The 72089-nt window shown below is 37.7% G+C and overlaps 2 protein-coding genes and 1 long non-coding RNA gene across 3 annotated transcripts; 1 reads left to right on the top strand and 2 right to left on the bottom strand.

Moving 5' to 3' along the window:
- Positions 1–15130: 15130 nt before the first annotated feature.
- RAB7B (RAB7B, member RAS oncogene family) lies at positions 15131–45822 on the bottom strand. The gene is made up of 6 exons (XM_051998513.1): positions 45382–45822; positions 27487–27555; positions 25095–25221; positions 23898–24113; positions 18383–18508; positions 15131–16077 (listed from the first exon to the last, which is right to left on the bottom strand). The coding sequence occupies exons 2-6, from the start codon at positions 27537–27539 to the stop codon at positions 15997–15999; spliced, it is 603 nt and encodes a 200-aa protein (XP_051854473.1). The 5' UTR covers positions 27540–27555; positions 45382–45822; the 3' UTR covers positions 15131–15996.
- Positions 45145–49817, top strand: LOC127562639 (uncharacterized). The gene is made up of 4 exons (XR_007953739.1): positions 45145–45268; positions 46792–47754; positions 48242–48314; positions 48422–49817. It is a non-coding gene; the product is annotated as an uncharacterized LOC127562639 (long non-coding RNA).
- A 5858-nt stretch (positions 49818–55675) lies between these two features.
- Positions 55676–69027, bottom strand: CTSE (cathepsin E). The gene is made up of 9 exons (XM_051998512.1): positions 68910–69027; positions 66854–67010; positions 65719–65836; positions 62961–63079; positions 62288–62487; positions 58171–58293; positions 56734–56875; positions 56512–56610; positions 55676–56071 (listed from the first exon to the last, which is right to left on the bottom strand). Exons 1-9 carry the CDS (start codon positions 68972–68974, stop codon positions 55907–55909), a joined length of 1188 nt encoding a protein of 395 aa, XP_051854472.1. The 5' UTR covers positions 68975–69027; the 3' UTR covers positions 55676–55906.
- Between the last annotated feature and the right edge of the window lie 3062 nt (positions 69028–72089).

Below are 72089 nucleotides of genomic sequence, written 5' to 3'. Positions count from 1 at the left end.
CTGTTAGAATCCTAGTGATAACTCACTGGAATTGGTAGAAACAATGCTTGAGTTTACACCTTTGAGAATTCATACATTGGCTCACACATTGGAGTTCACAAGTAAGGGAGATACACAAAACTTTGTAACTTTGTGAATTCACACCTCCCATAATCCCACTCTCAGAGGAGGAGTCAACCTTTGGGTTCACACCTTTAAGAGATCACATATAAGAAGCTTTTAAAGCTTCAATCAGTCAGTCAGTTAGTTCGGAAGATTGCCAGGAGTCGGAATTGAGCTAAAGGCTGAAGCTGGCAGACAAGCTGCAAGAGTTCTTGGAACCAAGGAAGAAGATAGGCCTCTAAGAAAACCAACTGGTTTGACAAAAATTGCTGGGAAAATTGGAAATCAGTATGGCAGAAACTAGGCATTGACCCACACTTAACACCGTACACCAAGATAAGGTCAAAATGGGTTCATGACATAGGCACAAAGAATGAGATTATAAATAAATTGGAAGAGCATAGGATAGTTTACCTCTCAGACCTGTGGAAGAGGGAGGAATTTATGACCAAAGAAGAACTAGAGATCACTATTGACCACAAAATAGAAAATTTTGACTATATCAAATTGAAAAGTTTTTGTACAAACAAAACAAATGCAGACAAGATTAGAAGGAAACAATAAACTGGGAAAACATTTTTACAATCAAAGGTTCTGATAAAGGCTTCATTTCCAAAATATATAGAGAATTGACTCTAATTTATAAGAAATCAAACCATTGTCCAATTGATAAATGGTCAAAGGATATGAACAGACAATTCTCAGACGAAGAAATTGAAACTATTTATAGACATATGAAAATATGCTCCAAATCATTATTAATCAGAGAAATGCAAATTAAGACAACTCTGAGATACCACTACACACCTGTCAGATTGGCTAGAGTGACAGGGAAAGATAATGGGGAATGTTGGAGGGGATGTGGGAAAACAGGGACACTGATACATTGTTGGTGGAATTGTGAACACATCCAGCCATTCTGGAGAGCAATTTGGAACTATGCTCAAAAAGTTATCAAACTGTGCCTACCCCTTGATCCAGCAGTGTTTCTATTGGGCTTATACCCCAAAGAGATACTAAAGAAAGGAAAGGGACCTGTATGTGCCAAAATGTTTGTGGCAGCCCTGTTTGTAGTGGCTAGAAGCTGGAAAATGAAAGGATGTCCATCAAATGGAGAATGGCTGGGTAAATTGTGGTATATGAATGTTATGGAATATTATTGTTCTGTAAGGAATGACCAGCAGGATGAATACAGAGAGGACTGGCGAGACTTACATGAACTGATGCTAAGTGAAATGAGCGGAACCGGGAGATCATTATATACCTCAACAATGATACTGTTTGAGGATGTATTCTGATGGAAGTGGATCTCTTTGATAAAGAGAGCTAATTCAGTTTCAATTGATCAAAGATGGGCAGATGCAGCTACACCCAAAGAAAGAACACTGGGAGATGAATATAAACTGCTTGCATTCTTGTTTTTTTTTCCCGGATTATTTATACCTTCTGAATTCAATTCTCCCTGTGCAACAAGAGAACTGTTCGGTTCTGCACACATATATTGTATCCAGGATATACTGTAACCTATTCAACATGTAAAGGATTGCTTGCCATATGGGGAAGGGGGTGGAGGGAGGGAGGGGAAAAATTGGAACAGAAGTGAATGCAAGGGATAATGTTGTAAAAAATTAGCCTGGCATGAGTTCCATCAATAAAAAGTTATTTAAAAAAAAAAAAAAAGAAAACCAAGTGGGTTATTTTGGAAGAGACAATAAAAGACTGTACTTTAATCCCTGGCTGCTTTTGAGGTGATTATTACGTTGAAACAAAACTAAGGCTGCCTCCAGAAAACCCCCCTCCCCCCAAGAAACCTGCTCACAGAGAACAATCATATTTTAGAAAAAGAAGAGAACACCACACATTTCTAAAGTTATTATTTCCTGGATTAGGTAGCCTTATAGTTACAATTACATCAGAGCCTGGGTTATGAACATGCAGGTCACTAATTTCCATGAAACTACAAGTCAGTCTAATAGCTCCAACTCCAAATATGTAAAATCAATATAAACAAAGAAAGACTCCCTTCTAAGGAGCAGGATAAAGACTGGGGAGGAAGTAGTCCAGATTAGTATAACACTAGAGATCATTGAGAAAGGTGGGGACAATAGTGACCATGGAGAAAATCATATAACAGAATTAAGCATTTTCCAGCCTGTTTTGTAGGAATACATTGTAGTTGGACTAGGTCAGGAGACCAATTGGAGATGTCTAGAACTCTAGGAATTAAGATACTTTAGTAAACTAAAATCTGCAGCTTTAAACTCAATATTTAGAACTGAAAAGGATGCTAGAGATTATCTGTTCTAATTCTCATATTCTCTGAATGGAAACTGAGGCCCTGGAGAAATGAATAGCACAGAGATGTCTGGAGGGGTTTTCTTAAAAACTTATCTGTGGATATGAAGTAGTAGAGATGGTTGTAAGCCTAGATACCTGCATAGATAGATTATATTTGCATATAGAGCTTGAGCCTTATCTTTTTAGGAAATTTCAACTTGCATAAATATGATGCATTGAAGATCACCTATCTTAGGTTTTCCTTTGTTTTGTTTCTCCTGGTCCTCCATGATCAGGAACCCAGGTCCTGCTTTTGTATGGAGTGCAAAGTGACTTTTCTTTGGGGGGGGAGTGTCCATTCTGACAGCTCCATAACATATTGTGTATAGTAGGAAAAATTCATGAAGGGTTGAGTGAATAAATAATCACTCAGAGGAGATTACCAGGAGCCCTAACTCCTTCTGGTAGAATGGAAAGTACACTAGACCAGAGGACGTGGGCAAATATCTCCTCTGATGTTTCTTTCTTGGTAGAAATCTTTTAATTTTTCTAGATTTCAGTTTTCTCATCCATATAATTGTAACATAATGATGGTAATAATAATTAATAATAATAACAACAATGAATACTGAGGCAACAGGTGACACAGAGTAGAATGCTGGGCTTAAAATTGGACACACCTGAGTTCAAATCTGGCCACAAATATGTATTTATTAGCTGAGTGACCCTGGGCATATCATGTAAACTCTGTTTGCCTCAGTTTCCTCAGTTGTAAAATGGGGATAATAATAGCACCTACTTCTTACAGATGTGAGAATCAAATGACAGAATAATTGTAAAGTGCACAAGGCCTGGCATATATAAAGTACTATAAATGTGAACTAGGTAGGTTAATTAATTTTAATTTCATTACATTTAATTAATTATTAACAAATATCATTTATTATTAATAAATTGTTAGATATAATTATTTTAATTTTGTTTAATACATAATTTAATTAATTTAAAATTTAATTTAATTTCAACCTGAATTCACTGCAGAATTAAATGGCAAACCAATCCAGTATGTTAGGGACAGAAAGATGGCTCAGTGGCTAGAGCCCCGAGGCCTGGAGGCAGAAAGACCTAAATTTAAATCTGGCCTCAAAAACTAACTCAATTGTGATTGGGTAAATCACTTAATCCCTTTTACCTTAATCCACTGGAGAAGCAAATGGCAAATCACTCCAGTTTTTTTCTCCTCTATGGTATTTCCTTCTATGGGAAGATCTATTTGACTTTAGACTGAGAGAAGAGCCCTCTTTGTGGATAACTTTGATTTATGGACTGAATAAAAGTAAAATAAAGCTTGAAAAAGAAGAGATTAGAATCACATAGAAAAGAAAGAGAAAATCCAGATGTGACTGAGCTTGGTTGGTCTTTTTCTGCTGGGACTCTGTTTTTTTTCATAGGAGGAGACTGAGTGAAGAGAGTGAAGAAAGTGGGGAGTTAAAGAAGGGTTAGTGAACCCCATTGTATCACGGTGATCTTTCCAGGGATTTTCATTTTGACATCACACAAATTATATACTAATAAGATACTTTGTAATTCCTCTTTGGTAATATGTTGTAGCTATTCATACCTGCTATACATTTTTTTTCTAATCTTCTGGTCATTCTCAGCTTCAGTTCTTCAAAAACTGTAATATTCCACAGCTTCCAGCCAGCCATCTCTAAATTAAGGGAAGCCTCAGAGGGAAGATGCTAAGAATAAAGCGGATGGAAAAATGGTTTCACACAGAAGGTGGAATTTTAGCTGAGATGTGAAGGAAGCCAGAGGCAGAGATGAGGAGGAAGAGCAGGCCAGAAGTGGGGGAATAAGCCAGTGAAAATACCTGGATTTGGGGAATGGAATGTCTTATTTGAGAAACAGCAAAAATGCTAGTGTCACTGGACTACAGAATACATAAGGGAAGGAAAGTCCAAGAAGTCTGGAAAGCTAGGAAGGAGTCAAGTTATAAAGGATTTTAAGGTTAAACGGAGGGTTTATATATTTAATCCTGGAGGTAGTAGAAAGCCATAAGAGTTTATTGAATAAGGAGATGACAGGGTCAGATATATACTTTAGGAAGATCAGTTTGATAGCTGACGGGGGCTGAACTGGAGTTGTTTTTTGTCCTTCATTTTGAAGAGGACCAATGACATTACATGGTGATGTTTTGACTCATGTGTTAATTGGATTTCAGTAAGGCAATTGCACAAAATCATCAGTCCCACTCTGTTTTAGAGTCATAGAATCTCAGGAATAATACGAAAATTGAGATGAGAAGGGATGGCCCAGGATGCAGTGGGAAACTTTGACTTCTTTGATATCTGAGCAAGCTCTAAGTTCTCCACAGCACCTGCATCAGCAGCCTTTGTGACTGTTAGAGTAGAGAGAGACTTGAAGCAAGGAGACCAACGGGCAAGCTATTAAGAGCTTGGATTTGTGGAATCTCAGGTATACTATGTGACTTCTTGTAGTGTCAGTTTCCTCATCCATAGAATTGGATGCAATGACTTTTAAGGTCCCTTTCTTAGTATTCCTTTGAAGTGTCTATGGTTCCTAAGAGCTCCAGAAGCACTTTTTATGGCTTTGCAGGAACATTTTCTACTCACAAATGATCAAGTTTAGGAATTATTTTTTCCATTTCATAAAAGAGAGACTGAGATTCAGGAAATCTAAGTCATCTGGCCAAGATCATACAATCTATCTGAGAGAAATGGATCTGAGGGATCTGGGAGACCTGGCATAGATCATAGAAAAGGGCTCCATGCCAGCAGCTTTGTTTTATGGGCTAGGAAAGGTTGAGTAAAAAGGAGATTGTAAATATTTCCATCAACTAGACCCCTGCTTGAAACATTTTTCTTTCTTATCTCCATTTCCCCTACCTTCTACAAGAAACCTTTCCCAATTTCTTTTCATTCTAGTTCCCTCCCTCTGTAATCACTTCTAGTTTATTTAATCTATAGCTCATTTGTACAGAATTGTTTGCTTCTTGTTTCCCCCATTAGATTGTGAGTTCTTTGAGGGCAGAGAGTATTCTTTATCTTTCTTTATATCCCCAATACTTACCATGATGTCTGGAACATAGTAGGTGCTTTATAAATGTTTATGAACTAACTGACTGACTGCCAGTCCAGCACTGTGTCCTTGATTCAATTCCCCAGTCTTATGGGGAAGAATATGAAGCTACAGAAATTCCCCCAACTGCAGATGCTGCCCCTACTCCCACATATACATTTAGACCTTGGTTCCACCAACTTCAGAAATCCAAACAATATGAAGCATGAGTAAGTTAGTTACTCATGGGAACTATTGGAAAAGAACAGGTGCATGTGTGGAAATCCATTCTGTTACCTCTAGACAGGTTCAGGAATTGTATATAAGATAAGAGATAAGGATTAGACGTGTGATTTTGTTGATACAAGGAAATCTGTGAAGAGGAAATTCCGTTTGCTAATACTGGTTGGCATCCTCTCTGCAACTGAATGTTGCTTTACCTTAAAACACTGAGAAGGTAAAATGATCTTTCCAGAATCGTACAGATAATATAGATTTGAATTTAGGTTTTCTTGGTTCTGAGGCTAGCTCTCTATCTACTATATCAGAGTAATAATAATAAATAATAATAATCGACATTTATATATTGCTTCAAAGTGCTTTATAAAGATCTCATTTGATTTTCACAACCACAGAAGATAGATGTTATCACTATTACTATTTTACAAGTGAGAAAACTGAGGCAAACAGAGTTAAGGGATTTACCTAGTGTCATATAGTTAGTAAGTTGTGAGGTAAGATTTTAACTTAGGTCTTTCTGCCTCAATCTATGCTCTCCACTGCCCTGCTTGGCTGACTCATGTTTCTACATTTCACAGAATATTTAAGGTTCAAGGAGAGCCCCTGAAAAAAATTCAAGTTGAAGTTAGAGTGATTGAGTCTAAATCGTAGTGATTGCTGTAGTGTGTGAGTGTGTGTGTATGTGTGTGTGTGTGTTTTGACAACAATAAGCATTGTAACATGGAAGAAATAATAATAGATTTAGATTAAGAAATTCTGTCTCTTCCAATAGTAACAATAACAATAATATTTAATATTTGTATAGCACTTCCCCCATGCCAGGGACTGTATTAAGTGCTTTACAATTGTTATCTCACTAGATCCTCACAATAACTCCTGGAGGTAAATGCTATTTTTAATCCCCATTTTATGGCTGACATTGGTCCTCGATTTTTGAAAGATACCAATGATAGATGAAGACACTGAGGCAAACAGAGAAGTGACTTGCCCAGCTTCACACAGCTAGTAAGTATCTAAGGCCAAATTTGAACTTGGGATTTCTTGTTTCCATATCCAGTGCTCTATCTACTGTACTGTATCCAGCTGTCTCTTTCATAATGTTGATCCTGGGAAGAATTATTCAACAAAACATATAGGAAAAAAAAGAAAGAAGAAATTCAGAATACAAACAAGTAAGGTAATTGTGTTAACACTTAGTCACCTACCTGCTTAGTAGGTATTTTGCCTCTCAGAGCTTGTTTCCCCATGTGATACTTTTTCAATCAATCATTGAACAAGTATTTATCAATATCTGCTATGTGCTCAGCACTATGATGGACCCAGGGAATTAAAATGACAAAAAATTAAACTCTTTTTGATAAACTTCTCTTCCCATGTTATCCAAAAATGGATAGTTATTTACTGAATGCCTACTGGAATTGAGAGTATAGAAGAAGAAATGGCACACAATTGGTCAAGGTCTCTTCGCTCAGAAGACTGAGTTCAAAATACAATCGTCTATAGTTTGGTGTGATAGAACAATCTTACAGATTATTACAGTTAGAAAGGACCCATAAAGGTCAACTAACACTAACCATTTCCTTTTCCATATCAGGAACTGAAGAGCAGGTAAATGAGATTATTTGTCAAAGGAGAAAGCCTGAACCAGAGTCCTAATGCAACCCCTTCACCAGGCAGGGGGGACCATGCTGGGCTAGATTGGCCAACTCTGAACAATTCCAATTCAGAAGAATTGGCATAGGGGGAGTGGTGTTGTGTTACTTTGATTTCATTTAAAGTGATACTCTTTCCATTGCTGAAGGGGAAGATATTGGGGGTGGGTGGGTGAGGAGAGAACAAAGAGAAGGAAGGCTGAGATAAATGGGAGCAAATCTCTGCCATCCTTTTCATGCACCTATTGAAAAGACTTCCAAAAACCAAAATTCATGAAATTTCCTTTATAAATCACAGAAAGAAAAACTAGAAGGGACCTCAGTGATCATCTCTTCCAGTAGTGATAATCTCACCGAATGGGGGGTCACTAAGCCATATGAGGATCTCTGCAGGCACGTATGGATTTACAAAACCAAGTATTAGCAGAACCTATATTCGAGTGTATTTTTTATATATTTTGTTAAACATTTCTCAATTACACTTTAACCTAGTTAGGGCTGCTGTCAGGAGTGTTGTACAGGTCAATACCTTTAACCCTTTCTATGCCTAGAAGGATTTGTTTGGGACCATCTGGGCAGCAAAGCGGAAGAACCTAAACATAAAAGGTTGAAACCTCAGTTTTCTGACTCTGGGTCCAGCATGCTTTCCTTTATACTCCATATTCTCTTTTATAAGGTTCTATAATAATCTTCATGTCCCTGAATTCAACGCAAGCTAGAGGGGAAGCATTAGCAGCTGGAGGCATCAGGAAAAGTCATGTGTGAGAGGGGAGCTGAGCTGAGCTCTAAAGAAAACTAGGAATTTTGAAACGTGGAGGTGAAGAGGAAGTGTATTCCAGGCATTGCATGCAGCCAGGCTAAAACCACAGTGGTGGGAGGTGGAATGTTGTGCATGAGGAACAGCAAAGAAGCCAGTTTGGCTGAACTTTCCTGTGAATGAAGAGTATTAAGGTCTAATAAAGATATAAAATTGCTTTAAGACTGGGTCAGTAATGGCTTTAAATGCTAAACAGAGGAATTTATATGTGATATTAGGGAAACTGGGGAGGCACAGAACTTTAGTGAGGATGGAGGGAGGTTTTTCAATATTATTCTGTAAGGGATATGTGGAATAGAACCAGGGGTTTGCTGGTAAATGTTTAAAAGCAGCTCTCTGAAAAGGCTTGATCATTTTAAGTTTAATTTGCATTAGTAACACTTTCTCTGTCACTTTCTTAAGTCTTAAACAACAAAACAATAAACCAAGCTCCGATCTGTGGCATTTGTGGTATTTGTTTATGGTGTAAATGCTTCCACTGAAAATTTAACTGGTACCAGCACAGGCCTGATAGACTCTCTATAGCGTAATTACCACTGAGTCAGCCTTCCTGGGGAAAAACAAAAACAAAACAATTGTTTCTAGGAGCTGGGAAGATCTTAGATCATCTCTCAGAGTTGGTTCCTAGGAAGTTATATTTTTAAAGCCCTTAGCACAGTTCTTGGCACATATTAGGCACTTAAATGTTCATCTTCTTAGGGCACAATTTTGGGAGTTTCCTAAAATAGGACTACTCAGATCCAGGAGGCTTAATGTCAGCTGTATATGCCTGATTAAAGCAGAAAGACAATGAAGTCCATTTCTTAGCTTGTTTGTGTGTGTGTGTGTGTGTGTGTGTGTGTGTGTGTGTGTGTGTGTGTGTGTTTGCTCAGATTAACTTATGTGGGAGACCTAAAATATCTTAGAGATGAGGAAAACCACAATGTCTGAAATTCAGACACCCCTTTGTGAGTTTCTGGAAGGATGTTCCTAAAATGTTTTAAGGGAATGCAGATTGTCAATCAAACTGATTAAAGTGGTTTTTCTAACTCTAAGTCACTTAGTGGTTTGTGACAGAGATGTGAGTTCTGCCACAGGAGGAGAGTTCAAAGACAGTTTAAATGCCTGTAGGTTCTAATTAGTTATTGGCTGGCCTGTTTTTCCAAAAAAAAAAAAAAACTTAAAAAAAAATTACAAGATCACTATATCTTCTGGTATTGTCTTCCCAAAACTCTTACTGCACTTGCTCTCTGTTGAAAGATTGTTCCATACTGGGTGTCCTGCATGCCTTTGTTTCTATTCCTCTTTATCTTCTTGCTACTATCACCTACTATACCTCAGTGGTAGATCTAAGCTGAGGTGATCGCTCTTCTAAAGAGTAAGGGTGGATTCTGCTATCTCTCTTTTGATTCAAAGCTCAGAGCCTAAAAACATTATGTGAATGTAATGATCTCCTGAAAATCTAAGGACACAGAGGAAAAAGAACCATATCAATCCGAAACCAGAGCAAAAAGAAAAGCACATCCTGACTTTTCCTCCTCTTCACAATCACACCATCACTCCTGTTGGGGAAGGGGATCTATAAGTGGGGGGCCCCAGACCACAAATAAGATATATGTTCTTGTCCTCTCAGTATGATACATCTCCACATTTTGTTTTGTTTCAAGTCCAAATTCTTTAGCCCAGAATTTAAGACTCTTCCATCATTTCTTCTCTCTGCAATCCTGCCAATCTTTTCAAACTATTTTTTTTTTACATCTTAAAAAAGAGACTTCACTATAGTCATATGAGTTTATGCTGTTTCCCCTTAGCTCTATCACTGGATTCCTTTCATTGTTCATGGAAATAAATTGTTCACATATACTCTCTTCCCCATTCCTCCTTTTACACCTAAACTCAGATTTTTTTTCATCTTGGTAACTCCTCTAGTACCTAACACAATGTTCTCCACATAGGAGATGTTTAATAAATGTTGAATGATCCTTCCTATCTAGATTTAAAGCTCCTCAAGGGAAGCTATTATAAAATACTCAAAATAATAGCAATTCACATCTACCTGATACTTTACTATTTACAAAATACTTTTTTTTTTTTTTTTTTTACAACAGCCTTGCAATGTAGGTGATGCAATGACCTCGTCTCACAAGACAAGTGAGTTTTAGAGAGCTGGAGCTACTGGATTAAAGTCTCCTAGTTAGGAAATATCAGGTTTAATATTTGAATTCAGGTCTAACTCCCAAACCAATACCCATTGAATACATCAATATATAATCTGTCTATTCTAGATTGGATGTAGTAGGCACTAAATACAGGATGTCCCAAAAGTCTTAGGGAAGCTTTAAGCTTAAATCATTTAATGTTGGTTTCCTGAAGATATTGATTTTATAATCTGGGGGCTGTTTTAAGTCTGGCTTAAGAACCCTGAGGGGAAATATTAAGAAGGAAAGTATTATGATCACTCCATCCTCTTGAGGGATCACTAAGGAATAACCAAACTGAGCTCCAGAGGAAGAAGCCAGACCCTCTACCCTTGCTCCCTACAAAAGAAATAATCATTCTCTCTTCTCCCTTTGTAACCTCATATAGAAATATATAGTGCCATATCCTCATCGAATCTGGGACTCTTTCCAGCTCCAATGGGGCTCTGAGTGAACTCACACAATTTCTATATGAGAAAATATTCCTCTGGGGGTAAGAGGTGCCCAGTGAATGCAGTTCATTCCTAAATCCTGACAATTGGGTACATATCATGAAACAGATCCTCTGTATCTCTCCCCCCCCCCCCTCATCTTTTTGGAGTTCTATATTCTATTATTGAAGTGAAAGAGAAAACATTAATTGTATGAGACGATTTAAAATTTTATTTTGGATGGAAAGAGAAAGGGGAGAAGATTTAGTTCCTCATATGATTACATAGAATGTTTGAGTTACCAAATAACTTCCAGAAATCTGGGTGATTTCTGGACTGAAGTTATAAAACCACAGAATGTTTGAGATGAAAGGGACTTCAGAGCTCATAGAGTCCAACTTCTCCATTTTATAGATGGAGAAATTAAGGCATGAGGAACACTGCTGAGTTGGACTATATTTTAAAAACAATAAACTTTCATTTATGTAATTAAAAAAATACATTAAAATTATTTCTCTCATTGCTTTTTATCTTTGTTCCCATCCCAACTTTTTCTTCTCTAGTTTTTGAGACAGGATTGACATTGAAGGCACTTGATATCCACATACCAGAGTATTAGATCCTGAGAAACTGAAGGTTGTCTAGACCAAAATTCTGATTTGAGTAGGAGACAATGAATTGTTTGGATTGGTTGGGGCCTTGAAAGCTGATTTTGTCCCTTTCTCTTCAGCTTGAATCCCACTTCAAATCATTTTCATATAGATGAAAATCTGTCCTGAATTTAAGAACATTGGGGTGTCAAGGATGGGCACCACTATCGAGGCTGGTTGCTCTGATGAAACCATACTGACTGTGTGTGGTGGCAGGAATCAGGAAATGCTGAACTGGTACATTTCAGAGAAAGCAGTATTAGACTGGATCTGACCACAGGCTTCAAAGTCAACTTCATCATTTCTGATGTATAAAATGTGTGTGGGCACAGGAACAGTATGAGCCATAAATCTTCTCTCCCATTTCCTTATCCCAGCTTGACAGGAGACCCCTTTTCCCAACCAAACCCCAGCTAGTCTCCTTCTCAAATATGTTCCATTAATGCACACCAAAATATCCAATCTTACCAGGTCCTCCCCTCCTCTGCATCCAGCAGTACCTTCTCTGTACCATTAAGTGATGACTAATTGCCGTCTGTGTCACAAATTGCTTGTATACCAGCATCCTTCCTACTATTTGGCATCCCTATAGGTGCTTTTGGAAGAGATGCTCTAACAATCAGTTACTCCCTCATCAATGAGTTCCATAGGTAGTTGGTGGAGGATTCTCTCTGTACTATTCTTGGCAACATCTGGACGCCCAACCCAAACTTCTGATGCTGGGAAAACTGGAAGTAATGCTACTGACCTCTTGTGGCCAATTGTCCATATATTGTCTTCTTCCTATAAAGGCGTTTCAACCCCTCTCTAGACTTTGTCTCTTTTCTATCTGCCCGACTTGGCTCCCTGTGATATAGTATTGTGCTCTCCCCAAGTCATCTCCTAGAGGACTTTTAATATCATCCTTGAATTACAGCATCTATATGTCATTCTCCAAGATGAGGAAATTGAGGGGATTAGGACACCAAGTGGTTAATATGGGAAATGAATAAACCACATTAATTCTGTCTTATGATTCAATTCTAAAGCTGTCCCAATTCTCTTTCTATTCAATTACAGATCTTGTGTAATTTCTATCCTTTTGAGAAAACTTTATTCAAACTGTGGGACTTGGGAGAAAACTTACGGTATTGTCTGAACCTATTCCCGAATAGATGAGGAACTGAGCATCTTTACCTGCTGTTTAGAGTCCTTTAACCAAGGTTCTAGGTTATGCTCACTATAGACCTGGTCAGATTCAAAGATTGCTGTAAGGTGTTTTCTCATAGTTGTACAGTTCAAGCAACCCCTATGTTTTGTCTAAAAAATAGCCCCATTCTGATCAATCAGTTATTGTTTTCATGTTCTTTTGATTGTTTACAGACACTTTGGAAAATGAGATACCTCCTTATTTGATTTCAGGGGATTGCACCTATTTATTCCCCCTCTCCCAATGTCCTTAAACTTTCATTCAATTAGAACTCAGAGACATCACCTTGGCAACAAAGGTCCATATAAGTCAAAGTTATGGTTTTCCCAATAGCAATGTATGGGTGTGAGAGTTATAAGGACAGCTGAGAGTGAAGAACTGACGCTTTTGAACTTCAGTGCTGGAGAAGACTTTTGAGATCCCTTTGGACAGCATGCAGATCAAATCAGTCAGTAATTAAAGAAACTAATTCAAGCTATTCACTGAAATATACTGAATAGTACTGAATACTGAAGCTGAAACTTAACTACTGCAGCCACAGAATAAGAAGATGAGACTCATTGAAAAAACCCTGATATTGGGAAAGATTGAAGGCAAGAAGAAAAGGGATAACAGAGACAATGTCTTGGAAATAATGAACATGAACTTGGACAGACTTCAAGAGATAGTAGATAGAAGTATCTAGAGTGCTATGGTTCATAGTCATGAAGAAATAGATACAATTGAACAACTGAACAAAAAACTGAATTTTTTCCTTTTAATTAATCTTATTTAATTGTTTTTAATATATAAAAGTTTGTCTTCCCCTGTATCTGGGATCCAGGCTGAAGCCAAGGAGGTCTGGTTCTGCTTTGTTAGTCAATTGGCATGCATTACTTAATAAATCAATATACTCAGAAGAGCGAGCATTTGTTTTCCTCAGTTATTGTCTTTCACTTGCTGCAAAGAGATGAGCAGAAGGGGATAGTGAGTGATCCTTTCTACCCCCTTCCACTTTTAACCCTTCACTGATTGTGGCCCTCAGCCCTGGGCAGAAATTTAAGATTACAGATTGAAAGCTAAAAGAAACCTTGAAGGTCATCTAAACCAGCTTCTTACAGATGTGGAAAGTAAAGCCTAAATGGCTAAATAACTGCCCAAGGCCACATAGGTAAGTGGCAGAATGATTCTGAACTAGGTTCAAAATCCGGCATTCTTTCTGCATTCACTATTCTGGACCTGGGGAGAGGAACAGGAGACACATCTTGAACTGGCATAGAAAAACCAGGAGAAAACCATAGATCCCTGCTTCAAACCACCTTCTCCATAGGATACATAGCTATTTTTACCCCTTTGTTCTGCTCCTGGTGTGGTACCTTTAGAACCTTATCAAGGTGCTAAGTGAAATGAGCAGAACCAGGAGATCATTATATACCTCAACAATGATACTGTATGAGGATGTATTCTGATGGAAGTGGATTTCTTTGACAAAGAGACCTAACTCAGTTCTAACTGATAAATGATGGACAGAAGCAACTACACCCAAAGAAAGAACACTGAGAAATGAATGTTTATTCATTCATCTCACTTGCATTTTTGTTTTTCTTCCCGGGTTATTTATACCCTCTGAATCCAATTCTTCCTGTGCAACAAAAGAACTGTTCGGTTCTGCACACGTATATTGTATCCAGGATATACTGTAACCTATTCAACATGTAAAGGATTGCTTGCCATCTGGGGGAGGAGGGGAGGGAGGGAGGAGAAAAATCGAAACAGAAGTGAGTGCAAGGGATAATGTTGTAAAAAATTACCCTGGCATGGATTCTGTCAATATAGTTATTATTAAAAAAAAAAAAAGAACTTTATCAAGGCAGACAACAAATAATAATGCTCATTTGTAGGGAGTAGAGTTTTCAAAGTATGTTGTCTCGTTTGAACCTAACCATAACCTTTTGAAGACAAATAGAATCACTCTCATTATGTAGACAAGAAAAGTGAGGTTCGTAGTGGCTGGCTTGATAATTGACACAGCTGGGACTATAACTGGTGTTTCCCAATATTCTAGTCCATGGCTCTTTGGTGCTTTCCATAATAAGACTGTATTTCTCAGAAGGTAGTTGGCTCAATCCCAAAAGCTTTACTTGGCATTGAGGTGTGGCTTAGAAAAGACTAAGGGTGATGCAGTCTGTCTGTCCATCTCTGTTTCTCCCTTCCCTTCCTATTTACTCCCTCCCTCCCTCCCTCTTCCTCTCTCTCTGTCTATCCTGTCTCTCCCTCCTCCTTTCTCCCCTCCTCTCTCCCTCCCTGTCTCCCTCTCTGTCTCTTTCTCCTTCCTTCTCTCCCTTCCTCCTTCTCTTCTTTCCTCCCTCTTTTCTTGCCTCTCCATTTCTCTATCTCTCTGTCTGTCTGTCTCTATCCAACAAAGAAATGTCCATTGAATTGGGTTGTCTATATCCAGGGCCAGGTGACTTATGACATGGGGAATGGGAAGGCTAGGAGATAATTACAAAGTGTGTGTGTGTGTGTGTGTGTGTGTGTGTGTGTGTGTGTGTGTGTGTGTGTAAAAACATAGGATCATAGGTTTAGAGATGGAAAAGATTTTTAGAGGTCATTGAGTCCATCTCGCCCATTTTAAGGAAACCGAGGCTAGGAGAATGATTTGCCAGAGTCATGCAGGATTTAAACCCATATCTTCCTGATTCTATTTCCAATGTTCTAACCCCACTACTGCATACTACCACCAAGTTCTTAACAAAGATTTGACAAAAGGAAAGATCTGGGATGGAGAAAAGCACTAGACTGGAAATATTATAGACTTAGTTTCTAGTTTTAGCCATATGTGATCATAGGCAAGCACTTTCCTTCCTTTTCTCACTTTCCTTTTCTGTAAAATGGAGGATTTGAAACGGTGTGGAATACTGAAAAGTCAGAGGGCCTGGATTCAAATCCTGCCTTTGATGTTTACTACCTGTGTGATATTAGCTAAGTTACTTAACCACTTTAAATAAATCTTCAGTTTCCTCATTTTACAAATGAGGGGGCTTGATTATAAGGCTGCTGAATCCTGTTTGAGCTCTAGATCTGTAGCACTGAAGACTCCTTCCAGTTTGAAAGCTTCATGATTCCAGAAATCTTCCATCCCTCTGCTGTCTTCCAGGAGGAGGAAATGTTTATTATGGGTCCACTAGCATCCTCTGTTCTCTTGCTCTCAGCCAGTGGTAGTGCAACTGCTGTCCTTTTGGCTCATCGAAATTCTTTTGTCACCCAGGACTGCAGCTTGGGACAGAGGTCAGGGAGTATGGGGGCAAAGGAATTCCAGTCTTTTCCCCAGTCCCAGCCCGAACAATCAGTACCCCTCCTCCTGGGGTAGCCTCAGTCTTTTGAGAGGGGACGCTCCATCATTAGCAGCATTTTGTCTTTGGCTTGCCTGCTGGTGAAAGCTTGATAGAATCAGTCAAGTAGTTATCAAAAATTCCTTGATGCTGCAGGAGGAAAGGAGAAAACAGAAATCATATCCATAGAGGTATAGATCCTCTTATTTCTAATGTCCAAGAGAGGCTGGGATTTTTCCTCTCATTGTAATAATGAGAAACTGAGCCCCAGAGCAACTTGTCGTGGTTCTCTAAGAGGCTGAACTAGAAACTCGGCGTGCTTGAGTGGACTCAACTAATCTAGATTTACCATCCTAACTATGGTGATCTGGGAGATAGTATAAATGTAGGCAGAGTGGTGGGTCTTACATTTTTGTTAGACGCTACCAATTAAAGGAACAAAGAGCTCCAGTCTCCCTGGATTGGGGTGAGACAAAGAAAACTCTCATAATTCTATCTTTTCTTTTCCCCTTCCTTCAAATCCTCCCTATTTTCCAAATCTTCATTTCAGATAATCTGTAAATAAATGGATTTTTTCAGCAGGAACTAGATGTTAGATGAAATGTTCTCTTTTAAAGTAGTTTTAAAAAGTTTTTTGAATCTAATCATTATTAACACAAACATTTTAATATATGCAGCATCGCATCTGATCTACTGCCCCACCCAATATTCTCACCTGTACTTATAGTTCAGAAAACTATTGCATCCACTGATGCTTTTCTCATTACATATAAAAAAGAGCAGGTTCATTTAACTTGTTTGCCTCAGTTTCCTCATCTGTAAAATGAATTGATACTACATTGTAGAATTGTTGTAAGGATCAAATGAAATAATAATTATAAAGCATTTAGCACATGAATCATAGTAAGTATTATATAAACTTTAGTAATTGTTATTATTATTATTTGCTTAGCTCTAGCCACTATATCACTTAGCTACCTAGAGTTGTATGGTACAGCTCCTCATTTTGAGCAGAGAAAGGAGAGATAGCTAGTTTGTTAATGATTTGATTAGGGATATAGGTAAGACACTGGAAACTCACCAATAATTTTGGGACTTCCTAATAGGCTGGCAACAAGCTGGGGAGAGTAGTATAAACTTCAGCCAAAGTTTGGGTTTGAGAATTCCTAAAAAGTCACAGTGTAATCCCTCCACATAATTCATTCTTTCTTTCTTTCTTTCTTTCTTTCTTTCTTTCTTTCTTTCTTTCTTTCTTTCTTTCTTTCTCTCTCTTTTTTCTTTCTTTCTTTCTTTCTTTCTTTCTTTCTTTCTTTCTTTCTTTCTTTCTTTCTTTCTTTCTTTCTTTCTTTCTTTCTCTCTCTCTGTCTTTTTCTGTCTTTCTGTTTCTGTCTCTTTCTGTGTCTCTGTCTCTTTCTCTGTGTCTCTGTCTTTTTCTCTGTCTCTGTCTGTCTCTCTGTCTGTCTCTCTCTCTCTCTCCCCTTCTCTCGTTCCCTCCCCCTCTCTTCCTTCCCTTTTTTTTTTTTTGGGTGAAAAAATAGGCAGTATTGAATCTCTTCAAGATAACTTTAGAGAAAAATAAGTAGGGTATTGGGAATATCCAGGGCTTTCTTAGCATAGTACCTGGCATATATAGCTCTTAATAGATCCTCATTGATTAAGAACATTTTCATACGAGTAAGTTCCTAGGAATTGTTGTTCAGTAGTGACCTCATCTGGAATTTTCTTGACAAAGATATTGGAGTTGCTTGTCATTTTCTTCTCCAGCTCATTTTACAGATGAGGAAACTGAGGCAAATACAGTGAAGTGACTTGCCCAGCTAGTGAGTGCCTGAGATTGGTCTTGAATTCAGGAAGAGCATTCCTGATTTTAGGACCAGTCCTGCACCATATTACTGGCCTGGTGGGATTTTAGTTGGGACTTAGAGGAAGTCAGAAGAAATATGAGAAAGATGAATATTTCAAGTACGGGAGATAACCAGTGAAAATGATCAGAGCTTGGATATGGAATGGTTCTTCAGGTAACAATAAGGAAATCAGTGTCATTAGATACCAAAAGAAGAGGAGGGTTATAAATCACAAGGTATGAAGAATTTGCATTTATAAATATTGTCTCAAATCCTTGGGAAATCAGCATTAATTTTATGTTCATTTTATAGATGAAGAAATTGAGGCAGATGGAATTTTAAGTGACTTTCTCAGGATCACACAGTTAATGTATTGAGCCACATTAAACTGAGGTCTTCCTAACTCCAGGTCCAATGCTGTTCTCTCTACTGTACCACCTCAAGAAACTGAGACCCTGGAGACTGTTTTTGACCAAGCTGACCCAGGCAATAAGAAGTGTCTGAAAGGATATCTAAACTCAGTGCCCCTTCCATTGTTCCAGCCGACTTTCCCAAGAGACCCACAGGAAGCTGACCCATGTTGGGTCTGACCACCCCAGCCACTTACTTACCTGGGCCAGTGCTTGTCTGGCCAGCAGTTCAAATGCTTGCTCCACATTGACATCATTCTTAGCACTGACCTCTAAGTAGGGTATGTCCTTCTCTTTGCACCAGTCTAGGGCTTTTTCCTGGGACACCTGCATAATAGAAAAGGGATGGACACTGTTCTCCAAGATACTGAGGTTTCTCCTTGCACAGATTCTTCCTAGAGGTCCTATTCTCCTGAACAGTGATCCTCATAGCTCACATGTCTGTAGAACTTTGAGGCTTACCAAGAATTTAGCAAGAGTTTTCCTTACATCAGGAAATGTAGGAATTATTATCCTCATTTGATTGGAAAGGAAAGTGGGGCTTTGAAAGGTTAAATAAGTTTGCCCAAAAAACTATCAGAGTTGAGATTTAAACTGTTTATACCCAAACAAATTGAAAAGGGGTAGGATGAATCAATATAATAAAAAGACAATATTACTTGAAATATTTTATTCATTTGATGTCATAATACTCAATCTATCAAATGATTCCTTTATAAAACTAGAAAAAAATAACAACTTCATTTGGAGATAGAAAAAGACCAAGAATTTTAAGGAAAATGATGAAAAGAAAAGTGGGAATGAAGAGAGCCTTGCAGTACCAGATTTCAAAGGAGTACTTCTTAAAATTTGATTTTAATTTTATTTGCTATTACTTAAAAAAAAATAGATTAATTAGTAAGACAGGTTAAGTACACAACACACATAAATAAATGTTTGTGGTACCCTAGTATTCAATAAACAGAAAACCTCCAGATACTGTGATAAAATTATTAGATAAAAATTTCTGGGAAAGTTATATAACAGAAGAAATTACATTCAGACTAACACTTCACACTTTATACAAAAATACGTACAAATGGGTATGTGATATGAGTAAAGTTCATATCATAAACAAATTAGAGAAATAGAAAAAGTATCTAACATATCTATGGAAAGAAGAAAAATTCACGACCAAATAAGGGATAGAGAAAATCACAGAAGATGAAAAAAGATCATTTTAGTTACATAAAATTTAAAAGTTTTTGCATAAATGAAGCTACAGATTTAAGATTAAAAGAGAAACAATTAACTAGGAGGAAAATGTTATGACAAGTTTCTTTGATGAAGGTCTCATTTTCAGACATTTAAGGAATTGATTAAAATTTATAAGAATAATTTAAAAGATATTTATGATATATTGTAAAATATAAATTTATAAAAATAAGGGTATTTCCCTAATCCATATATGATCTAAGGGTATGAACAAATAGTTCTCAAGGGAAAAAAAATCCAGGTTCTCTATATAGCCATATGAAAAAACTGTTCCAAATCACTCTCTGAGAAATGCAAATTAAATCAGTTCTGAGGTTTCATCTTATCAGATTAGCAAAGATGGTGAAAAAGGAAAATGATAAATGGTAAAGGAGATGTGGGAAAAACACATATTATTGCACTATTGGTAGAGCTGTAAATGTAAACCATTCTGGAAAGCAGTTTGGAAGCATACACTAAACAGTGTGTGGCTAAATTTATACCCAAAAAAAGATGAAAGAAAAAGGAAATATTCTGTATGTACAAAAATATTGATAACAGCTCTTTTTAGTAATCCTGGTAACTAATAGGATGCCCATCAAATGAGCACTGACTGAATAAATTGCGGTATATGAATGTGATGGAATACTATTGCATTATAAGAAATGAATAAATAAATGAAAAAGGGACATGAAAAGACTTCTGTGAACTGATAAAGAGTAAAGCAATCACAACCAGAAGAACAATTAATAATATAATATCAAAATTATAAAAAGAAAATACCTTGAGGATTTTTATAAGCTGATGAACAATGAAATGAGCAGAACTGGGGCGAGGGGGGGGGAGGGATACAATAATACTGTTAAGACAAACAACTTTGAAAGTTATAAAATAATTTTGATCAATAAAAAAATCATCCTTGATTCACAAGATAATGAAATATGCTACCTACCCTCCTAATGGAGGGATAGAGGATTTAGGGTATGGGATGGGAAATACACACATACATACACATATCAAGGAGGAAACTTTTGCTTCACTATGTCAATTTGTTGCAAACAATTTTTTTTAACTTTTCTTTTTTTTTTTTTTTAATGGGGTTGGGAAGGGAGAAAAGGCAGATTTTCTGTTAATTAAAAAAACTTTAAAAACAGAGGTGGGAGATACTGAATGCTGAATGCATTTTCAGATGAGAGGTAGTTTTGCTTAGTTGTTTTTCTTTGTATAAGAGCTCTCATTTATTATGGAAGAGTGGGAGTGATTTGGAAGTGTTTGCAATGTAAAATCAAATAATTTTATTATTATTTACATCAATAAAACTTTTTAAAAAATTGAACAAAAACCTCCCAATTCCAAATCTTATGCTCTTTTCACTGACTTCAGCTTTTCTAACTTCACTGAAGTTAGAAAACTTAATTTCTAACTTCTTCTCTAGGAAGGTGAAGAGAGGTAAAGACCAGAATTGAATAATCTCTACAGAGCCTTGTGAATACAAGCTCCAGGAAGCCATGCTACTGGGCATCTAGTCATTGCTCCAACAACAGTTTTATCTTTTTTAAAATAATTTTTTAAAAAAATGGATTTTAATGGTATTTTTTGTTTTTACATCACCTAAGCTTCCTCCTGTTTCCATCTCCTCCCCCACACCCAGAGAGCCATCTCTCATGACAATAAAAAAAAATTTTTTTAAATAAAAAGAGGAGGAAAAAATTCAGCAAAATCAATCTACACAATATCTGCAGTGTTCTACAATCTTATATCCCCATGCCTGCAGAAGAATAGGAATGGACAAATTTTCTAGATTTTCTTTACAGCCAAGTTTGGTATCTTTAATTTTGCAACCTCATTTTTTGTTGTCTTTTGGTTGTAGTTCTTTTTATTTACACCATTGAATTCATTTTGTATATTGTGTTTTTGCCTGTTCAGATAAGTCTTTCCACGTTTCTCTATATTCATCATGTTTGTCATATCTTGCAACACAATAAATATTCTATTACATTCTCACCCCAGAATTTGTCCAGCCATTCTCCAATTAATGGGCCTCTATTTTGTTTCCAGTTCTTTCATGCCAAGCAAACTATCACTATTATATTGTATAATGAACTTTTCTGTTTATTAAAGACCTCCTTGGAATAGGAGTTTTGAATCTGCTACTTTGCAATTCTACTATAACCCAGCAGAAATTGAGTAAATTATGTGGGTTCCCAGAAGACACATATCTGACTGCCTTGGTGAAATTCTATCTTGATGGTGGGAGTGGTAGTAGGGATAGTGTGTGTGTGTGTGTGTGTGTGTGTGTGTGTGTGAGAGAGAGAGAGAGAGAGAGAGAGAGACAGAGAGACAGAGAGACAGAGAGAAAGACAGAGCAAGAGAGACAGAGACAGAGAGAGACAGAAAGAAAGAGAGACAGAGAGGGAGAAAGAGAGAGACAGAGAAAGAAAGAGAGACAGAGAGAGAGAGAGAAAGAAAGAGAGAGAGAGAGAGAGAGAGAGAGAGAGAAAGAGAAAGAAAAAGAGAGAGAGAGAGAGAGAAAGAGAGAGAGTGTGTGAGTTTTGGAGAATCTCTGTTCTTTTAAACCTCTCCCCTCACCTCACACTCCTTGGATGGATATATGTGTGTGTGAAAAGCTATTTTCCCATAGTAGAAATGATAAAAACTTGAGTGTCCTGTCAGTGAAAGGGATGAGGGAAGATATCTCTGGGATGGCAGAAAGAGATCTAGCTGTGGAATCAGGAGAACAATGGGAGTTAAATGTAGTTCTGGCGATTGCTGTGTGACCAAAGGCAAAGCCTGTGGCCTTTCTGAGCCTTAGCTCCATGGGGAAGAGGATATTTGCACTGGCCACCTCACGGGACTGTTATGGAGAAAGCTGTTTCTAAGCCTAAACACTGACAAAATCTGAGCTCTCCTTACTCCTGGCCAGAATCCCAACAACCCAACCCTCCCCACTTTGTCTGGAACTTCTGATCCCTTTCCTATGGAAAGAGGAAGTAGCTGGCACTTGAATAACCTAGAAAGTTGCTTGGCCTGTTGTGAGGCAGCCTTTCTGTCCCTTACAATGGCTCTCTCCTTCAGATTCGTGCTTGCTGAAAATAACCTGGAAGGGACCGAGCTGGGCTCTGGCCACATTTTTAGTTGTGCCCTGTGAAAATTGGGAGGACTGAGCTGCTTCCCCTCCATAATGATATTTGCTGCTTGATTTTCCACGGGTTTGTGGCAAATGGGTCAGTGATCAAAGGTGCCATTACAATTCCCTTTATTTCCTGATCCCAGGGCTCTGGAGGGACTGCAGGGTCCAAATCCCCTCCTCTTGGGTTCTCTGTCCTCCCTCACAATGTCTCCATTGTCCATCTGAGCCCAAGATGGACAACTTGCTGACACAAGCCCAGTGGGTGGGGACTGGTGGACAGATAGTCAGGTCTCTGCCCCATACTTTAAGACCCACAGGGAGCTGAAATATATAGCTTCCCCACTTTCTGGATTCCCTTCCTCCCCTACCCCTATTCCCACAAGAAGGGCTTATCTTCATTTCAATTTTCTCTCTGTCTCTGGTAACTTCCCTATCTCTTTCTATCTCTGCCTCTATCTGTCTCTATGTCTCTGGTCAATCTGTCTTTCTGTCTCTGTCTCTGTGTGTGTCTCTGTCTCTCTGTGTGTATCCTATCAACTTCTGTCTCTTCTCTCTTTGCCTCTGTCTTCTGTCAATCTCTGTCTGTCTGTCTGTCTCCCTGATTCCTATAAAGCTCGCTATTTTTATCTTTATCTTTCTTTGCTTCTTATTAACTTAGCTCTCTGTCTCTCCATTTCTGTCTCTCTCTTTCTGTCTCTGTCTAGGAGCAGGTAACTTCCTCTTGCACTGTGACTCAGGCAGCTCATTTTTCTCTCCTGGTACTTTTCCTGTCCCTATGGGTTGGGTCACCAGCTCTGGGGGTTTGGGTGGGGGTCATCCTCTACAGTTCCTTCTCGTGTGGATTGCTTGAACTACTCACTGTCCCTCTTACACATCCTGTGCTTTTCCACATTGGTACACCCTGTTTTCTATTGAGATACTGCCCATTCTTCAAACTCAATTTAAATATCACTTCCTACATGGAGACTTCCCTATTTCCAATTTGGTAATAACACTCTCTTCTCAGATCTCAAAAAACATTTTGCTTAATGCATTTATATATTCTTTTGTACCACAGCTTAATGTAATTCTATATTATTTTGTCCCCCAATTCAGCTGTAAGTTTCTTTAAAGTAGAGATTTTATCTTGCCTCAACAATGCATTTCTTCAGTGTTCAATAAAGTATCTGGGTTCAACAAATAAATTAAACTATTAAATTAACTGATCAAAGGTTTTTGCTCATTCTCTCATGATGGAGTAGGTTGGCTCCCCTAGGCCCTCACCCCAATACTTGGTAAAGTATATAAAGAAAAGGTTTGGGGTAGGAGGCACAGCATTTGCTCCTTTCCCACACCACCCAGCTTATCTCTTACCTCACGGTCATCCAGGTCGATCTTGTTCCCCAGTACCACCATGGGGAAAACCTGCTCCATAGGCACTACTTTCTGGAGAATGTCCCCCCTCCATATGTCCAGGGCATGAAAGGAGTCTCGGTTAGTGACATCAAAGGCCAGGATGCAGCCATCTGAGCCCTTGTAGAAAGTGGATATTATGGAACGGAACCGCTCCTGACCTCCTGTGTCCCATATCTGAAGGAGAAAGCCACAACTTGAAGAAAAAAAAAACTTCCCTTTTTCTCAATGGTCATGTCATTGTAGGACAGGATAGGTCTGTCTTTTGCCTCACTTTGTACCCTAGTGCTTAGCATTGTGCCTGGCACATAGTGGATGCTAAATAAATAAATATTGATTGATTGATTGACTAGTTGGTCAAAAGACCAACATTTTGAATTTTATAATATCTTTACTTTGTACATTTAACTTTTGAAAACACTTTCATATTAATTAGGTCATTTTCTATTCACAGAATGCTTATGAGATAGATAGGGCAGGGATTATAATCCCACTTGACAGATGAAGAAATTGAGATTCACTGAGGTCAAATAATCTGCCTAGCACTTGCAGTTAACTTCAAATTCCAGAGATGATCATATAGTATCTAGGAACAAGGGATCATGGGATGATAAATCTAGGGCTGCAAGGGACTTAGGGCAGCTAGGTGACCTGGAGTCATGAAGACTCTTCCTAAGTTCAAATTCAGCTTCAGACACTTCCTACTTGTGGGACACTGGGCAAGTGTTTTGCCTCAGTTTCTTTATCTGTAAAATGAGATTGAGAAGGAAATGGCAAATCACTCTAATATCTTTGCCAAAAAAAAAAAAAAACCCACAAACCCAAATGGGGCCATGGAGAATTTGAATAACAACAAAAAGGACCTCAGCAGGCAGCTAGTTCAACCCCTGTGTGAGGAACACAGCCTTGAGCTGTGTTTAAAGTTAGGTTCTGGGGATACAAAGATATAAACAAATAGTCTCTACCCTCAAGGACCACCAGAACTAATGGCAGAATTAATAATCAAGCCAGTCCTAGAACCCAAACTTATTGATTTGTAATCAATGCTTTTTCCCCTCTAGACCCATATATGATGACAGAGTTGGATCTGAGTTAGCCTGACAGACTGGGAAGATTTATATCTATCCAAACTCAGTGGGAAAGGGCAACTCTGCTCACCTGTAACTTTAAGGTTATATTGTCTACCATGATGACTTTGGAGAGGATGCTGGCCCCCAAGGTGGTCTGATAATCCTCGCAGAAAGTCTTATGGACATACTGATGCAGGAGGGAGGTCTTTCCCACTCTGTAGAGATATGTAAATATATATAAACACACACACACATACACACACACACCTCAAAATTTTTTTTAAGTTTTCAGTGTTCTATTTTATTCCATGGAGGCCAGTCCCCAGAGTTCTTGGTCCTGCACATCATCTGAGGGATGACTCATTATGACTTGGATATGTTCTTTCTCAGTATTGGAAATCTCTTGAGAACAGCTCCCAGAAGAGGCAGGGTCCAGTCAGGATGGTGGGTGGAGAAAAATTCTTCCAGGTATTTGGTAAGGAGAAATGTTTCAGATCCAGTTAAAAGTTTGGGTGTGTGGAAGAATGAGGGAGCTGCCTTAGCTTCATCACTCATTAAAGTACCATAATGTTATGCAAGTTACTTCAACTCTGAATTTTCTCATCTGTCAAGTGGGGATAATAATACCTGCCCCACATACTAAACAGTTAGTATAAGAATCAATTTAATAGATGTGGTCATAGGCCACAGGATTTAGGACTGGAAGGGATATAAGAAATCACCTAATTCAGACAAGGAAACTGACAGAGAGGGGGATAGCTGGCCCATCCAAGTTTGGGACTTGACAGATGAATTGGGATCTGAACTGAGGATTTTTGATTTCAAAAGCTCATGCTTTGAAAAAGTTAAAGTGATAGTATTATCAGAATCATCATTATTAACAATACCAATCATGATTATTATTTACAAAATTAACAGTAGTCAGTAACTGACTGGGATAGTGTCAAAGAGTGGGGTAGACTCAAAGAGAATGTGGGATAGTGAATATTATTTTGTACTTTCAGCTTGAAAGACCCGAGTTCAAATCTTGACTCTCACACTTATTAGATATGTGACCATTAGTAAATCATTTAGCCTCAGCCTACTCTCCTTGGGGATATCCATCTGTTTCCATAAAAAGGGCCAACACCCTAATTCAAACTCATCACTTGAACTGTTTGAATAGCCTCCTAATTGGTCTCCTTGGCTTTCATTTCATTCTTCTCTAGCTCAGCCTTCACTCAGTTGACAATTAATATTCCTAAGCACAGGTAAGATTGTGTCATTCCCCTCCTGAGAAAGCTCTGCTATTTCTTGCTACCGTTAGGGAAAAAAATTAAACATATCTGTATGATTTAAAAACCCCTTTGCGATAAATACTTATTGAATTTGACTCAAAGGGAAACTTTTCCCAAAGGTTTTAAAACTGAAATGGATTTCTTACTGATCTGTATGTTTCTCCTGGAAATAAACACCCTCTCTAGAAGAAAAAAAACCCCAAAACCTCTTTGCAATATGGCACCAGTCTACCTCAACAGGTTTGTAGCTAGGTGCTATCCATCACATATTCTATGTTCCAGATTAATTGACCTGCTTTCTTTTCCTTATATACATTTCATCACCATCTATTTGCTTTTGTCCAGGCTCTCCCTCATGCCCAGGAAACACTCTTTCTTCACCTCTGCCTCATAGAATCCACAGCTTCCTTCAAAGCTCAATTCAAGGAAATTTTTTCTAATCTTTGTAGTTGCAAGGGTCCTCTCCTGGAAATTACTTTGTATCTTGGTGTGCATTTTGACTTATTTGTCTACCCTTCCAGTAGACCATAAGCTCCTTGTGGTCAGCAATGATTTAATTTTGTCTTTATGTTGTCAGTGCTTTGCATATAGTAGGCATTTAATAAATGCTTATTTAATGAAGGAATGGAGTTTCCACACTGGAAGAAATGATCGATTATTGATATATAAATATAATAATATTGATAGACTAAGCTAAGTATTTAGGATTACGATATAAAAACAATAGGGTCTTTGTCCTTAAGATTATAATTTAGTGTGCCTGACTTGCTCACAAGTTATCAGTACTAATAACTTTATATTATCATAGCACTTTTAATGTTTTAGAAGCATTTCACATCTATTGTCAATATTTAAAACCTTCCTCTAAGGTAAGTGAGCCTTATGAAAAAAGATGAAAAAAAAGAAGACACAGAGCAGTTAAATAAGCAGTCACCTTGGAAGAACCAGGACTAGAGGCCAGGTCTCTTAACTCCTAGCCTTAACCCCTTGGATAAGACTGCTTTCTATTACACATATTAGCAGAATGGCCATGGGAAAGACATTTAGTTTGGTGAGACTCCCTCCCTAGTGGAACCCCCAAGCTCAGGAACTCCCAGAAGATAGAACCATGTAGAAGACATCTCATTATCCTTGGGACAAGGCTCCTAGTCAGATACAATTCCAATCATTCCGGGACTGTACTTAGGGCAGGCTTCCTCTTACCCGAGAGCTCCAATAATGATGAGCTTCAGGTCTATCTTCTTCCTTGCATCCATAGAAGAAGCAGGAAATCTGTGGGAAGAGAAAAATAAGCCACATCCTAATCCTAGTATCCACTGTAGTCATCCTTACCCAGATCCACTGCTTTCCAATTAGTGTTTTATCAATTTGAGGTAGACTGAACCAATCTGCTCTTGACCCAGAATCAAATTGATTCATTTTCCTTTCAAAGAAAAGAAAGCCCCTGACCCAAATGGGTCTCCAGAGTATTACTACCTCTTGGTCTTTTAGTCCAACAAACTCTGGGCTCAGTAAGGTGACTCTGTAGCATTCATGTAGGACCAAATGCTGAAAAAAGCCTAACAGCTGGGACTGGGGCAAACCACGAATGGGTTAAGGGTCTGAAACAAGATATCAATGATTGGAGATTTGGGATGGTGATGGTGGTGGTGTTTGTATGTTCAATGTGGAATACCTCCCCTTCCTTCTTTGCCTGCATTATTGCTGTTCTTTGCAAAATGTAAAGGTTATTTCAAGACTTATTATTTGTTTTCAACCCAAACCCACTCACATACCATCTCCCCAGGGCCCTCCCTTCTTTCATTCCCAGGCAACTCAATAGTATTTGAACTTAAGGGTTTCAATGATTTATAACTTTTCCCCATTGCTATTGCTCAAGGGTGGAACATGTAGCCAGAAGATCTAGAGACCTTTTAGCTAAAGGGCATTTTATCTTCGTGTGTGTGTGTGTGTGTGTGTGTGTGTGTGTGTGTGTGTGTGTATTATCAGCATGGAATAATGAATTTACCCTCACTTCTGAAACTTACTGTGTGTTCTTAAAGGAAATCACTTCATTTTGTGAGTGTTAGTTGACCCCATCTGTAAAATGGGGATAATATACCTCTAGGACCTCCCTTACAAGGTTATTGTCAGGACTGAATGAGATAATAAGACTTAGTAATTAAAATTTATATAGCATTTAAAGATGAGCAAAACACATTTTATAAACAAAATGAACTGGAAATTTTAAAGCAGTATCACATAAATGTCAATTATGATAATTTTTATAGAATAATAGTAGTTAAAAGAACTCCAGAGCTTGCTGTATCTATTCCTTTGCACTAGAGTATATTAAAAACCTTCCAAGCAGCCAAATTATCTAATTTTTTGAAGATCATACACAGAACCCTGAGTAGAAGAGCTCTCCACTGTCACATCACTATTCTTGAAGGGACAAACCTCTGTGGCAACTGGTCTATAAACCTAACCTAGTTACCAGCAACACCAAAATCTGACCACATTCCACGATGAGCAAGTCAATCCAATAACCATCCCATAATCTCCAGGCTACTGATTCTGCTTCCAGCCCAGTCATTGAAGTTATCGATCATTCAGGATAGTGATGTGACAGTGGAGAGCTTGCTCCTCAGGGTTCTGTCTATTATTAGATAATTCAGCTGTCTGGAAGGTTTTAACATATTCCTGGTACAAAGGGATAAATACAATGACCACTGGAGTTCTCTTTTAGCTACTATTATCCCATAATAATCGGAATATGGAGAGGGTCTAAGTAGAGTCACCAAATGTAGCTCGCCCAGTAGGAGAAGAAAAACAGTCTAATTGCGGTAGCCAGGTATCCTAAAGGAAGAGACAGAGGGTAATATGTGGCAGGTAAGTCAAATGGACCTCACCTCCCTTTAGATCTGGATGGATCCATGCCCCAGACCACAGATCTTCCTTCCACCCTTTGAAGATGCAGCCTGGCTGCATCTAGAGGAGTATCTAGAGATACTTCTCTAGATACTATAGTCTCTTATTCCAGATTCTGAAGATTTAATCAATAAAGAAACTTTCATTAAGCACCTAAGATAGACTCTATACTGTTCTAAGTTCTGGGAACACTAAAAGAAACAAACGGCAGTACTCTAATAACATTTAAAAAGAAAGTTTTTCATTACCAAAGCCCTTGACACTGTCAAATAATGCAACATCAGAAATGCAGTTTTATTCATGAAAATCACATTAAAGATGCATAACTATATTCTTTGCCATTATGATTCAAGGACCATGAGGGTTATACATATTGGATCTTTTATGTGTTGCCTCTCCTTATTAGAATGTGAACTCCTTTATGTGTTGTCTCTCCTTAACAGGATATGAACTCCTTGAAAACAAGGATTGTCTTTTCTATTTTTATCCTCCAGTACTTAACAAGGTGCTTTGAACATAGTAAATGCTTTGTTATTCATTCACTTGTTTATAGTGAATCACAAGGTATGAGTGGAATCCAAAGTTATGATTTCATCTCTCACTTGAAATGAAAATTCAATAATCAACTTCTGGTGCCAAGGTGGTGGAGTGAGGAAGGAATCCTCTGAAGCCTTCCTTAAATTCCCCCCAGAAAAAACAAAAACAAAAACAAAAACAAAAAACAACTAGAAATCAGAATTGATCTAGGAGCCAAGGCAGGAAAGGTCTATCTCACTCAGGTGGGAGGGGAATAAAGTTCAAGAGCAGCAGCAGTTTCTAGTCTCACAGCAGGGGACTTTCAACAGGGGGGCAATCCAGCAGCCCCTTACGGCCAGCAATGAGATCCCATTCCTGGGGTCTGCCAGCAGAGAGACCCTGTTTCTATAGCAACCTAGCAGCAAGGTCCTATCACTCAGGCAGATCAACAGCAAGAATACTCCTTTAGGAACTGCTAGCAGAAATGCCTTGTTTCCATAGCAACCCAGCAGAAAGATCCTTTCTAAAGGGCCAGATACCAGAAAGATTCTATTATAACTCAGGAGAAAGTCCCTATCTCTGCAACAGGCCAGCAACTAAACCCACACCAAGAAAAGGACAATAGGGAGGCCTCATATCCCAATACAAGCCAGAAGGGAAACCTGCCCTCTACAGAAAGCAAATAGCTAAGCCCTGAAGCCCAGTAATTTTTGCTAGTAGTAAGATCCAAAGCCCCTTCATAAAAAGCTTGGGACAGTGCAGGACCATAGCCCAATTCTCACATGAAAACACCAAATTACCAAAAATGAACATGAAATGAAAGAAAAAAATGAACAAAAAATAAAAAAAGAGTTTGACTATGAAAAGTAACTGTGGGGATAGGGAGGATCAAAGCATAAACTTCAAAGAGGACAATAGTATCAAAATAGTTAAAGCTTCAAAAAAAAATGTAATTTGGTTTTGGGCTCCCAAAGAAATCCTAGACAAAGCTACAATGGATTTTAAAAAGCAAATTAGAGAAGTAGAAGAGAATTTGGGGAAAGAAATACACATAATGCAGGAGAATCATGAAAAAAGAGTCAATAGCATGGGAAAGATATACAAAAATTTACTGAGGTAAATAACTCCCTATAAAATAAAATTGGCTAAATGGAAAAGGAAGTACAAAAGTTCAATGAAAAAAATAAATTCTTAAAAATTAAAATTGAACAGGCGAAAACTAATGATTCTATGAGACATCAAGATATAATAAAACAAAATTAATGAACCAGAGGGCTTAGAATATGGCAAAAGTATGGCAAAAGAATTAGGATTACAACCAAGAATCATCTACCCAGAAAAATTAAATATAATCTTTCAGAGGAAAAAATAGATATTTAACAAAATAGAGAACTTTCAAGCATTCCTAACTAAAGTACCAAAGTTAATTTTTTAAAAAATGATATCCAAATACAACTCAAGAGAAACATGAAAAAAGTTTAAAAAAAGAAGGAAAAACATAAGAAATTTAGTAGGGTTAAACTTATATTCTTATATGGCAATATAATATTTGTAACTTTTAATAACTTTATTACTATAAGGGCAATTAGAAATATATATATATATATATATATATACACACACACACACATACACACATACACACACAGAGGGTGTGGATATAAGATGACTTTGATGGTATGGTATCCTAAAAAGGGAAATTAAAGGGGTGAAAAAATTACACTGGAAAGAGAGAGGCGATTGGATGGGGTAAATTATCCCACATAAAAATAGGTATGAAAGAGCTATTATAATGGAGGGGGAAATTGAGGCAAGGGAAGGACAGAGGTGGCAAGAAAAGATTTAAACTTACTCTCTTAAAAATTGTCTTAAAGGACACACAAACTTGGTTATTATACAAATTTATGTTACCCTATAAGAAAGTAAAAAAAGGACAGGGATAACAGAAAAGGGAGGGGGATGACAGAAAGGAGGATATATTGTAAAATACTTGTAAGGAGAGGAAGAGGAGTTAAGAGAAAAAGTGAAAAAATAGAATCAGGGGAAATACACAGTTATCATAACTATCGAACTGAATGGGATAAACAAACCCATAAAATGGAAGTGGATAGCAGAATGAATTAAAAACCAGAATCTTATAACATATTATTTACAAGAAACACATTTGCAGCAGAGAGATACACACAAGGAAAGGTTAAGAGGCTGGAGAAGAATCTATTACACTTCAGTCCAAGTAAAGAAAGCAGGGGCAACAATTATGCTCTCAGACAAAGCAAAAGCAAAAATAGATCTAATTAAAAGAGATAAAGAAGGAAACTATATCTTGCTGAAAGGCACCATAGACAATGAAGTCATATCAATACGAAATATATATGCACCAAATGGTATATCATCTAAATTTTTGAAGGACAAGTAGAATGAATTATAGGAGGAAATAGATAATAAAACTATCCTTAAATAGATGATAAAACTGAACTCAACTTTCTCCTCTCAAAGCTAGATAAATCTAACCAAAAAATAAACAATAAGGTAATGAGGTGAATAAAATTCTGGAATGGTTAGATAGGATAGATCTCTAGAGAAAATTGGATGGAAATAGAAAAGAATACACCTTTTTCTCAGAAATGTAAAGCATATACACAAAAATTGACCATGTATTAGGACAAAAAAATCTTATAACCAAATGCAGAAAAGAAGAAAGAGTAAATATATCCTTTTCAGACCAAAATGCAATAAAAATTCCATTAAATAATGGACAACAGAAAGAGAAATTAAAAATTAATTTGAAATTAAATAATTTTATCCTAAAAACAAATAAATCAAAGAAAAAATCCCAGAAACAATTGATAATTTCATACCATACATACATGCTATAACATACTATAATTTATGGGATGCAGTCAAAGTAGTACTTAGGGAAATTTTTATATCTCTAAATGCTTACCCTCTTTAGAGAAAAAGCAGAACAATGAATTGGGCATGCAATTAAAACACTAGAAAAAGAACAAATTAAAAATCCTCAATTAAATGCCAAATTACAAATTCTTAAGTTCAAAGGAGAGATTGATAAAACTAAAAGTAAGAAAATAGTTATAAATAAAACTAGAAGTTGGTTTTATGAAAGACAAATAAAACTGATGAACCATTTGTTCATTTGATTAAAAAAAGGAAAATTTACTAGTATCAAAAATGAAAGGGGTAAAATTCACCACCATTAAAGAGAAAATTAAGACAATTATTTTGTCTAACTATAGGCCAATAAATTCACCAATCTGAATGAAATAGATATATATCTACAAAATTAAATTAATCAGGTTATCAAAAGAAGAAATAAAATGCTTAGCCCAATTTTAGAAAATCCATCAATGAACTTCCTAAGAAAAAAATTCCCAGGACCAGATGGATTCATAAATGAATTTTATTAAATATTTAATCTCAACAGATATAAACTATTTGGGAAAATAGGCAAAGAAAGAGTCCTACTAAATATTGTTTATGACTAAATATGGTGCTGATACTGAAACCAGGAAGAACTAAAACCGAGAAAGAAAATTATAGACCAATTTCCCTAGTGACTATTGATATAAAAATTTTAAATAAAATAATAGCAAAGAGATTACAGTAACATATCATAAGGATCATACACCATGACCAGATGGGCTTTATAGCAGGAATGTAGGTCTGATCCAATATTTTAAAAGCTATTAGCATAATTGACCATATCAATGACAAAACCAACAGAAATTATGTGATTTATCTCAATAGATGCTGAAAAACCTTTTACAAAATATAGCACTCATTCCTTTCCTATTAAAAACACCAAAAGGCATAGGAATAAATAGAACTTACTTCAAAATGATAAGTAATATTTATCTAAAACTATCAGCAAGTGTTATTTATAATGCAGATAAGCCTGAAGCCTTCCCAATACAGTCAGGCATGAAGCAAGATTATCTATTAACTGCTCTATTATTTAATATTGTACTAGAAATATTAACTATAGTAATGAGAAGAAAAAGAATTAAAGGAATTAGAATACAATGAGGATGCAAAACTATCATACTTTGCTGATAATATGATGTTGTACTTAGAAAAATTCTAGAGAATAGACTAAAAAAATTACTTGAAATTATTAACTATCTTTAGCAAAATTGAAGGATATAAATAATAGATATAAATAAATAGAAGGATAATAAATAATGCCATGAATCATTGGCATTTCTATATATTACTAACAAAGTCCAACAGCAATAGATAGAAAGAGAAATTCTACTTAAAATAATGACAGACTTTCTATGAGCCTACCTGCCAAGACAAATCCAGGAATTCAATGAACAAATAAATATAAAATACTTTTCACACAAATATAGTTAAATCTAAATAAGTGGAAAAATATTAATTGTTCATGGATAGACCAAGCTAATATAATAAAAATGACAATTGTACCTAAATAATCTACTTAATGCCATATAAAACTATCAAAAATTATTTTATAGAGATAGAAAAAATAACAAAATTCATTTGGAAGAACTAAAGCTCAAGAATATTAAAGGAATTGATGAAAAAAATGTGAAAGAAGGTGGTCTACCCCATCAGATCTCAAACTGTATTACAAAGTGGTACTCATCAAAACAATCTGGTACTGGCTAGCAAGCAGAATAGTGAATCAGTGGCACAGATTGGGTACAAATTACATTATAGTAACAGACCACAGTAATCTAATATACAATAAACCCAAAGATCCAAGCTTTTGGAACAAAAACTCATTGACAAAAACTACTGGGAAAACTGGATCACAATATGGCAGAAACTTAAGTATAGATCAACATTTCATATCATATGCCAAGAAAAGGTCAAAAGGGGTGTATGATTTTTACATGAAGGATGACGCCATAAGCAAATTAAGAAAGCATGGAATAGTTTATCTGTCAGATTTATTTATGAATAAGAGAGAATTTAGGATCAAAGAAGATATAAAGAGCATTAAAAATGTACAATAGATACTTTAAGTATATAAAATTTAAAAGTTTTTGCACAAACAAAACCAAGGAAGCCAAAATTATAAGGAAAGCAGAAAATGGGGAGTGAATTTTTACAAGTATCTTTGATAAAGACCTCATTTCTCAAATATGTAGAGAATTAAGTCAAATTTATAAAATATAAGTCAAAGGATATGAACAAGAAGTTTTCAGACAAAGAAATCAAAATTATCTAGAGCTATAAAAATGCTCTAAATCACTATTGATCAGAGAAATGCAAATTAAAGGGACTCTGGGGTACTTCACACCTATCAGAGTGGCTAATATAGCCAAAAAAAATAAATAAAGATAATGTTGAATATTAGAAGGGATGTGGGAAAACTGTGACACAAATTGGTGGAGTTGTGAATTAATTCAACCATTCTAGAGAGCAATTTGGAACTATTACCAAAGGGCTATAAAATTGTGAATACCCTTTGACCCAGCAGTGCCATTACTGGTCTGTATCCAAATGATATCATAAAGGAGGGAAAAGGATGTTTCCTACAAAAATGTTTGTAGCAGCTCTTTTTGTCGTAGCAAAGAATTGGTAAATGAGTAGCTGCCCATCAATTGGGGAATGGTTGAATAAATTGTGGTATATGAAGGTAATGGATTACTATTGTTCTGTGAAAAAATGATGAACAAGCTGATTTTAGAAAGACCTGAAAAGATTTACATGAATTGATGCTGAGCAAAACAAGCAGAACTAGGAACACAATATACATAGTAACTACAAGATTGTGCAGTGATCAACTATGAAAGACTTGGTTCTTCTCAGTGGTTCATTGATCCAAGGCAATACTAATAAAGTTTGGATAGAAAATGCCATCTGCATCCAGAAAGAGAACTGTGGAGATTGAATGTAAATCAACACATGTTATGCTCACTTCTTTTTTTTTTTTTCTCTCTTGTGGTTTTTCCCTTTTCTGATTTTTCCCTCCCAACGTGATTCATTAAGAAATGTGTATAAAATGTTAATATATGTAAATAACCAGGAAAAATTAATACAAGAGGGGGAAAAGATCTATTTGTACAAAAATATTTATAGTAGCTTTTTTGTGCTAGCTAATAATTGGAAAGGAATATCCATCAAATGGGGAATAGCTAAACAAATTATGGTATATGATGGTAATGGAATATTATTATGCTGTAAGAAATGACAAGCAGTATGATTTCAGAAAAACCTGGAAAGATTTACATGAACTGATGGATAGTGAAGTAAACAGATACAAGAGAACATTGTACACGCTAACAGCAATATTGTTTGATGAAGAATTATGAATGACTTATCTATTCTTTGCATTACAATATTTTAAGACAATGCAACAGGACTAATGCTGAAGTATTTATTGAGTACAGACTGAAGCATGCTATTTTTCACTTTATTTCTTTAATTTTTTCTTTTACTTGAGTTCTCTTATACAAAATTACTAATATGTTTTACATAATTGCACAAGTATAATCTATATCTGATTGCTTACTGTCTCAGGGAGGTGGGAGGAGAGCAAGGGAGGGATAAAATCTGGAATTCAAAACTTTAAATAAAAATATTTAAAAATTGGAAGGAAAAAAACTAACAATCCATTCTTGCTTATCTATAATTGGACCTGTCTCCATGTTGCCTTTTAAATGCTATGATATATGCTAACAACAACTAAAAAAAACCCCAACAAAATTTACATTTATATGGTTTAAAAAGATTGACTTCCATAATCTAACTTAATCCCTACAATAAAAGAATTGGTATTATTGACTGTTTTGCCAGATGAAGAAATAATTTTATTTGACTGTGTTAGAGGAAAGATGATCCAGAACAGTAGATAATATTCTCATTTCTATTCTGCTTTATAATGTATAGGCTTGGATTTGAGTTTCACAGCCACTTAAATAATAAGCAGTTTCACTGAGCCAAGTTTCCTCATCTGCAAAATAGGGTTAATAAGAACAGTTCTGATAATTTCACAGATTTGTCATGGGGACCAAATTAGACTGTGGGAGTAAGCCTTTTTCTAACTATATAACTGTAAGCTATTATTATTATTATTGCTATTACTACGTATCATAAGATTTAAGAGACAACATGTATAACAGACAGGAATCCAAGATTAGAGTTAAAAAGGCCATTACTGAGACACAGACTGTTTATGTCAGCAAGTCATCTAATCTTTCAGTGATCCAGGTAAGCTTCTCTAACAGAAGTTAGAGAAGTGTGGACCACGGACCTCTGAGATTCTTTCAAAGGTTCCATGAGATTAAAACTATTATCTTATTAATAATAGTATATAAAAATGTCTCTTTTTTTCCAGCTTTGTATCTATGTGAAGCCAGATTTCCTTTGTAGACTTCAACCAGAATAATGTATTGAGACAGATTGAATGCAGAAGCAGATAGGAGAATGCAGCTGTCTTATGTTAAGCAAGACATTAAAGAGATTTATAAAAATATGTTAAAGCAGTGCCATTTTTCTCACTAGTATTTTTGTTTTGGAAAATATAGCTAGTTTTCATGAAAAGTTATTATTTATGTTAATGTGAAGGACAGTGAGGTAGTGTAGTAACTAGAACACTGGTCTTGAAATCAGAAAGATTCATTTTCCTGAGTTCAAATCTGGCCTCAGATACTAGCTGTGTGATGCTAGAAAAGTTATTTAACCCTTTTTATTTCAATTTCCACATCTGTAAAATGATCTGCAAAAGAAACTAGCAAACCACTTCAGTGTCTCTGTCAAGTAAACTCCAAAATGGAGCCATGAAGAGTCAGGCATGACTGAAAATGGCTGAATAATAACATGTTAACCTGTGCCCGGCTTATTACTGTTTTTTTTTTTTTTTTAATGAATTAACAAATAATTTAAAATGTTATCAGTTTTAATTTCTGATATATCAAAATATATAATACACATGAGCAAAAGATCTTTGGGGTCCTCGATAATTTTTAAGAGTATAAGGAGTCCTCCATGATTGAAAATGCTGTCTATCTCCAGAGAGAGAACTGATGAACTCTGAGAACAGATTGAAACATACTTTTGAAACTGTCTTTTATTTTTCTTGTTTTTTTTTTTTTTTTTTTGGATGGGTGTGTTTTCTTTTGTAACATGACTAACATGGAAAAATATTTTGCATGACTTCACATATATAATTGATATTATATTGCTTGACTTCTCAATAGGTAAAGGAGGAACAAAAGAGAGGGAGAATTTGGAACTCAAAATTTTAAAAAAGAATAAAAATTTTACATGTAATTAGGAAATACTTAATGAAATAAAAAAAATATATTTTTTAAAAAGAAAAAGTACCATTATAATTTTTAAACAAGTATAAGGGGTCCTGAAACCTAATAATTTAAAAACTACAGGTTTCTAAGTACTAAGGCCATAGAATAGGTTTGGACTCCTTTTTCTCCCCACCTGCCTCCACTGAAATAGTCATAGAATTTGACATAGAGTTGAACAGTACTTTGAAAGTCATCTAATCCAGCTCCTTAGTTTTATGGATGAAGAAATATTTTTTTTTGTTTCTTTTCACATTTGTTTATTAATTGTGGGATTGTCCAATTAGAGCGAATGAGTCAAAGATATTGGTTTGGTCTCCATGCAGGCCAAATCCCAGAGAGAACTCTGTCCCACAGTCACAGGCTGTACCATCCCACCCAGATCAAATTTCTCCCAGATCTGGATCCTGGGCCACAGGGAGGACTGACAAAGTGGGAGAAAAGAACCCAATGCTTGTGGAGTGTTGCGTCTTGAATATCAATTATGACTTGGGAAAGAGTCTTAGGAGTCTCCATAGACTGTTTCCTGAGGACCCTTGCCCAAAAGGCTGCCCTGGCCAACAAAGCATCAGCATCATGGTGAAGGTGTTGGAAACAAAACAAAATGTCCTTCTGCCTTATGGGCATCTGGAACACTGTGAAGTTTTGGCTACTTTAACCCCCAAAGGACCTGCAGAGATGGAGGATATCCAGAAAGGGGCATTCAAGATTATTCAGGGGATAGGAATGGAGAGTAGGGGAATCTTTGATATATGGAAGCTCTTGTTCCTTTAAGGGAAGGGAAGACTTCTTTGTATTTCCTCTCATCATAAAGTCTCCCACATCAAGCAATCAGTCAACAGCCACTTATTAAGTGCTTATTGTCTTTTAGACACTATACTAAGCACAAAGAAAGGCAAAAACAGACTTTGACCTCAAGGAGCTCCCATTTTAATTAGGGAGGCAACATATAAATAACTATGTCCATAGAAGATGTATATAGTTTACATAGAAAGTGAAGGCAGCAGAGCTAGAAGGTTGGAGTGAACAGCTAGTACATTCCATGGACGGAGATCAACCAGTACAAATGTGGGGAAGCAGGAGATGGATCCGAGGTGGAATCTGAATTCAAGTCTTCCAGTTCTAGTCATCATTCTTTCCTTTGTAATTCACTGCCTCCATTTTAACCGTATAATTATGGGTAAATCAAGGAATCTTTCAGTGTCCCAGGCCATTCTCTTAAGAAAATAAGTTAGGATGAATTGCTGATCTGCATTCCTGAAGAGAAGAGCTTTTTGTACTGATAAAATCACAGCTCAGGAAACAAACTCATCCTCTCTCCACCCCAAGAGTCTGCCTAGTGAAATTTTAAAAATAATGAAAATAATAAGCTATCTTTTTATAGTTCTTTAGGGTTTACAAAGTACTTATGCTTTCTTGAAAAGGAGAGCTTTCTATATTGATAAAATCACAGCTCTGGAAATTCACCCTCTCTCCACCCCACAAGTTTGCCTGGTGAAATTATACTTAAAAAAAAAAAAGAAAATAATAAGCCAGGTATATATACTTCTTTTGGGTTTACAAAGTACTCATGCATTCCTAAAGAGGAGAGCCTTCTATACTGATAAAATCACAGCTCTGGAAACTTATCTTCTTTCCACCCCAAGAGTTTGCCCAGTGAATTTTTTAAAATAATGAAAATAATATAATTCTTTGGGTTTACAAAGTACTTGTGTATTCTTGAAGAGTAGAGCTCTCTATATTGATAAAATCACAGCACTGGAAACTCATCCTCTCCCCACCCCAAGAGTTTGCCTAGTGAAAGTATAATTAAAAAAAAAATGAAAATAACAAATCATCTTTATAGTTCACAAAGTATACAAAATACAAGTAAGTAAGTAACTTACTTATTTTGTAAGTAAGTAGTTACAAAGTTAAGTAAGTTGTGAGGTGGGAAGAGCTAATATTAACCTTGTTTTTATAGATGGGGAAACTTAGTCTCAGAGAAACTAAAACTTGTTATACTAAGACCCTGTACAAGGCAGATTTGAATTCAGGTCTTTCTGACTCAAGTCCATCCAGTGTTCCATCTACTTGCAATCTTTTTGTTGTTTAGTCATTTCAACCACGTCCAACTCTTCGTGACATTTTGAGTTTCTTGGCAGATACTGGAGTGTTTTTCCATTTCCTTCTCCAGATCATTTTATAGATGAGGAACTGAAACAAACAGCGTTAAGTGATTTGTTTAGAGTCACCCAGTTAGTAAGTGTCTGAGGCTGGATTTGAACTCAGGAAGATGAGTCTTCCTGATTCCAAGCCCAGTGCTCTGTGCACTATGGTGCCACCTAGCTGCCCAAAGTGGGGATTGTGCTAGAAGGTCTTTTAAAGTCCGACACTGGCTGGGCTGTCTCTCTGGGTGTCTCCCATTTTCTCTGGAATTGTCTCCCTTCTCAGGTACCACTACTGAACTCTCAGGCTTCCTTTAAGTACCAATTAAAATCCCATCTTCTAAAGAGGCTTCCCCAACCCCTTTTAATTCCGGTGCTTTCCCTCTTTTATTTATATATTTCTTATTTATCCTGTATATAGCTCAATTTGTACATATTTCTTTGCATGTGTTTCCCCGCCTCTAGAAGGCAGGGACTGTCTTTTGCCTCTTTATATCTTTAGTGCTTAACACAGTGCCTGGCCCATCGTAAGCCCTTAATAAGTGTTGATTGATTGTCTAATAGGTGATTCTAAACTATCCATTTGCCCAAGTCAGGCAGCCGATATAATGATATTATTATGATACCATAATAAATTTTTATTTTCCCTTTCCTACAAGGTTACTTTGCAATTATTTTGTCTCTCTGTGTGTTTGAACACATATATACACATTCATCTATATACATACATATTTGGGGAGAGAGAAGAGAAGCAGGGAAGGAAAGGAGGGAAGGGGAGAGAGAAGAAAGGAGGAAATGAAGGAGGGAAGGAAGGACAGAGAAAGAGAAAGACAGAGACAGAGTGAGAGAGGAGAGAAATGAGAGAGAAGAGAGAGGGGGAGAGAAGGAAAGAGAGAGAAGAAAGAGAAAAAGAGGGAGGAAAGAAGGGAAGGGGAGATGGATGTCGTCTTTCCCATTAAAATATAAGCAACTTGAGGACAGAGAATGTTTCATTTTTGTCTTTGCTTTCTACCTGGTTTGGTTGGCTGATACATCACTCCAAGGTTTTACAAAGTGCTTTCTATGAAGTAATCCTGTGAGTCAAGTAGTTCAAAGCTCAAGTACAGTATATCCTAAAAGTCCTAGGGTAATTTTGAGCTTTAATAACTTCAGAAGTATAAATACTACAAACCTAGAAGGAAAAGCATTTGAATGTTTTATGATTTAAATTTCATTTACTTATTTCATTATGTGACTTTTGAATGCTAAATTAAAATTTTAAATTTTGATAACAGGAGGCATCCTGTCATTATTCACCGAGTTTGTGACTGTTTCAGGATAACACTTTCTTGGCCTCATGGATCAATAGGGGAAGGTCCTCTTGCTTGGTTGCTACTATCACCTGGTCTATCTCCACTGGACTTTTTCTTATGGAGTTACATCAAAACTTTTGTGTATGCATAAAAACTTGATTCTTTGGATAATTCTAAAGCTAAGAGTACATATTCAATCCTTTTAGTCACTGCTGAAAGGATTATAAAGTTAAAAAGTGGAATAGAGTTATATATAGCATAAGAAATTAATTATACCAAATTTCACTAAGAAGCATATTAATATTTTAAATTTTAAATTAAACTTTCAAATGTTTTTTGCACATTTGTAGCATTTATACTTTTAAAGTTAATAAAGTTTAAAATGAACTAAGTTTTTCAGTTAAAAAATATTTATTAAGCACCTATTATATACCAGGCAATAAGAAAGACAAAAATGAAAATAATTGAAAATAAGTAAAGGGGTTTATATTCTATCTTGTTGTTTGTATTTTGCTCTCCAAGAGGACCATGGTATCAGGAAAGTGATGCCATGGCATACGAGTGAATTGGATTTAAGTAAAGAGGAGAGAGAGGGGATGTGTAAGGTCAACCTTACTTTCTCTTCCAGAGCCACCTGGGTCCCGTGGCCCCATATGGATCAGAATAACTGGAAATGACTCCTGGAAACCTTTTTAAGTGAAGGTTTCTAACAAATCTCAATATGACTGAGTCAGTATTACCAATCAGTGGTTAAAGTCAGGCAAGAAATGAGGCAAAGAATGGCCTTTTTTATTTAATTGATACATACACACACACACACCCCTACACCTACACACCTACATATATGTGTATAAATAACATATATATCTAGGAGAGGAGAGATAGATTTTATATATATATATATATATATATATATATATATATATATATATATATGTATATATATACATATATACATATACACACACATACATGTAATCAAGGGGGAGAAGACCCTCAGGATTTCTGGCCTGAATAGAAATAATTGATATTTCCATTCATTCTGAGTTCAATAGAGCTCAAACAATGACCAAGTGGGCTTGGCCTGAGACATATGGTTGATCAATCAATGAGAGCCACAAGTAAGAATATTTATGATTCCTTATGTGAACAGAAGAAAAAGAAAGAGGTGGGGGGGAGAAAGAAAAAAAAGGGAAAGAGAAGGAAGATATTCTATTCTTCTATTCCCATAAAATAAATACAAATAATATTTGTCAGGGAGGCATCCTCAACTCCTTGTTCTCATTTATCTCCCATTTCCAATCTGTTACCAAGGTTTGTTGAATTTACATTCACATCATTTCTCATATAGATCTCCTTCTCTCCTCTGAAACTGCTACCACTCTTGAGGTTATTACCTCAAGTCTGGATTACTGCAATAGGGGTAGATAAGGTCTCCCTGTCCTAAGTCTCTTTCTACTGAAGTCCAACTCAATGTTAAAGGGAATCTTCCTTTATTACAGGTCTATGCCAGCTATCTAATCAATAATCATCAGTGGCTCTTTGTCTTCTCTAAAATCAAATATAAAATCCTGTTTGACATTCAAAGTCCTTTGCAACTTGCTCCCTTTCCTTTCAATCTTTTTACTCTTCATATACTCTCAGTTCAATGGTACTGTTCTTTTTGTTGTTCCTCAGATATGACATTCCATCTCCAAGTCTGGCCACTTTCATCCCCACACCTAGAATGTTCTTCTTGCTTCCTTCCTTCCTTCCTCAGCTCTGCCTTCCAGCTTTCCTGGCTTCCTTCAAGCCTATGCTAAAGTCTTCCCTACTACAGGAAGCCTTAATCAAGCCTTCTTAATTCTAAAGTGTAGGTTATCTCAATTTATTCTGCATATCACTTGTTTGTACATAGTACATAGGAACATATTTTCTCTGTTTCCTATGTTTTAATTTTGCCTCCTTTCTTATAGTCTATGTTCCTTGTTGACAAGAACCATGATTTATAATTTTAGGTCTCGAGTCCCAGTCTCGGAAAGGACTTCACAGTCATCTGGTCTACCCTCCTTCAAAGGCAATGTGGTATAGTGCAAACTGGACTGGACTTGGGGTTAAGAGAGACTTGAATTTGAATCCTGCCTTTCATTCTTACCAACTTGTATTACATATATTAAGTGGTATCATTTTATTTCTTTTTTTCTAAGATGGGTTATTTAAGCAATATGTTTCCTCTACTATTAATAGGGGCAATTAATATTTTTATAAATATTCATAGATTTCATTTAGAGGATCAGATTTGTCTCAATTTTCTCTTAGTCTATTTCCTCATTTATGAAGTAAAGATAATGATACTTATGAGCATAAGAATTAGTTAGAACTGGAACAGACTTTAAAAGACACCTGGGTTCAGTCTCTCAAACCACAATGGATTAAGAGTCGCACTCTGACAATAATGGCTGGGTACTCTGGGAAATTTGTTGAATCTTCCACGGGACTAGTTAACTCTCCACAATTATAATTCATAGTCAACAAGTGAAGAATGCCAAACACCCACAAAAACATATATCTGAGCCAAAAAAAATCCCCAAACCCAACCCTTATGGTAATCAACTCACAATCCTGTTGCCAAGATCAACTGTAATAACATATGTAAAACATACTGAATACGTAAAGAACAAAGCATTGGTTTGGTTTGGGAGTTGGATGACCTTAGTGAAGGTCTCATTGATAATTCTTGTCTGACCCTGGTCAAGTCATTGAACTTCCCTTGCCCTCAGTTTCCACATCTGTAAAATTAGGAAACTGAACTAGATGGTCCCTGGGTCCCTAGGATCCCATGAAAAAAAAATGATTTCTAGTTAATTATTTTTTCTAAAATGAGAAGACTCGGGGTTGGGGAAGGTGATATTCTAGGGGTCTCATGGCTAAAAAAACAAAAACAAAAAAAAGTGGTGGTGCTAAATCTGAAGCCAGATCTTTTGATTTTCAATCTAGCACATTTTGCACAACCAGTCATAGAATATTCGATCTGGGAGGGAACTTGAAGACTACTAAGTTCAACAATAGCTGATTGATTGTTTTTTCTTGTGCAGCATGATAAATGTGGAAATATATTTAGAAGAATTGCACACGTTTAATTTATGTCGGTTTACTTGCTGTCTAGAGGAGGGAGAGGGGAGGAAGGAAGGAGAAAAATATGGAACAATTTTTTGCAGGGGTGAATGTTGAAAACTATCTTTGCATGTATTTTGAAAAATTAAAAGCTATTATTTAAAAAAAATTTAAAAACAACAACATAACTGATCTATTAAGCCAAAGGAATAAAACGCTAATGGTGGAATTTTAGGATATGTGACAGTGCCTGGGAAAGGGGGCTTTTTTGGTGACCAGCAGGGCAAGTGATAGCACAGCATGTGGGTAGTAGGTATGCAGCAACCCATAACTGTACAAGCCTTTCTATTGCTCTGCGTGGCCCGGGGGAGAGCAAATCGAAGGTGTTGTGGGGCTCAGTGCTCCTGGTCAGTGTCCCAGCAGGCCTTGCTCTGTTAGTTGGCCAGATTTTTGACTCAGCAGTTCCTTCCAAAGCACAAGCCTGAGAATTTCAGGAGGGATCAGGCTTTAGCTTCCTGCTTAGGAACCACAGCCCAGCCCAGCCCAGCTCATGTTGAGCCCCGTGCTTTCCCTGAAAAGGAGGGAGTTAGGGGTGGGGAGGGGAAAGCGAAGCACTGCCAAAGCTCTTTCTGAAACATCTGCCCTGGCAACTCTCGCAGGGACCGGGCATTGTTTCTGTAGGGCGGGGAATTTCACCAACGCCTTTGTGGTTGGATCCAAGCCCCTGAGCACCCAGGTTCGCTCAAGTTCCCTTTGGGGCAGCTGGGACAGACCGAGACGGACAAACAGACAGACGGACCGACCGACCGACGGACAGACACGTGGACAGAAAACCAACTAGTTACTCACAGGCAGGCTGTGGCTGTCCAGCAGCTCGGATCAGGGCAACCGCACTGCCCAGGCAGGGAGCCGGGAGGCTTCTGGGAGTCAAGGGGCCATGCCTAATCCCTCAGGGACACCAGAGCTGGGAAAGAGACTTTGAAGGAAAGAAGCAGGAAGAGAAAATAAGGCAGGCCACCTCCTCCAACGCGGTTTTTCCCCCTATTCCTCTCGTGCACAGACTAGGGGAAAGTTGCAAAAGAGGCTGAGTCCTATGACATCAACGCTGTGGGCGGAGGGGGAGAGTCAAAGTTCTTGGCTGCTGCTATTCTGTCCCTGGAAAAGAATTTCATTCACTGGGGAGTCTGGGGGTTTAAGGAAATGGACCTGCAACACGGGGCAGGTGGGAATCCGACCGTGTGTATGTATGTGTCTGCTGAGAGAAAGGATTAGGAAATGAGAGTTATCCTGTGGCTGTAACTGGGAGTGGGGTGGGGCTGGAGGTGGGGAGAATCACTTCTCCTTGAACTGCAGCAGAAAACACCCAAAATTTACATATTTTGGGAACCTTTGTCTTTGTAGTTAGAACCCACCTCCAAATTTGGAAACTTGTCCTTTTTGAGGGGTGGGTGGGAGCATGGATGCTGTTAGCCAGGTGGACCCAATGAAAGAACATCGGGCATCCCAAAAGATGAGTGGAGTAAATGGGAATATTGGGCAGGTATTTAGGAAACCCAATTCTAACCTCAGATTCCTGGTTTTTTCTCTCTGTAAGGTTCTCGCCTCTCTTCCACCTCCCCCCACCCCAACTCCTCGCCCTAACAGACACATGCAGGACTTGTAAGACGTTGGGCAAGTTCTTACAAATTGCTACCGCAAGGGTGGGAGGTTTAAAGAGACCAGATGAGTGAGTTGGTTTGGGCTCCTGGGAAGAATGAAGTTGTTTAAAGTGCTGCTAAGATTAGACCAAGAGTTGGGTAATTTTGAGCTTCCTGGAAGAAGCTGTCCCTAATTACTGTCTGAGGAGCAAATCAGAAAACAATGCAGCGACCAACAATTGGCTTCACTCACATAGGATCCTTCAGCTGGACTTGTAGAGGTCATTTTGTCCACTCTCACCTGTAATATGAGGCTGGGGGTAGTTGTATTGGATAATCTCTAGGGTCCCTTGAAGGACAAAATTCTTTGATACTGTGACTGCCTTAAACAGCAGTGGCCTTCCTGTCACTGGAGATTTTGAAATGGGGACTATTTGACTATTTGTCACAGACTGAGGTGACCAGTTAAATAGCTCTCTGAACCTAAGCTTTCTAATTTGTGAAATAAGGTTGAGTGGTAATGATGTCACAGAACTGCTGTGTGACTCAAATGAGAATGATCTAAGTCAAGTACTTTGTAATCTTTAAAGTATTTATTATTATTATTATTATTATATTGTAGGAAAAGATTCCTGTTTCAATTCGGGTTGAACAAAATGGTCTCCGTGGTGCTTTCCAGTTCTACAATTCTCTGAGTCTATCTGGTCTTCCAGATGGTATCCTAACTAACCTGGCCTCCCACTGCATCCTGAACCATTGCCAGTCATCTTAACCTATGTGTTGACACTGGACACTGATGACTGTGGAGGAGAGAATGATGGTAATGACTTCTTGTAGCTCTTTGTCACTTAAATCCAACTTGTTTGCAAATCAAGGCATCACCACTATGATGTTATTGATCTTCTTCAAGAACAAAGGATGAATAACAACTCAACGTGGCTTAGTATAAAGTATGATGCATAAGCAAAATCAATACCATTACTTATGCTAATACAATGGAAATAAAAATTAGATTATGCGTCTCATCAAACTATAGTCATTAACTTTATTAATCAAATTCAAACATTAGTTTACATTATCTTTTAGATAATGTAAACATTAACCACCAAGGAACAAACAAACATTCTGATTTCTTAGGGCTTCCCAATAAGCTGTTATAACACCCAATGACAAGGTTCCTTTTCTGTTCAGCTGGAGGCCATTTGTTTGTCTCTGAGGTGGTTGCTTGGCAAGTCAGTAAATCTCAATCAGTCAATCAGCACTGCCCTCAGTGAGCCCCAGGGATGCTTCACTCTCAAGTGTGGGGAATAAGGTGATTTGGTGGTGACCTCACATCATTCTGGGGACAGCTGGACAGCACAGGGCCTGAAATCAGGAATACTCCTCTTCAGACTTCAAATCTGGCCTCAGACACTTGCTAGTTGTGTGATCCTGGGCAAGTCACTTAATCCTGTTTGTCTCAGTTCTGCATCTGTTAAAGGAGCTGAAGGAAATGACAAATCACTTTAGTATCTTTATGAAGAAAACCCCAAATGGGTCACAAAGAGTTGGACATGACTGAAAACTACTCAACAACAACAATAAGGTCAGTCTAAAGGCTGGGGGTCTCTGGCAATTTCTTATAGTTTAAACTGTGAATGTTACCTGGTTACACACCAATTCTGATTAGTGATTAGTGATTTAATTTATTTACCAATTAATCTGATTGGTGCTGGATGACATAAGGTGCACCAGACCTGATTTTCCCATTGGTGGTCTGTCCAATCTAGGGGTCCCAAATATTTATCAGTTGTTTTTGAACACACACATGTTGTTTACCAACCTGTACCACAAATGCTTATCTTAATATTGATAAACAAGTTATGGAAAAATATCAAAATACTCCACAAAATAGTGACAAAGCACTGATATCAAAACAACAAACTTATTCCCATTGAGCCTAAGCAGATGGGATTTTCATTAGTTCCACATTCTAATTTGGCTGTCTTTAACTGTACATTCAGCAAGTTCTTCCTCACATCTGCTTTGATTCTTTTTTCTGCCATATAAAGCTAATTTCTCTATTTTTCCAGGAAGAATCTTCTAAGATTTTCTAAGAAGGTTCAGTCATCTCAGATAACAGACACAGGTCCTGGAAAAACTCAGGTACCAGATTCCCCAAATGGCATTGTGGTTATGTGGAAAGGGCTTTCTATAGCTACCATTCCCATCTCTACCACAATCCTCAATCTGTTGTTGGTTTTGTCTTTCAGTAATACTAACTGAAACTTGGTCTATTCTCTGAGGACAGGCTTCATAAAAGGGGTGCTGTTTTAGTCTACTCTAGCCTTTGGGGAATTTCAAGTAAGTTTCACAAAAAATTGAACATATTAATAATACATAGAGTAATAATTTATTATGGCATAAATTTATTTTTTTTACCTCCTACAAAGAAAAATTCACAGTCCAACTTAAAATCTCTGGGAGTGGAAGCTCAGGGTTGGAGAGGAGAGGCTGGAACAACAAGGTAAGGATAAATGGTGGAGGTATCCACAGCCCCTGGAGGGGCTATCCATAGACTAGCCATATCTAGTGTCACCAGCTCTCTATTACTCCTTAAAATGTGTGAGATACCTGCACCAGAGAAGCTCTCATATGATTAGGATAGCTAACACCTGGAAACTGAGTGGATGCCCATCAATTGGAGAATGGCTGAATAAACTGTGGTATATGAATAATATGGAATATTATTGTTCAGTAAGAAATGACCAACAGGATGATTTTAGAAAGGCCTGGAAAGACTGACATGAACTGATGCTGAATGAAATGAGCAGGACCAGGAGATCATTATATACTTCAGCAACAATACTATATGATGACCAATTCTGATGGACCTGGCCATCCTCAGCAATGAGATGAACCAAATCAGTTCCAAGGGAGCAGTAATGAACTGAACCAGCTACACCCAGCAAAAGAACTCTGGGAGATGACTAAGAACCATTACATTGAATTCCCAATTCCTATACTTTTGCCCACCTGCATTTTGGATTTCCTTCACAGGCTAATTGTACAATATTTCAGAATCCGATTCTTTTTGTACAGCAAAGTAACGATTTGGTCATGTATACTTATTGTGTATCTAATTTATACTTTAATATATTTAACATCTACTGGTCACCCTGCCATCTGGGGGAAGGGATGGGGGGAAGGAAGGGAAAAATTGGAACAAGAGGTTTGGCAATTGTCAATGCTGTAAAGTTACCCATACATATAACCTGTAAATAAAAGGCTATTAAAATTAAAAAAAAAAAAAAAAGATAGCTAACACCACTGTACTAAGGCAGCTTGGTTTTCCATCTCTGAATGACTTAAATTGAGCTAAATTTAAGCCTCCTTGAAAAACATGATATTTTAAATAAAAAGCCTACTTCAAAAAAATCATGAATGAAAACTCTACCACCTCTTAGAACCATAGGAAAAAACACTGAACACTTAAAATTTTTTAAAATCCCCCAATTACATGTTAAAGTAATTTTAAAAAACATTTTTGAAATTTTTGAGTTCCAAATTTTATTTCTCCCTACTCCCTGAAATGGTATGTGCAATCATGATATTTGTCATTTTGTACAAGAAAGCTCAAATAAATAAGTGAAAAAAGTAAGTGAAAAATAGCATATTTCATTTTGTGTTCAGAGATACTTTTTCTGTTCTTTTTCTGAAGTGGATAACATATTCCGTCATTAATCCTTTGAGATTGTCTTGGATCATTGTATTACTGAAAATAACGAAGTCATTCACAATTTTTTATTGTACAATATTACTATTATTGTATGCAACATTCTTCTGGTTCTGCTCACTTCATTATGTACCAGTTCATGTAACCCTTTCCAGGTTTTTCTGAAATCATCCTGCTTGTTAATTCTTATAGCAAAATAATGTTCCATTACCATCATATACTACAATTTGTTTAGCTAGTCCCCAACTAATGGATATTCCTTTGATTTCCAATTCTTAGCCAACATTGATTAGGCACTGGAGAGGGAGGGACTAAATGACTCCTAACTTACCTTGAATGGATCCAGGTAGAAAATAGAGATTCATTTGAATAGTCCAATAAAGAGTTGTCCCAACAGCCATCTTTATGTGAAGGTCCCATTCAGAATAATTGTCCAAGTAACAGGAACTGAATAGAATCCTATGGGAGGGACAATCCACCAAGTAGGGATATTTCTTGACTTTTTGGAAATGAATGTGGTTCCTTCTGGTATATTTTACTGTGGAAATACAACTTTTCTATGTTTTGAAGCCTTGTGAATCTGTGTGCTTAAAAGGAAAACTAGTGTCTATACTTTGGGAATGGCAGATACTAGAGTTCCCAGGTTCCCAGAGAGAAACAAGCTAGAAAAATGAGTTGTCTCCAAAATGTATTTTTTCCTTTGTGTCAAGGGGAAGCCTTTGACACGAGAATTATAGGAGCAATAAGGCTTTTTTGAAGCAGGGAAGAGTCTAACTCTATGGAAGATGTGGAGAAGTTAGAGAAGTGGAGAAGCTTAGCTCCAGCAATTTCCAGACTAGGTGAGAAACAGAAAGAGTAACAGATCTTTGCAAAGTATGAATTATTACTCCCTTCAGACTTTCTTGCATACTTCTTCACAGATCAAGAGTTGTTGAACTTGCCCCCTCTCTTCCCCTCCATTACTATTTTGTACCAGCAGCATCACAACTACTCTTATTCCTGTTTTATCACTGATCCTGGAGCACCATCCATAATAGTTTCTGTGATAAAATCACAGACTTTTGGAATTGGGAGGGATCGCAGAGACTGTTTAGTTCACTCTCTACCTGAATAGAAAATATTCTCTACATCATGCCCTAGAAATAGTCACTTGTTCAATCATTCAATTGTGTCCACAACATCACCAAACCCTTATATTCTCCTCTATTTCTGAAAGTCAATCCACATTTATATTCATTATTTCTATGACACTATTTATCCATATCATTCTCTGCCATCACCTTTTTCTTTTACCTTCAACCTTTCCCAACATCAGAGTTTTTTCCAAGGAGTCTCATCTTCTCATTAGATGGACAAAGTATCTAAGCTTCAGCGTCGGAATTTGAATATTGCAATAAATAACCTGAATTAATTTCTGTAAGTATTGGCTTACTTTAACTCTTTGTTGTTCAAGGGACTTTCAAAAGTCTTCATCATTAATGAATGATGACTAGCTAATCTCTAGTTAAAGAACGCTAAAGGAAACATCACTGCCTTCAGATGTAGCTAATTATATTTTTGATAGCCCCTCCTATTAAAAAGTATTTCTTTACATTGAGTATTAATCTATCTTCCTGGAATTTCTATCCACTTTACTTCTGATGCTGTTATGGACTAGGCTTAACTCAAGCCAGTCTAGTGATTGAGGTCTAAGACTGGAATAAAATTAATACTCATAGACCATTTAACACTTAGTTAACAAAAGGAGATTTATTTAAGAATAACATAGAAGAGTTGCACATCAAGGAACCTAGCAGTGATTCATTTGGGCACACCTTCCCAGACACTATGTTTGCTATAAAGCATATTTCAGGTCCTTGTACGCTAGCTTTTGTAATTAGGCAATTGAGAAGCTACATCAGTATAGTTCCTTAGACTCCTCAACAAATTCTTGAGAAGGCTATTCCAATAATCTAGGTGTGAGGTGATGAATTAATGTGGTAGCTGTGTGAGAAAAGAAAAAGGCTCAAATGTGAGACATATCTAGAAATAGAATAATTTGGCTACTATATGGATATATACAGGGAGGGAAAGTGAGAACACCCATCTTATTATGAAGTTACAAATCTGAGTCGGTATCAGGACACTGGTATGTTCACAGAAGCTTCCAAAATCAATCTAAGTTCTTCTTAGCTGGAATTCTTCCACAAGACCATCCTTTCAAATATTTAAAGTTAGTTATCTGCCCCACCCAACCCCCCTCCCAGCCTATTTCCCAAGCTAAATGCTCCTAGAAACCTCAGTCTAATTATCAGCTAATTATTTTATAAGCTTTTACCATCATGTAAAAGAGGTATTATACTCTTTTTCCTTGAGCCCAGAAGATAGGATTAGTGAAGATAAATTGTGAAAATGGAGAGGAGGCAGATTTAGATTTCAAGAAGATACTTTTCTAATAAATAAAACTGGCCAAAGTTAGAATAATCCACCTAGGAAGGAGCATATACTCATCCACTGGAGATTTTTAAAGAAGGATGGATAAACTTGGGATACTATAGAGAACATTCCTATTCAAGTCAAGACTGGATCTTAACCTTTGTAGTCTCTTTTAATTTTTAGATTCCATGACAAAACAGAAAAAAATAAGTCTAATCTAATAGAAAAAAGTTTAGTGGAAATAATCTTGTCTTGTCAACCTAACAAGGATAGAATGTTCATGTGAGAGCTTGTAGTCTAGCCAGTCAGTCAATTAGGGTTTATTAAATACTCACTATGTGCCAAGCACTGAACAGTCTAGCATTTGGTTCTAGATTCCAATAGCTTAAGAGGGAAATTTAAAAAACACCATAGTGGAAATAGGATAGCAACACAATTACATAGTCCTTTAAAGCTGCAAAATATTTTTCGTATTCCCTCACTCCTCTAAGGTAGTTGGTCCAATTTTTATGACCTCTGTTTTATGAATCAAGTTTAGAGGTTGTCATTTACCCCAGTTTACACAGCTTATGAATATTTGAGCAGCCCTGGTCTCCTGATACAAATCTAGTGCTCTTTCCAATATATCTGGTACTTCTGGACCATGAACCAGCAAAATTCCCTTGGTCTCAGTCAGTCACACCTATTTACATAAGGAAGCATTAAGGATTCATTAATCTGGAGCCTTTGAGCCCCATGGCAAGACAAACTTTTGCATGACTTCCCATGGTGCCTTATTCTAGCAGCATTTCCAGATAAAGATGCCATTAGCAAAGAAATATTTAGATATAACAGCTGGTCAGAGGAAGCTGTCTGGGATTCTTTGGTGATTTGTTTCCAACATTTCCCTTCAGACTACTTTCTTATTCTTTTGAAAAGAGGGTGTGGAGGCAGATTGGTCCATAGTGTATATATGTTTCCTGAACTTAATATATCCATGACAAGAAATACTGAGATGAGATTCCATGGGCTGGCTAAGTCACAGAGTCAAAAAAGACCCCAGGGCCGTTACACCCAACTTACCCCTGAAGAAGAATCCTCTCTATCATCTGCATGGCAAGTGGTCTAATCTGAGCTTGCAAATCCCCAGACAAGGAAAACTCATTACTTCTTAAGCAGCCACTTTGGGGACAGTACTAATGTCAAGAAGATTTTTCTTAAAAATCAAGTCTAATCTTTTCAATAGCTCCTAACCATAGTTCTGCTTTATGAGGCCAATAAAAACAAATCTAAAATTCATTTTCCCCATGATGGTCATATACAGACAGGACTGTCTGGTTCCCTCTGTGTCTCCTCTTTTCCAGGGGACCATCCTTATTTTTTTCAAATGATCTCCATATGACACTATGCATTGTTGGTGGAATTGGGAAGTGATCCAACCATTCTGGAGAGCAATCTGGAACTATAGCCAAAGGGCTACAAAACTGTGCATGCCCCGTGACCCAGGAGTGCCATTACTGGGTCTGTATCCCAAGGAAATCATAAAGGAAAGGAAAAGTTGTGGTAGGTGAAGGTAATAGAATATCATTGTTCTATAAAAAATGATGAACAAGTTGATTATAGAAAGGCCTAAAAAAATTTATATGAACTGATGCTGAGGGAAAATATGATAGAAACAATGATAAAAATATGAAACCATACAGTGTTAATCACCAACTCCTGGGGCACTCCCACAGCACCTTCTTGCCATTTATCATTGATCATTGAACTATTCTTTGAATACAATCATTTAGATAGCTCTAAATCCATATATTATCTTTTAATTTATTCTAGGACATTACCTCCATTTCTTCTTCAAGAATAATAAGAGATATTGTATTAAATGCTTTGTCAGAAACTAGTTTACTGGTTTACTAGTTTAGCTAACAATCAAAAAAAGAAAATAGACTTAGTCATAGAGGAGGAAGAGGAGGAGATAGGGTAATGATTTCCAAATAGTCAAGGGGTAGGCTGTCTTATGACAGAAAGCTAAAATTACTTCTATGCAACTTACTTGTGGGCACCCTCTCTAGGCTGTAGATAAAGGGAGTCAGATTTTGGTTTGATAGAAGGAAGAACTTTTTAACAGTCAAAAGTTGTACAAAAATGTGACAGGTCTTCTTATGGGAGTGAACAGTATCATACCTGGCACATCCCTCATTGATTGATTGTACCCTCTGAAACTTTGTAAAAAAAAAAAAATCTTTGTAGCATTAGTGTTCCTCAAGATTTTGTAAAGTCTGATGCAGGCTTTCTGCCCACTTGTCGTCATTTACTGGCTCCATGAATAAGTGAATTTAGGTGAAAATTTAGATGAAACCATATTACAAGGTTCCATACTTTTTGTATTTTATAATCTTGTTGAAGTTCAAAAGGAAACCCCAAAAAGTTGGGGTCATAAACCGGTGTTGCGAGGTGTCTCAAAAGAATTTGAAGGCTTGAACCCATCTTCAAGTCAGGGGGCAAAGTTTATTGTAATTGTAATGTCAATTGAACAAGGTCAAGTTTCAAAACAATTTAGCAAAGAACTCGATGCAAGAAGACAAATATATAGGAAAAGACAGAGAGATCTGGCTCTTCATGTCACTAATATGCTAATTGTATGGTCCAGTGGTAGAACAGAGGAGTAGTCTGGTATGCACTTTACCATTTGTCTCAGAAACCTTGTTATTACTGACCAACAGATTGTTATCTGGCAGTCAGTAAAGTTTCTAGGACGGAGACTTTAGCATCACTGACAAAAAGATCATTGGAACAATAGCACTCCTAAGGTTTGGGGGCCTCAGGATTACTGCTATATTTCTCCTAGAAGTTGCATTCCCATCCAACTGATACAGGTTTTTTGCTATTCCTTGAATAGGACATTCTAAATCTCTGCCTTTCCACTGAGGCATGGAGTACTTCATGTCTGAAATGTTCTCACTCCTTACCTCTACCTCCTGTCTTTCTTCAATTCATTGCTGAAATTCCATCTTCTGTAAAAGGATTTTCCACATCCCCCACATTCCCTCTGAGAATTGCCTCCAAATTATATTGTTTATGTCTAGTATGTACATAGTTGCTTGCACGTTTCTCCCCCATTAGAATGTAAGTTCCTTGAGGTCAAGGACACAATATTTTTGCCTTTCTTTGTAAGCTCAGCTCTTAGCATACTGACTTTACTTCAGAAGCAATGCCATACATTTTCTAAATGGGAGATCATTCATTTGACTGATTGACAGTGGTCCCACTATCAGTTTTCGACTTTGTCAGGGATGGTATAGGGTAAATTTTTACATTGGGGTTGTATTGGATAACATAAAATTTTTTCTAATTTGAAAAGTCTATGCTTCTATATATAAAAACTCCCAACACATAATGATTTTGTATCCTTTAAGTTTATTCATTTAGAAAAAAAAAACAAATATACAATTTAATTCTAGGAGATAATTAGAGTTTTCCCATGCCCACTCTGCTCTTTCCAAAATTAAATAGCTGGAACTCTTTTTGAAGGAGGGAGAAAAGGATCAGATGGGATTCAAAAGAGATCTTGCATGTGGCAATCTCACAGGATCTGTACAAAGTATCTCAGGGAACAGGAAGCCTTGCTTTAGGGGACAGCTGGGGCCAGTCCCACAAGGTTGTTACCACGGTCAAAGACAGAGTAAAACTGACCAATGAACACATCTCCAAGAATCCAGAGTGGCCCAGCTGGGGGATGGATGTCAAGGCCCTGGAAACCACTGGTACAGAACTCCATTCCATCCACAAAGTCCTAAAGTTGAAGAGTGCCAGAAATGAAGAAGAGGAAGCAGGAAGTCTTAACTTCCTCAGAGTTTGCCTTTTGTGGTTAATGGTGGTACCAGAGGCTGAAAGCCCTTATTTAGGTTTAGGAATGTTAATCCTTGCCTTTCCCGCCCCACACATTGGGACTTATGAAAATGGGACACACATAAAATCACACAGTGGGTCAGACTTAGAATTATGTTTGGGAATAGCTAGAAGGAATTTTAGAGATCATTGAATTCTAGCTTCTTTGTTCCAAATAAACAGAGGGCCAGAGGGTTGTGGAAAGTCAGAGTAGAAAGCTGGAGAGGGGCTTCTGAGATTTATGTGCAGCCCAGATTACATGAGTATAGCAGCTGTCTAAGAAGGAGGAAATAGGAGAACCATGAAGAAAAACCAGTGTTGGTGAAACAGGGAAAAAACACCTACCGTCAATGTGTAGGCTTTAGGGGGAAGGGTGTAGGGAATTCCATTGATGGTGAAGGTGACGTCTGGCATGACATTTAGGTTGTTACATTCCATGGCATACTAGGAAATGACATGAGGGGAAATGCTGACATTTCTCTTTCTGTTCAATGGCCACAATATACCATATAAGGAAAATCCCCATTCCCTTTCTACCCACTCCTTCTGTCCCAAGCGGGCACTCACTTCTCCATCTGTTGGCACAGCCCCAATGGCGTTCTGCAACTGCTTGATCTTGTCAGATGGTCCCGTGATGAGGGATGTCCCTGTGTCCACTATGGCTTGGCAGCCCTCTGCACAGAACATGATTGTGCCTCCCACCTGAATGCTGGGGGTAAAGTAAAGATTTAGGAAGGGCAAAAGACCGTGGAACAGAGGGCTGTGAAATAGAGTTTGGAGATATGGCCCTTAGGACAGTGAATCTGTTCCCTATTGTCCTAACAACCAAAGAAAGAAAGAGGAGAGAGAAAAAGAGACAGAGAGAGAGAGAGAGAGAGACAGACAGACAGACAGATGGACGGACAGACAGACAGAGGAGGGAGGGAAGAAGAAAGGAAGAAAAAGAAAGAAGAAAAAAAAGGAAAAGAGAAAGAAAGGAAAAAGGAAGGGAAAAGAAGTAAGAAGGGGAAAAGAAGGAAGGGAAGAAAAGAAGGAAAAAAGGAAAGGAGGAAGGAAAGGAAGAAGAAAGAAAGTCAGAGTAGTAGACTTTTCAACACATCTCAAAGGAGATGCTGAAAAAAACAACTTTCTTTACTAGTATGTTGTTTATTAAATCTTTCTAAATGCTAAGGATTCTAGGAAAGACTTTATTTCCTCCTTCAAAGTTCTCCCTTGATGCTTCATTATGTTATCGAGTTCACTTTGGATTCTGAAAGATGATACAAGTAGAATGTAAGTGGTGGCAGACCAGGCAAGGGCTGAATGATGGGTTTTAACATCTCCCATCATTCTAAGGATCAGTGTAGCTCAGAACAGAAAAGTTCATTATCAGGTTGGTTGGAAGGTGATATCCTTTTTTTTTCCTTTTTGCCTACAGTGACTCCTAAATACTGTTTATTTGGAAAGATTGCAATCTACATTGATGAAGAGAATACTCATACTCGTGAATTCAGAGGTGTGTGTGATATGCTACCAATTTTTGCATCCTATTCTTGAACATGCATCTACTATGATAACATACAACGTGTTAATAAGGACAATAACTACGATTCAGACACAACACAGAATCTCAAATCTAGGACTGGAAGATGTCATCCAGTCCAACTTTTTTACTTCACAGATGAGGAAAGTGAATTAAGACAGAATTGGTATTTGAACTTAGATCCTAGACTCCGTAGTCAGTACACTTTCCATTCTGTTACATTGCCTTCTGATGTTGTTTTTTTTTTTTTTTGAGAGGTAATTGGGGTTAAGTGACTTGCTCAGGATCACATAGCTATTAAGTGTAAGTGTCTGAAGCTGGATTGGAACTCAGGCCCTCCTGATTCCAGAACTGGTACTCTCTCTATTGAGCCATCTAGCTGTCCCTTCTTTTTAAAAGTATGTTTTTAATCTGTACCTCCTATATAATCATTGCTGTGGCCCAGCTAAGTCGGTCAGTGCTACTCCAGGGAAAACACTCACTTGTCCAGTGCTATCTGCCAGTAGCCCTGTTTGGTGACGGGGACCCAGTTCAGGCTTCCGGTGAAATGAGCATGATCATAACCTCCAAAAACCAGCTCACTTCCAGTGGGGCTATCTGGATTCCTGTTGGGAGAGAAAGTCAGACAGCCAGTGAGGGAAGACCTCAAGAATCCTCCCCAAACGGATCTGTCTTGCTGCCTATGTCATTTTCTTGTGGATGCCCCAAGTGGAATATCTTACCTTATTCGTTCCTTACAATAAAAAGAGGTTTTCTTCTTGTTGTACAGGTGAAAAAACTGAAGCATGAATGGGTGAAATAATTTATGATTGTTGATTTAAAGCTGGAAGAAAACTTAAAAGTTGACCTCCTTTATTTTATCTTTTTCCCCCATTTTTTAAAGAAGCAATCAAGGTTAAGTGACTTGCTCAAGTTCACACAGCTAGTTAAGTGTCTGAGGTCCTGACTCCAAAACCACACTCCATTCACTAAACTGACCTTACCTCTTTTGTTTTAGGATAGGGAAAGAGAAGTTCAGAGAGGTTAAGTGAAGTGGTCAGGCCCACACAGAGCTAAGTAGCAGAGCTGGGATTTGAATCTATGTCCTCTGATTCAACTCTAGAAGTCTTTTCACAAAGCCATTGCTAACTTCCAAAATACCAACCACTACCAACAACAAAGTCACCGCCTCATGTTCCTCCCCTCCCTAGAAAAGATCAGCTTCACAAGTTCTGAATTATAAGGCCATTGTTCTAAGGGTTCAGTGAAAACATCACAAAGGGCATTTTCCCCCCATATCTAATGGCTATTTAGTAGCAGAGTCAAGACTAAAATCAGGTTTTCTGAGTCTAGATCCTTGGGATTTTTTCTTCTCTGTCATGATATTTTAATCTTGTATTCTCTGATTTTTTGCTTTAGGTACCAAGTCTCTGACACTGAATCATTGCCTAAGGCATGGTATACAAATTATAGTAATGTAGCTAGTATTTATGTATTGCAAGTATTTCATAAATATTTTTTTCGATGAGGTATTTGGGGTTAAGTAATTTAGGATTGCACAGGTAATAAGTGTTAAGTATCTGGGCCTGGATTTGAACTCTGAACAGAATGAGTTTATGGATAAAAACACAGATATGAATTTCTTCTTCCCAAGGACTAGAGAAGCAAGTCTAGACTCTAAGATTAGTGCTCTATCCACTGAGTCAGCTCACTATCTCCTTACTTTATAAATATTAACTCATTTTACTCTCATAAAAACTCTAGGAGCTAGGTGCTATTATTATTCCCATTTTATAGATGAGGAAAATGAGGCAGGCAGAGGTTAAATGACTGCCCAGGATCACACAGCTAGGAAGTAATCTGAGGTCACATTTGAACTCAGATCTTTCTTCTGGATCCAAGTTGCTGCTTCTAACCATTTCTGGAAAGCCATGGTCCCACTTTGCTCTGACTAAATCACATTTGTACTATTGCTCTCAATTCTTGGTATCCCATTTTAGAGACATTTAGACAAGCTAAAAGGCATTCTGAGGAGGAGGAAGAGGAAGAAGAGGAGGAAGAGGAAGAGGAGGAGGAGGAAGAAGAGGAAGAGGAGGAGGATGAGGAAGAAGAGGAGAAGGAGGATGAGGAAGAAGAGGAGGAGGACAAGGAGAAAGAGGCTAGTGAATAGCCTGGAGCCTGTGCAATAGAAGTATCAATTTAAGAAATTAAGCATGTTTAGCCTAAAGGAGAGAAAGTCTTAGGTGGAGGTTGGTCTCCAAGGGTCTAAAGGAATAGACATGTTCTAAATAGTTGCAAAGAGGCAAGTTGAAGCTTGATATAAGGGAAGAGTTGACAACAATTGTAGCTGCCCCACCTAATGAAATGCTTTATCTCAGAAGAGAGGAAGGTGCCCCTCAATAGGGGTCTGTAGTAGAGGCTGGTTGACCACCTGTTGGGCTGTTATAGAATGAATCCTTGATCTGTGGGTTGGGTTACATGACCTGGGAGTCATCTCTTGATCCCTGAAAGTCTGTGCTTTGATGAGTTTCCACTCTATGAGTCAGATAATCTCCTGAGCCTCAGGAATAGAAGTTAAAAACATCCTGGTTGAACAGGATCTATGTGGAACAGAATGAGTTTATGGGTGAAAACACAAATGTAAATTTCTTCTTCCCAGGGACTGGAGAAGCAGGGGGAGATTCATGGTCTAAGGAAGAATATGCACAGGTTTTGGCACCAGATACCTGCCTTCCCAATGGACAGAGGAAGCATCTACATGTTGTTATTATTCAGTTAATGTCTTATGGTTTATGCCCTCCTTTGGGAGTTTTCTTGGCAAAGATACTGGAGCGATTTGCTATTTTGTTCTCCAGCTCATACTACTGATAGGGAAACTGAGGCAAATTAGGATTAAGTGACTTGTCCAGGTTTACACAGCTAGAAGTGTCTGAGTCTAGATTTGAATTCATAAAGATGAGTCTTCCTGATTTCAAGCCCAATGCTCTATCCACTATGCTATCTAACTGCTAAATACCTACATAGAATCATAGAATCCTAGTTCTGGAAGCATCTTCCAGATTTTCTAGTCTAATCCCTGATGCAGAAATTCCTTCTAAAATGGTCTTCTCAATAAACTCTGCTTGAATATCTTCAATGATGTAAAACTCTCTACTTCATGAGGCAGTCTATTCCATTCTTTTGAATACACATTTTATTAAACATCTACCATGTGCCAGGAACTCTGGTAGGCACTGGATGGATGGATACAAACAAACACTCAGTGATTACCTATTTTATACCAGGTACTGTTTTAAATACCTTGCAAATATCATCTCAAATTCATGACAATTCTGTGAATTGGGTGCCATTATTATCCTCATTAACTTTGGATAGTAAATTCCATCTGCAGCCAGAGAGAGAAGTGTGGAGACTGAATGTAAATCAACACATGCTATGTTCATTTTTTTTCTCTTTTTCTTCTATTTCTTTTTCTCTCTCATGATTTTTCCCTTTTCTTCTGATTTTTCTCTCCCAACATGATTCATAAAGAAATGTATATAAAAATGAGTGTACATGTATAATCAGAAAAAAAAAATTAAACAACATAACAAATAGAATGAAAAAATGGAAAAAATGACTTCTCTAGGAACTAGGTACGCTAGTAAGTACCTGAAGTTTTATTTTAAATTAGGTCCTCCCTTACTCAAAGCCCAGAGCTCTCTATCCACTAAAGGTTCCAAGACAAAAAAATGAAATATTTCCTGTTTTCAAAGAACTCACACTCTACTAAGGAAAAACAAAATCTAGACAACGCAGAAAATATGTAAAATATGAAATAAAAATAATTTTCTGGAAGGTTGAGAGGGAAACTAATAAATGGGTGGATGGGGGAAATCAGAAAAAATCTTTTGTGGGAAATGGCATTTGAATAGGATCTTGTGGAGAAGAAGCAGCCCATTAATTTAGCCCAGAGCAGACCTTGATCAAGACCAGCAAAGCCTGAGCCAATGCATATGGGGCATAGCAGATTTATCATCCATATGAACATATATTTTATCATCACTGGGATGTAACAAAAAAAGAATGTGTTTACCCTAAAGTAGGATAGAATCAGGTTAGTTGTAAGAAAGAACTTCCTGACTGGGAGGGGCTCAATGAGGAAGGTTATAGAATCTCTTTTGTTGACCTCAGAAAATAGAATGGTACTTCATTCTCATTCATTCATCCATTTGCTAAACAAAAACCATTTGTTAAGGGTAGGCTGCCATCTTGGATAACTTAAGTGAATATATGTTTGGAAACAACCTATATCACCCATTCAATGCAAATATACTTAATGTATTTGACAGTAGAGGGGCCAATATGTTGATAGGGGAAACAAAAGTAGTATGATGAAAAGAATACTAATTTTGGAGGCAGAGGATCTGGGTTCAAGTCTCTCTTCTGACACCTATTACCTTATGCCTTTGGGTAAATTATATCATCTCTGAGCCTGAATTTCCTCACCTGTAAAATAGACATGAAAATTCTTCCTTTATCACTTCACAGAGGTATTGTAGGAATTAAATAAACAGACCTTAAATGTTGTATACTTTGGAAACCATGAATTAATATAGAAATATGAACTGCAATTATTACCTGGTCATGTAGACAGAAAATATAGGCATATCCACCAGATTTTGGGCTATCATATTGTCGAACACTGGAGTGACTCCTCCCACAGCCAACGAGGGATATGCCAGCCCCAGGATGCCATCAAACTCTGCATTCACAAAAGTGCTTCCTGGCTCGCTGACACTCTCTCCAAACTGCTGGTTGGCTACTGTAATTCCTTCTACCTGGCATGAACAAAAAATCCCCAAGAAAGAGATTGTATGAAATCAAAGTTCCTGGGTTCTAATTTTGGTTGCCATCTGCTTTGCTGAATGTTCTGAGGCAATTTCTTTCCCTTCTCTGTTTTATCCTGTGCTAAATTTACATAATGATTTTAGCTACTCTTCCATAAACTTCAAGTGAAAGTTGAGGGATTTTTGAGGTTGAACTACTTAAAGGAATATGAATCAGGTAAATTAAAATGCTGTAATAGTCATTGTTATGTGGGCATTTCTTTTCTTTCTTCTCCCTCCCCCTCAATCAGCTCTGGAGATAGCTTACCAACTACGAGAAGAAATTAGGTAGGAATTCACAGATAGGACCAGGAATGGAAAGAACATAGTGTTTATCAAGCCTAGCAAGCTATCAAGGCTTTATTAGATTGAGAGAAATAATATCTTTGAGAAAGGAGAAAACAGTGATGCAAATTTTGTCTTACAGAAACTTGGTCCATTCCAATGATTCCGGACAAGCTTCCTGTGCCATATTGGATGGAGAAAGAGTTCCCATTCTCCACATAAGTGCTGGATTGAGATGGATAGAAGCGATTGTGTTTCTCTGCAATGTGAAAATATGTCAAGAATCAGATGCCCCCATTACCTGCTAGTCATTCTTCAAAGATATCCTGTTGGTTAATCCAATTGAATCCAATCTAATCCAATAAGCATTTATTGAATGCTTCTTATGTTTTGGGTGCTGAGAATTTAAAGAAAAAAACAAACTCAGCTCCTTCTTTGGAGGAGCTCACATTCTACTGGTATCCCATATCACAGGGAGCTTGTGGCATCCGCATTCTTTAAATCTTCAGAATGGTAAGGCAGCTGGGGCATAGTTAAAAGAGTTCTGGATTTGGACTCAGAGAACCAGGATTAGAATATAACTCTGCTACTTGGCTACTTTTGTGACTTTGGATCTCTGGCTCTCAGTTTCCTTATCTATAAAATGGGTGACCAAGAAAGAGCCTCAGAAGACCTCCAATGTCCCTTCTAATTCTCCTTCCCAAGAATTTAGGTGTGGAGTCCCAGGTCATCTCCTCTGTTCCCTCCCTCAGTAAATCACATTGTCTATGATTGTCCAATACGTGAGTCACTAGCCATATAGTAGCTCATGGGTTTGTGGCCACATTGCGGAAAGCTGTTGTTGAGTCAGAGGTTTACAAAAGTGATACCATTAGTATGAGACGTTGCTACACATGTATAGGCTGATTTGGACTCTTCCTGTTTCTAAAATTGCCAGATAAATGGGTTCTTTACCAATACTTCTATCCTTGTTTTTGTCATCTTCCTCCTCCTCCTGACTCCATATGACATATCCCCTCATTAACTTGAACTAATGGGATGAACCAATGCCAACAAAACATATGAAACTCTAGACTTGAATGACAACTAATAATTACAACATCTAGTGCTTTAAGGTTTAAAGAATACTTTGTAAATATTATTTTTATTTAATTTTACAACTTGAAAGGTAGGCGCTCTCATTATTCCCATTATAAAGATGAGGAAACTAGAGCCAGAGAGAAAGGTCTTATAGCAAATTAGGGATCAAGTCAAGACTTGAATCCAGGTCTCCTAATTTCTTGTTTTACATTTCCTGTATTGTACCACACTGGCAAGCAACATTAATTTAACGTAAACAAATGAATGTACTCCATCCCAGTCAGGCAGGGGCCTCCTTGAGTGTGAAATATTCCCTAGAGGAGGAAATTCCACAGTCATTCTTGGTCATGCAGAATTTCATCTTAATTCTCAGGCTACAGTCAGACAATTCTAAACAAAGGAGAAGATCTGCACTCATCACTGTTGTTGCCTCTGATAATAGTAACCCACATTTGTATAGCACTTAACATTTGTAAGGTTGATAGTTACCAATCTACCTTGTTAAAGGGAAATCCCCACCTGTAAATGACCAAACTTTTGTCAAGTGCCTACTGTGTGCCAGTTACCATGTTAAGTACTTTACAAATATAATCTCACCTCATCCTTGACAACCCTGGGAGATAAATACTGTATCATCATCCCCCTTTTACCTTTGAGGAAACCGAGGCAAACAAAGTCAGGATCACATAGCTAATAAGTGTTGGAAATTGAATTTTTTTCTGATTGTTCTGATTCCAGTTTCAGTGCTCACTATCTACTATGCCACTTAGCTGCCTTGGTTATCTTTTTATACTGTTGTTTTCATAGTTTTGGTTAAAAAACAAAAAACTTTGTACACAGTGCTTTCTTCATACTTGCCCTAGGGGGTAAGTAGTACTACCAGCACTCCCATTTTTTATATATTAGATAACTCAATATGACCATATTAAATGACCTTTTTTTTTTTTTCAAATTTAACAAGCATTCATTAAGTACCTACAATGTGCCAAATATCAGACTAACTCAGCCTTTTCCCTCCCATTCAACAAATATTCATTAAGTACCTACAGTGTGCCAGGCACCAGGCTAACTCAGTTTTTTTAATTCAGCAAACATTCATTAAGTCCCTAGAATGTGCCAGACACCAGAACACCTCAGTTGGTAAAGTTGTACAACTTGGATCCAAACCGGTCCTTTAACGTCTCTAGCCCTTTAACAGGGCTCCTTTCATCGTACCTTCCTGTCTATGGGAATTTAGTGGTCTAGACATAATATTTAAATGAGGCTGACCTTCTTCCTGAATAAAGGTTCTGAGAAATTAATTTGGTTCAATTCTGCTTTTTTTTTCTTAGTAATAATAGTGACAGTCATAATAAAACTAAAAAGGACATTTCTTATGAAGAAGTTCTCTTTCCCAGGACCCTAGATGAGTAGAGTCTCTGGCTGAAACTGATCATCAAGCTCAGCTTTGTTGAATACTTCTGCCTGCCTACCCAGAAATATTCATTTCTCATTCAATCCTCCCATTCTTCCTTTAGAGGTTCAAAGGTTTCCATTTGGGGCTGTTGAGTTTTTCCTCAGTGATTCCCATCAGGATCAAAGACTTTAGCCCAAGTGTGGCCAATGTCCAGAGCCCCCTGCCCTGCCATTATCTGTGGGTGATCCTGGCAGAAAGAGAGATTGTGGAATGGGTGGGATAATTAGAATGGGAGGGGGAGATTATTTTTGGAGACTGAAGCTTCTTGTTCTGTGAATTTCCCCAGTGAACTTTTGTAATCACTCATACCCAAAGATCCTAGATTCCTTCCCGTATCCTTCCCTCTTCCCAGATCCACTTACTGCAAGCTGGGCTGACACAATACACCGAAGGAACCCAGAGATTGGAGGAACCCGTGTCAAAGATGACAGTGAAATTCTGAGGTGGTGAACCAATGGAGATGACGCCATAGTATTCCATCTGAGAAAATGGGGAAAGTATGAGAAAAGAGAGAGTAGTTGTTGTTTTTTTTTTGTTTTTTTTTGTTTCCCAATGAAATGAAGGCTAAATAAAGGGAGGAGTCAGGCCATATTGAAAAACAAGTATTATTCCTAACTTCTAAAAAATAGTTTATTTCAACCGAAGTCATTTTTCAATAATATCATTAAAATAATTATAAATGGAGTCCATCAGATCATCATGGAACCCTGACCTAAAAGTACTTGATTGTTCATTCATTAGAATATTTGTGACACTGTTCCTAGGAAGCTAAGGTCCCTAGCAATGATGTCACCTAATGTTACATATTCATGAAAGTGATTCCTGAAATGAAGTAGGCTGTCAGCCTGTATCAGACTTTATAAAGTCAGGGCCACAACTATTCTGCAAATCTTAGAAAAAATGTGCATAGTCTCAAAAAGGCAGAAAAAAAGGCCTCTAAGAAACCAAATAATAATGCCTTTCATTTGTGTAACAGTTTCCAGAAAGCTTACAAGTACATTATCCCATTTGATCCTCACAACACTTCTATGAGTTAGACAAGGCAAGCATTATTATTCCCATTTGACAGATGAGGAAATGAAGGCTTTGAAAGATGAGGTGACTTGCCCAGATTTCTAAGCCAGTGAGATCAGAACTAGAATTTAGGACTGGAATTTAGGGGTTTGTGTTTGGGGATGTTTCTATATACACTATATACACTTCTATATATACTGGTTCCTTTCCTCCACCCCTCGCCCCTTCTCTCTACTGGAATTCAAACTCACCCACCCTTTCCTGAGAAACCCTTTTTCTAAGTTATAAATAGAACTCAGTCAGACAAAGATCTGCTTAGCCAGGACAGAGCAGAAAAGGGAGCAATTATGCGGGAATTTGGGATTACTCATCTGGATGGATCTAGGATCAAAAGTATCTGGAAGTCAGGTCCTGAAATTAACAGTGTCGACTGCCATCCAGCCCCTGACCCTTTCAGTCATTCTCTGCACCTCTTCTCCTTACATCCAAATAGTTGATGAGGGGCTCATTATCACTCTGGTCTTGGGAGCAGAAGTCAGTGAACTGGAGCATATCCAACTTGTGCGTCTCCCAGAATTGGGAAAGTTGTCCCCTTTCCCTCAGGATTTTCCGTAGGGATTTATGTCTCTTCAAGGGCAACCTGAAAGATGAAGAACCCCACCACCACCCTTTGGGTAAGAAGTGTTGATAGTATTTTATCCCTTATGTCTATCTTCCAGCCTTCAACCTCTATCCTATCCCATTCCAACCAACCCAATTTCTTGTCTAGGGGTTCTTTACTTGAGGTTCACAGACCCCTACTCCAATGAAGGTTCCATGGATAGATTTCAGAAGTCTATGAACTTGGATGGGAAAAATTATGTTTTTAATTTCACCAAACTATAACTGAAATTTATCATTTCCTTCAAGTGATATAGAATAGCAAACCTTATTCTGAGAAAAGGTCTATAACCTTCATTAGACTTCCAAGGGTATCCTTGTCATACAAAAAAAATTAAGAACTTAGACTAAAGAATAGCTTAAGTGACAGTGAACTTGACAGAGAAGATTCTTGGTTTCACTTGACTCATGAGACTTCCTGCTTGCTTCCTTTGCCTCAATTGCTTCTCCTATAAAAATGATACTTTATATTTAAGGTATAGGTAAAATACTTTGAGAGCCTTTATTCATTCATTCATTTCCCCTTCTCTCCCTTCCTTCCTTCCTTCTTTCTTTCCTTCCTTTCTTCTTTCCCTTCCTCCCTCTCTCCCTTCTTTCTTTCTCTTTCTTTCACTCTTCCTTCCTTCCTTTCTTCATTCCTTCCTTCCATCCTTTTTTCCTTCCTTCCTTCCTTATTAAAAGCTAAATTTCTAGGTATTAAGGATACAAAGAAAGAAAAAAACAGTTCCTGCTTCGGGCCATTCAGGAGATCTTCTAACAAAAGGAAAAAACTGGAATGTTACCAGACTTGTGAAAGCTAAATTCAATTCAGCAAACATTTATTAAGAGCCTTCTCTACGCAAGCCACTATTTTGGGGAGACAAAAAAAAAAAGGCAATCCTGGCCTTGAAAAAATTATATCCTACAAAAATGATTAATTTAATTATTCAAAAGTGAAAGGCTGACCATTTTGTTTATATTTAGGGAAGACAGAGAACTCCCTGGGATGAAGACTGCAGGTTAATTATTTTTAAGGTCCTTTTCAGATCAGAATCCTATGAAGCTTTTTGGTGAGGTGCTTTGAGCTATAAATCACTGAAGAATTTCATAGAATCTCAGAGTTGGATGACTAATATGGAAATAGGTTTTACGTGATTGAACATTATATAACCCATATCAAATTGCTGATCTTCTTAAAGATGAATAAGAGGAGGGAGGAAAGGGAAAGATTTGGAACTCAAGATTGGTAAAAAGAATGCGAAAATGTGTCTTTACATGTAATTAGAAAAAACAAAATACTATAAAAAGATTTAGAATTGAAAGAGGACATCAGAGGTCAAATATTTAACTTCTACCTTAAGCAGAAATTTCATTTTTTGTCCATGATATCATCTAGCCTTTGCCTGAAGACATCCAATGATCAAGAACTTAATTCCTCTTTACTTACTTAAGAAAAGAATCATCTTATTTATCTTCAAGAATAAACCTGCAGAGGTTGGAGAATAGACAAGCTGACCTTTAGAGAACCCACTGGCTATTTCAGGCATAGGATGGAAGAAATCTTGGATATTATCTAAACTGACTCCTTCTCTCCCATTTTACAGATAAGAAGACTGAGGCTTAGAGAAGTTAATTTGTCCAAGGTCATATGGGTCACATGATGGTAAAACCAGGATTCAGAATCAGGTTCTTTGGCTTTAAACCCATTTTTCTTTCCATGGCAGCATTCTGCATCCTGTTCTAGATAAAATGACCCACAAAATGACCTCTCGACAAAAAGGCTTTCATGAAAATTTCCTCACCATCATTTTCCTACCAGTCTTTCCTTCTAGGGGAAGTCAAGAATTAGGGGACCTTCTGTGTGTCTCACCTAAATAGAAGGCCAAAGCAACATGCTCACCTGAGAATTCCCTGGACTAATCCCAAGCCAAGCAGCAGTTGTAGTAAAAGAGGAAGAGTTTTCATCCTGGTTCCCCTGGATCTGACTCTACCACTCTCTCAATGGCTTCTTGAAATCCCTCCTTTCTGTTCTCATATGGGGCAGTTTAAAACTTGCCTCACCCAGGCAAGGACAACCCAACCCAGATTTGAGGGACTGGTGATAAGGTCCCCAAAAGTCAATAGAATTGGATAAAAGGTAAACAGAAGGCATATGTAATAGGGCGGTCCCATTTTCAATCATGGCCCTATTACTTTGCTGAAGGGAAGGGCATGATTGCAATGATAGAGAACTCCATTATTCCATTTTCTGCGGTAATGTCCTTGGTTCCCCCATCTGAATGAACACAACCTTCACCTCTACCTCTAAGAAGCCAGAAGTTTCCTTCCTTAAAACTTCTCAGGTGATAGCCCCTCTTCCTCAGGGGGTCTATTCATGCCTTCAGTTATTAGTGCAATCTTTTTGGAGTGTGGGAGTGCTCAGGGAACATTAGCACTTCTGGAGTGAGGGCTGCTGAGCTCTTTTCAAGGTTGCTTTCCGCCTTTGATGTCCACCTGATCTAAAGCTCCCTTTGACTCTGAGAAGCTGCAGAAGGCATAATAGCCACACCCTGGTAAACCATTATTTAGTCTTTGGACAGACAGACTAAACCAGGGTGAGGACAACTAAGGGGTCTCATGCTGTTAATGAGTTAGGGAATGTCTACCTCAAGCATGTAGACTTCTGTTGGAATTGTGGAATGGGTGCACAAGAGCAATTTGTTCAGTCATGAAGGCAGCTGGAGTGAGAGCTGTGCATTGTTGCTTCAGCTTGGTTAAACATGGAAGTCACCAAGGTCATCCACTGCATCTCAGACCCTTACCAGTTGCCTTGACTCTGTCCTGCCACTGGACAGTGATGACTTGGGAAGGGAGAGAATGAGAACAATGACTTCATGAAACTCTGCCTCACTTAAGTTCAGCTTACTCACAAATCAAAAGATGTTACTCATATCATCTTACCATTTCTACTTATCTCACAATCCTGTGGAGGCAAGCAAGTGATGAAGCAGCAGATGTGGATGCACTGGGAGCTGTGACTCAGCTCACAGGTAGCTCAAGCCACAGGGTCATCTTCTTACTTCAAGCTGCAATGGATTTGGCAGCTCCGGGGTAGAACAGCCCTTTAAAGATCCCAGCGCTCACCTCCTGGTTTGAAGAAGCTAGAAAAGGTGTCCTAAAAATTATCTGCTTACCTAACCCTGGCCTGACTACCATGGCAGGTGAGTATCCCACCCTGAAGTCAAAACACAAAGCAATGTAGAAAATGTTCTGCAAAGATGATCTATTCACCATTGACACATGGTATGTGTGCATACTTATAGGCAACACAAAATCCAGTAGGCCAAAAGACAAATGGCTTTTGTAGCAAAAGAACTGAGCAAGGATCATGGTCAAATAGCGATCCTGACTGAAACAAGGCTGGCAAAGAAGGCCAATTTACTGAAGTCAGAGCGAGATGGAGACACATTTTTCTGGAGTGGCTGCAGTGAGAGGGAGCAGTGAAGCTGATGTAGGTTTTGTGATCAAAACTAATCTAGTCAGCAAGCTTGTTTATCTACCAAAAGGAGTGAATGACAGGCTCATGACAATGACATAGCCACTAGCAGGAAAACACCACACCACCATCATCACAGCCTATGCTCCCACCATGAAGAACCCTGATGGGGTCAAAGAAAAATGTTATAAAGACCTGAAGGCCCTTATTATCGATGTGCCTAAAGAAGACAAGCTTATAATTCTGGGTGATTTAGCATCTCCATTTATTTGTTTGTTTTGTTTTGTTTGTTTATGTATGTGGCAATTGGGATTAAGAGATTTGCCCAGGATCATACAGCTAGGAAGTGCCTGAGGCAGGATTTGGACTCAGATCTTCCTGATTTCAGTGCTGGTGCTCCATCCACTGCACCATCTAGCTGCCCCCAAACAACAGCATTTAATAGATTATGTGATTATAAGGGGAAGAGACAGATAGGAAGGGAAGTGACAAAGGCATTGTGTGGAGCAGAATGCTGAACTGATCACAGATTTATTCTCTCCAAGCCGGATATTCACATTCAACAGAAGTAGCGGTCCAAGGCAAAAAGACTATCAGAAAAATTAATGTCAATATCTTAGAGCGCTTTTTTGAATGGAAACAATTTGTGGCTAAATTAGAGAGAAAGTTGAACCAACATACAGTTGACAACAGTGGAGCAGAAAGGGCATAGGTTGCTTTCAGAGATTTGGAGAAAAGCACTGCATTTGCTCATCTGGGTCAGAACACTCACAAACATCAAGATTGGTTTGGTGAAAATGATGGGGAAATTCAGAAGCTGCTAAATGAAAAAACTAAAACTCCATTGGGCGTATCAGGAAAATACCTTTTCTAAAAAGGCAGCATTTAATTCCATCAAAAGTAAAATACAAGGGAAGATTAGATAGATACAGGATTCTTGGCTCTGTAAGAAGGTAGATGAAATTCACTTTTATGCTGATAGTAAAAGTGCTTTTATGATGTCTTGTGGTATCTCAATTACTCAGTACTGATGTAACCCCATTGAATATGATAAAAACAAATTCCTAGAGAGATGGACTGGACAGTTCCATAGTATTTGTAATAGACTGTCATCAATCAGTGCTGAAGCCATCAATTGTGTTCCTCAGGTTGAAGTCAATCCCTCCCTAACTGAAGTTCCAACTGAAGTTTTCAATGCTTTAGGCTCCTTTTGCGTGGCAAAGCACCTGAAACTGATTCATTCCAGTTGAGATTTACAAGGTAGAAGGTACATTGCTCATATGAAAGCTGACTGAATTTTCCAGGTTATATAACAAGAGGAGGTTACCTTCCAGGAGTTTAGGATGCCTTCATTGTCCACTTCTATAAAGATAAAGGAAATAGATTATCCTGTAACCATCACAGGGGAGAGGGGTCTCTTTTCGTTAGTTATTATTGTTCCTTCCCTTGGAAGATGGTCATCTACCTGAGAGCCAGTGTGGCTTCAGAAGGTACTCAGGAACAATCGATATGATGTTTGCTGCCAGGTAACTCTAGGAGAAATGCCAGGTGCAGACAAAGGTCTGTGCACATTTGTAGATCTGACCAAGACCCCATTGTTAGGGC

This window comes from Antechinus flavipes, chromosome 4 (genome assembly GCF_016432865.1).
Source record: "Antechinus flavipes isolate AdamAnt ecotype Samford, QLD, Australia chromosome 4, AdamAnt_v2, whole genome shotgun sequence".
NCBI classification, from domain to species: Eukaryota; Metazoa; Chordata; class Mammalia; order Dasyuromorphia; family Dasyuridae; genus Antechinus; species Antechinus flavipes.
The sequence above is the reverse complement of the archived record's forward strand: the minus strand, read 5'-3'. Positions and strand labels throughout refer to the sequence as shown.

Coding starts and splice junctions, on each gene's coding strand:
- RAB7B (XM_051998513.1), bottom strand. CDS start 27,539: ATGGATGCAAGGAAGAAGATAGACCTGAAGCTCATCATTATTGGAGCT. Junction 25,222..27,486: donor ATCATTATTGGAGCTCTCGG/GTAAGAGGAAGC, acceptor ATATCTCTACAG/AGTGGGAAAGACCTCCCTCC. Junction 16,078..18,382: donor CCAGACAAGCACTGGCCCAG/GTAAGTAAGTGG, acceptor TTCCTCCTGCAG/CATCAAGGAATTTTTGATAA.
- CTSE (XM_051998512.1), bottom strand. CDS start 68,974: ATGAAAACTCTTCCTCTTTTACTACAACTGCTGCTTGGCTTGGGATTA. Junction 63,080..65,718: donor TTGTGTCAGCCCAGCTTGCA/GTAAGTGGATCT, acceptor TTCACATTGCAG/AGAAACACAATCGCTTCTAT. Junction 62,488..62,960: donor TTGGAATGGACCAAGTTTCT/GTAAGACAAAAT, acceptor TGTTCATGCCAG/GTAGAAGGAATTACAGTAGC.